At 33.0% G+C, this 72089-nt stretch overlaps 4 protein-coding genes across 4 annotated transcripts; 1 reads left to right on the forward strand and 3 right to left on the reverse strand.

The window, feature by feature from the left end:
* The first annotated feature begins 7377 nt into the window (after nt 1-7377).
* LOC108474590 (15-cis-zeta-carotene isomerase, chloroplastic) lies at nt 7378-10105 on the forward strand. The gene is made up of 4 exons (XM_017776562.2): nt 7378-7883; nt 8768-8914; nt 9068-9277; nt 9618-10105. Exons 1-4 carry the CDS (start codon nt 7476-7478, stop codon nt 9951-9953), a joined length of 1101 nt encoding a protein of 366 aa, XP_017632051.1. The 5' UTR covers nt 7378-7475; the 3' UTR covers nt 9954-10105.
* A 185-nt stretch (nt 10106-10290) lies between these two features.
* On the reverse strand, nt 10291-13325 carry LOC108475004 (L-type lectin-domain containing receptor kinase S.6). Its single transcript, XM_017777023.2, has one exon. The coding sequence runs from the start codon at nt 12352-12354 to the stop codon at nt 10303-10305; it is 2052 nt and encodes a 683-aa protein (XP_017632512.2). The 5' UTR covers nt 12355-13325; the 3' UTR covers nt 10291-10302.
* Nucleotides 13326-26280: 12955 nt separating this feature from the next.
* On the reverse strand, nt 26281-27768 carry LOC108475480 (U-box domain-containing protein 29-like). The gene has a single exon (XM_017777448.2). It carries the CDS (start codon nt 27590-27592, stop codon nt 26372-26374), a length of 1221 nt encoding a protein of 406 aa, XP_017632937.1. The 5' UTR covers nt 27593-27768; the 3' UTR covers nt 26281-26371.
* Nucleotides 27769-30531: 2763 nt separating this feature from the next.
* Nucleotides 30532-37451, reverse strand: LOC108476018 (PH, RCC1 and FYVE domains-containing protein 1-like). The gene is given in 13 exon segments (XM_017778064.2): nt 30532-30841; nt 31060-31568; nt 31862-32008; nt 32105-32394; nt 32397-32489; nt 32492-32629; nt 32632-33378; nt 33381-34197; nt 34594-34713; nt 34821-34907; nt 35408-35497; nt 35954-36040; nt 36779-37451. Coding segments are annotated over 13 exon segments (3333 nt in total). The 5' UTR covers nt 36827-37451; the 3' UTR covers nt 30532-30681.
* Nucleotides 37452-72089: the final 34638 nt, after the last annotated feature.

Here is a 72089-nt window from a genome sequence, read left to right on the forward strand (position 1 = left end):
TTCACAGTGGATAGGAACCATACTTGAGGGCAAGCATGGGCTAAGTAGGGGGAATTTGATAATACTTTAGAATGACATATTTTTATATGCTAATTACATGTTTATTTTTAGTATGACCCTACTAATTTGAGCTATTTATGGTCTTTTATCTTTTAGGGACTAAATTGGAGGCAAAAAGTACAAATTTGAAGATACAATAGGCCAACATGCGACATAGGGAAAAATGTGGTGCCAAAAATGCAAGTATGGAAGATATAAGGGCAAAAGTGCAAAAGAAGAGATTTTATAGTACAAGACTCTATTTAATGTTTAATTATATTAGGATTATTATTTAGATTTAATTTTAAGATTTTTATTTTCATTTTTAATTATCTTTAATTATCTTTAATTATTTGTATTTATCTTTTAGAATTTAATTAGGAATAGGCTAGGTTTCTTAGTAGTATAAATAGGGGATGAAGTGACACAAATTTCATCCATATTTTGCTGTAACACTTTCTCCCCCATAAATTTAGTCTTTTGTTCTTTTCATATTTCAATAAAAAATTCCCTTTCCATTATTTTTATTTGTTTTTCCCCAAAAATTATAAGCCACTAAATCTATCTAGGCGAAGGTTGTCAAAATTTCCCAAAACGGGTTCATGAGGCTTAGGATCCGTACTTAGCCTTCTCGACAAATATTCATCGCTTCTCCGCATTACGGGGCTGAAGCTTTCGTCCATGTCCCTTCAAAGGTGATCTTTTCAACGTATACAAAGGCGGCCACTTTGTATGTTTTGGGAAGGTTGCACAGTCGATTCGTTAACTTACTGCGTCAAAGGTTGGCGAGCCCAAGAGACAAAATGGCGTGGGATTCACTATTGAGAAGTGATGATCTAACATAAGATAATCCCACAGAAGCGATTGTTGGCTAGAGTTAGGTTCCGCTAAATTGTAAGTCTAAATTCCTGGAGCTGGTGGTCGTAGACGTCCTCTTCTATTGTAACTGGCTTATTTTGGTTGAGAAGGATCACCTAAAAATTGAGGATTGAACCCAAGGTGGATCGAGACAACCGGAGCTGGAATCTCTCTATAAGAACACATTTTCCTCAACTTTATTTATTTTTATTATTTTTAATTTTCAAAATCTCAATCAAAACTTTTAATTTTGTTTTTATTTTATTTTTCTAGATCAAAACTTTTAATTCTATTTTTTTTATTTCTTATCCAGGTACGCAGGTTTTCTTAGGCACGATTCTGACCAGGATTCCGAGGAACAAGCAATTGTACAAATCCAGTCCCTGAGGATTTGACCCTACTTCCCTTATACTATTATTTTTTATTTTCAATATTTTAAAAGGATAAGATATTTTTGGTGCTCTCAACGACCGCATCACCATCAAACTTTGATTCATGCTATCAAAAATGCAACACGGTACCCCCGATAGAATGTGATCCAAATTGCCAATTCCTCTAGAAGTGAAAAGTTCGAGAAATATTCACGAGCAATATTCCCAGTTTCGATACAATCAGTAGCTAAAGAATCATCATTCCTTTGTAATCCTCGAATGCAATTAGTATGTCGTCTCTGAAAAGTAAACTTGTGAAAAAATGAATTGTTCTTATCACTCATTTTCAACCAATTCACTCTGGCTCATTCCTTCCAATATCTTTCTTCCTTATCCATATCTATATTCAGGTGTAATTTGACATCAACAAGTTTAGCCAAAATTTCTTCCGATCGCTCAGAACAATTTAATTCCTTCAATCTCCTTGTTAATCTTTTAACATCTTGACCTCGTTTGTGTTTAATCTTGCTCGCCCAAAATTTCAAGCCATTAACAAGAGTTAAAATATAATTTTGAAAAGAACTCGAACTGCCCTCCCATAGGTTTCTTATCTCTTCCTCACAAAACTCCTCCAAAACCCACCACGCTTCAAAAGGAAACCTTCTAGATCTTTAACCCTTTCCTCCAACCTCCATCGAAATAAGCAATGGACAGTGATCCTAGAAAGAATGAGGAAGATGCCTCAATAAATAAGCTGGAAAAAGTTGAATCCATGCATCAGTGGCAACACCTCTGTCAATTTTTTCTCTTATATTATTTTCTAATATTCGGCCTCTCTCCCAAATAAACCATGTCCCAGAATACCCAATGTCCTCCAAATGAAAATCCTCCAAAGTTCTACGAAAAGCCTCCATTCTAGTCTCATCCCTTAAAATCCCTCACTGTTTCTCATTCACAAAGAGAATATCATTGAAGTCCCCACCAACCAGCCATGGCAACAAATTATTTTTCCCCAATCGTTGAAGCAAATCTCATGTCACGGCTTTATCCCTTACATCCGAGGCCCCATAGAAACCCATAAATCTCCAGCGTGGATTACCTTCCTCTTTTTGAATATCAACATCAATGTGATTTTTAGAGAAACTATTCAAAGTAACTAAATGACCTCCATTCCACCCAATACTTAAGCCCCCCCATGTCCTATCAATAGGGACATCAATACCATTAAAAAAACCAACCGTCTCCTAACATTCTTCATTCGATTAACATTCAATTTTGTCTCCATAAAGAAGATAATTTGGGGATGATAAATTTTCAGCACATGTCGAAGTCTTCGTACTGCTCGCAGACTCAACAATCCACGAACATTCTAGTAAAAAAAATTCATTTCTTCCGGTCGGTATACCCACTGGTAGCCGCCGATAATTGCTTAAGATAGATTGAATGCCCATCATTGATCTCCAACGAATCCTGAACAGTGGAAACATTAAAAATCAAAGAATCAAACCTGTCTTTTTTTACCTTCCTCATTAGCGATTGGATCCTCTTCTAACTCACAATCCATTCTCGTCAAATATAGCCCATTAGCAGGGCCTACATCAACCGAAGCCTTCCTTATTTCCACTCTATTCAAACTAGTCTCCATCTGTTGACTTTTACAAGGCTCCAAATCTTTCCCAAAAATGTGACATGAATCCTGCCTCTGTACTAGAACATTTGTAAATTTGGAACCTTCCAAATTAATTCCAAGAATAGGGTTAAAATCTGCCGATAATCTTCTCCCATTATTGTGCCTTAAATTTTGGCTAAATTGCTGCTCAATACGTTTCTTTCCAAGAAAAGCGTTTTCTCCCTCCTTCATTAGCCAAACACTGCTTACAGTGGTGGCTTTCCTCGGCTGAGCCCTCAATGTTAAATCCCAACCTATTTCCATTTCTTGCATCCCACATTATAACCTCATCAGGCAAGAATTATCACCATGCTCAAGGCAGCCACATAAAAAACAAAACAAAATTAATTTTTCATATTTGAATTTTGCATAAGTACAATTTGATTTAGAGATCATGATTTTTTTAGTCTTTTCAGAGGCTTTCGAACATCCATCTGAACACGAATGCGCATAAATTTTTTGTAAGTCATGAATCTGAACCCACCAACTGAGTACACCAAAGGAATAGACATCGGATCTTCATTCTCCTGGATCCTGTGGAAAATCAATAGATGATTATTGAAAGTCCAAATAGCTCCTGTAATAACTCGGTGAATATCCACTTCATTAAAAAATTTGAACAGAAAATGTTTTTTCCCCAAATCCGAATTTTTACACCCTCCGAGGGGTGCCAGATATTCACCATTGTATTTCTCATGGCTGGGAAATGGATTACACTAGTAGTTAAAAAGCATCCCACCAAACAGAAACTATACATTGAACTCTGTGCTTCAGCCTCAGCCGGAATAGAAAAAGCCTCCTTTTCACCGTCCTTCAAACTCAGATCCGCCAAGCCTCTTTCCATCACTTTCCTCACAAAGCGAAAAACCTTTCTACTTAATAGAATACCAATACCAATAGCAAGGAATCATAAGGAAAATAAAAGAAAAACTCAAGAAAGAAAATTTAAAAAAAAGTGCCAGTCGGCAGACAGAGACGTGCCAGAAGACAGACCAATATAGACAAAATGACTATTTAATATTTATTTGTACAAATATCATCGTTGTTTGTACAAATATTTATTTGTTTGTAGACCCAAAAAGTCTCATTTCCCTTATTTTCTTGAGGGATGTGTGATATATGTATATAAACTTGTTTCTAAACAATGTGGGATTCCTTCCTCTTTTAACTAACAACATAAGATTAAAGACTACACTATATTTAATATATTTTTTTACTTATAGAGTTTAAAAGTTAACACTTGTTACATTATAAATAAAAATTTTAAACTCTATAAGTAAAAAATTATAAAATATAAAATGACGTGGATTTGATCTCTTCTTGTTTGAAGATGACCAAGTGGATTTGAAATAAAGGTATTTGGAGGATGTGTGGAAGATTATATAATATTTGCCATTAATGCAATCTTGTTTTGTTGCATTTGTTTTATTTAAAGCAATTTCATTTTATATATGTCAATACCAATATTATTAGATATTCACTAAAAAGATTATATAGATTTATTTACTGAACACTACAATTTGATACAAACAATCAATATAAGGTGTAGGTATGAAACTATTAATGAATCGATTCATATACATTTGTTTTCTTTTCAAATGAATGGAAGTTATAATGAAACAAAATTATTTACATATAAATAATTTTATACATGTGTAATATAAAACTTATTATGAAGTTGTCTATTCTTATGTATTTAAAGTAATTTTTTATCACTTAATTATTAGTCATTTAATTATATTTTTTTAATCATCTGTTTATGCAAAGTTACAAAATTGTTATTTAACTATCCAAATTTGTCTTCTTCTTCTTCTTTTTTGTTACATACCTCAAAATTCAAAATAATTGGGTGCTAAAAAAATTACTAATAGTTGAGTGATCATTTTGTAAGTTTTATAATTCGATAGCCAAAAAATCATAGTTAAGTGACTACTAATGTAATTTAATCTAGATATAAAAATATGAAAAATAATTATTATATTTTATGTATATTATATATTTCTATAAAAAAACTTATTTAACATAATTATATACTATGTCTAAATAGATTATCTATCTAGTCAAAAACATCTGAAATAAATTTATCAGCATTCATTAGGTAATGAAAATTAAATTAAAATTAGGATTAAAAATTAATGAGTATAGTAAAATATTTAAAATATTTAAAAAAGAGATATCAAATTTTTAAAATTACAAAAAAATACTATCTGAATACCAAATACTCACCATTTATTTATTAATTAAATATTAAGTAACATAACATAAAATAAAATAAATAATAAAAATTAAAAGTATAACTTCTAATTTGAAATAATGGAAAATTATTTTAAATATTAGAATTGCTTGGATATTAACTTCGAACATTTAAAATTGAATAGAAGATTATTGCATGTACAAGTTTCATATGTGCAATTTGTTCTTTTTTTTTTAATGGTCATTTTGTATATGCTAACAATTCTAGAATGCAACAAGATTAAAGATCTCAAAAGATAATTTTATAATATGAGAAAATTAAAAGAGCAAGGAATCTCACATTGTTTAGGAACAAGCTGCAAACCTATTCATGAATCTATATATACACATATCTCACATTCCACATTGCTTAAGAAAACAAGGAAAATGAGACTTCGGGTTTATATAAATATCTATTTTGTAAGTTTTATTTCCACGTTAATTGGTGGCACAAAAAAAATGGTGTTGCCATTTTGGATCTTTATAAAGGCTTATTCTCGTAAATTTTCAAAAAATTAATTTATTTTTGTAATATTTTAAAAAAATGACATTTTTTGAAATTTTAGTCTAAGCATGAGCAAAAGTGTGTCCACATTAATGCTCTTTTACCTGACACAAAAAAAAAAAGTGTTGAGTTATTTCCTGAAAATATGTCCACGTCAGTGCGTTTTTTTATTTTTCGATCCATACCTGTAATTATTTTTAGAAATGACTCATTTCCATAAATAATTTCAGAAATCAACTTTTATTGATACAATACCCTAATTTTAAAGTTAATAATTTTGAGTCTTTGACTAAAATATTGTTTTAAACTTTCACCCTAATAAATGGATTTAATGTGATTTTTCTACCTAGAGGTACCGATATCGACGATTTAATGGCGAAGTGTCGACACCCACAGTCTGATATCAATACTGATCACCTAGATTTTCATTTTTGCTCCTCAAGTTCTATTTTCATTCAATCTAATCTTTAAACCTTGCGGTAATTACATTGGAATGTCACAGATTTTCAATACCAAGATTATCGAGGCATTACAAAATCTATATATTAACCCTCTTTTCACGTTCTTCTTGCACATCTATAATAAATAATGCGTGTTTATATTTTATCGAAAGTAAGGTTTTGATGTAAATTTGGTGGAGGAGTTATATTACAAGTGTCGGGTGTAATGGTAAGATAGACTGTATTCTTAATGAGAGATAAATACTCGTACTTTGGAGACGACATTGTTAGAAGGAGCAATCGTAAATCCCAAACATAGACCATAAAACAAATATAAAGAATACCAAAAAAAAAAATTTAAACCCTACTATTAATCACAATAAATAATATTTTCATCTATTTTGGATTAATTTAAATTTAGAATTAATTCTATTAGGTATTTTTAGAGCTAATTGCACTAGACATCCTTAAACTATGACTCTAATTCTAAATTGGTCCACAAAACTCTATAACTTTTAATTACATCTCAAACTATCAATGTTAGTTCAATCATGTCCTTTCTTTACTAAACTCATTAATTTAACTATTAAATCACATATCAAATCTTATGCGGCACAATTTAAAATGAAACATTTAAAGAAAAATTAATATTGTAAAATTGATGTTGTAAAATATTAATTTTAAGGTTTTCAAAACTTTTACGAAGCTTTATCGTTCACTTTCTCCTTCTTCTTTTTTAGTTTTTCCTTTTAAAAGTTATATGGCAATGTTTTATATATTTAAAATTTTTTATTTTAAATTATGTCATGTAAGATTTAACGTGACATTAAATGATTAAATCAATATTTTAATAACAAAAGGACTGATTAATATAACCTTAATAATTTAGATATATAATTAAAATATTTTAAAATTTAAAGATCAATTTAAAATAAAAAAATAATTTAAAAATATATGTTCTGATTAATTATTTTCATTTTACATTATCATAAACGGGTACCTCAATTTTAGTGAATGGATAATTATTTGGTGAATAATTTTATTTTATTTTTTTCTAATATCAACTATCAACCTTTTAAAATTAAACACATATATATTAAAAATAATTATATTAATATTATTTTATTTTATTTTATTTTAAAACTAAACACATGTATTAATGTATTTTAATATTTTAATTATATTGTTTGTGAAATGTCATGATTTTTAATTAAAATAATTTAACTAATACATCCTATCGTTGAGAAAAAAAAAAAAAAGTTGATATAGATTTACAAGAATAATATTCCGTTCGGTTTGGTCCACTTGGAGTTGACATTTTGAGCAACCCCATCGACTTCCAAGCTCTTTCTCGTGTAAAAATGGCAACTTGTCTTGTTGTAGCCAACTCCTTGTTCCGTCCACCCAAACCCATCCTCCCCCATAAACACCTCCCTCTTCAACCCATCTCCAGTCACTCCCTACCCAAATCCCCCCTCAATTCCACCTTCCTTAAACCCCATTTTTCCCACTCAGATTCTTGCAGATTCCGATTTATTGCCCCAGCTTCCCTTGGGGAAACCGATGCCTCCTCAGACGAGCCCCTTCCTTTGGTAGGTGAAGACTCTGCCGCCTTCGATTTGGGGACCCAAAACATTGTTTCTTGGGTTTATTTTACTATTATTTTGGGTGTTGTTCTTTTTGTTCTTGATGTTATCTGGATTGATAATTCTACTGGTTTTGGAAAAGCTTTTATTGATGCTGTTTCGACCCTCTCCGACAGCCATGAGGTCAGCTTTTCTTTATCTAGTTCTGGTTTTGGATAATTGTTTCCCAAATTTATGCCCTTGCCTTGTTCCATCAAAACATGTAATTTGATCATATTGTTTTTACTGATATTTGAGTTCAATTCATATTTTAATTATTTAAGTGAATATTTGAGTTCAATTAAGCTTGCGAAAACTTCATTTAAGTAAATATCTTTTTGAATTTTCTTATTTAAAGTAGTTCATACTTCATAGACACATGACAAATATACTGAAGAATGTGTGTCCAACAACTAGAGCTCTAAAACAATTGGTGCTGTTCTTGAAGGTCTCTATCTGTGATGAAATGTCGGTTTGTCACCTTTAATTGTTGAAGTAAAAATACAAAATTTAAGATCCATCTGAGTGTTTGAAGTGATACAGATGCAATTCTATCTGCTGGAATTCGTTCGTGTATCAACAATTCAGATAGTTTCAACACTTTAGCGGTCCACTATTCGGATAGATTTTCTTAAATTATGTACCAAAAGTTAACTTTTGCTATTGACCAAATGACCTGGACTGCTTCAACTCTCCCCTGTTCGTTTATAGGATACATTCAACCAACTAATTTCTGCTCATGAGTGATTATGGAATCTCTTTTTCCATTACAAATGCTAATGAGTGATTCCTTGCACTGTTCTTGATATTAGTTTTTGGTTTCATATCTACCTTGTACAAAGGATTTACTTGTTTTTCTGTGGAATTAGCTTTTACCTCACAGTGTTCTTGGAATGAGCTCATAAGTTACACAGTTGTTTTATGTCATTAACCATCAACGGCTTCATGCTTTGTTGTTGTCATTTGTGTTATTTTCTTTAATAGGGCTTTGATAATCACTATTTGATTCTCAAAACCTTCTTTGGCAGATTGTAATGTTGGCCCTCATTCTTATATTTGCCACTGTCCATAGTGGCTTGGCTAGCTTTCGGGACATGGGCGAGAAGCACTTGGGAAAACGTGCATACCGTGTTCTATTTGCTGGTGTATCCCTTCCATTGGCTGTTAGCACAGTTGTGAGTTCGAAATTTATTACACTGGATGATGGCACTCTCATCTAGAGTTGATTTTGTGGGACATGTGTCTTGTGGCTTTAGTTTGAAATTCATGGCCTCTCAAGGGCATGGTAGAGTTCATTCTGGCTTTGACTTTTTGTGATTGCATTGCAGGTGTACTTCATCAACCACAGGTATGATGGAGTGCAGTTATGGCAGCTTCAAAATGGTCCTGGAGTCCATCAACTTGTTTGGCTCTCGAATTTTATTTCCTTTTTTTTCCTATATCCTTCTACCTTTAATCTATTAGAGGTAGCAGCTGTTGACCAGCCGAAAGTGCATCTGTGGGAAACTGGCATCATGAGAATCACCCGGCATCCACAGGTTCACCACTATTATCTTGGCATTAACGTCCATTTTTGTGTGTTGGATCTTCGTAGTCATTTTGTGTCGTGAATATCAAACTGATGTTTAAGGCTATTTGCCATATTCCTGCAAATACATAACTGAAGAGGTGGTGCACCATCGTAGAACATACTCTTGAACTGGAATACGTATACTCCCCCCCCCCCCCCGGGGGCCCAGCTTAAAGCACATCATTTTCCATACAAAATAGAATAATTTGTTTGTTTACCATTTTCAGGGGTCTTCTCATAGAACACTTTCTGTTCCTTCTTCGATATTGCCATATTATATACCCGTTGTAATTTTCCTCTCTTTTCAGATGGTAGGGCAGGTAATCTGGTGCTTGGCCCACACAATTTGGATTGGAAACTCTGTAGCTGTTGCAGCCTCCGTTGGTTTGATTGGACATCATCTATTTGGCGTATGGAATGGTGATAGGAGACTAGCTATACGACATGGGGAGGCTTTTGAAGTTGTAAAGAAGCGAACAAGCATCATCCCTTTTGCAGCAATCCTTGATGGCCGCCAAAAATTGCCCAAAGATTACTACAAAGAATTCATTCGATTGCCCTATTTGGCTATCACTGCAATGACACTAGGTGCATATTTTCTGCATCCGGTAATGCAGGCAGCTAGTTTCCGGCTCCATTGGTAGCGCAACAAGCTTTTATTAAACGAAAATTGTATATAAAGACAGACAAAACTGGCATATTGAAGTTGAGATCATAGATACATAGGTAAAAGCATGTATGCTTTGTTGTAATTTGCAAATCTGTAAATGATACTTCTTAGATGTCATTCAAATAACTTACTGCTGTTGTTTCATGAGCAAACCCTAAAATCATAGATTAGAACCTCATCACAATTATACAAAGGGGAGAAATTAAAAAGGAAAAATGACCCATCAAAGTTCTGTCAAAATTTAAAGCTTTACATATATTGTTATTCGAGGTACAATATGTTTCCTGCATATGCATTCAGACAGTCCCCCCCTTTCCCCTAAGCTAAGCTTTGCTAAAATGGCTCTTAGGCGTCAACCACCCAGCATCATCGCCATTAGGACTGTTATCTCTACCGATGTTCAAAATATCTTCACTGTCTTTGCACAGATTTGATTTGATCCTCACTGTTGGTCTTGTCGATGGCAAAACCGGAAGTGGTGCTTCACCTCTGAGAATCCTGGCAGCTTCTTTCACTGTGGGTCGTTTTTCATGGTTGGGATGAACACAGTAAAGTCCGACAACAAGCATCCTCTCCATCTCTGAGACAATAAACCTCCCTGAAAGTCTTGAATCAGCGGCCTCAAGTAGTTTCTTTTGCGCCCATAGGTCCCAAACCCAGTCAACAAGCACTGTTTTATCATCATCCACAGGCCTCTTCCCAGTGGCCACCTCAAGCACCACCACGCCAAAACTGTAAACGTCGGTTTTCACGGTTGGAATGCCACAATAAACATACTCAGGTGCGAGATATCCTATAGTTCCTGCTGGGATTGTAGCTTCTCTTGAACCACAATTGTGTTCATAAACTTCAGCTAAACCGAAATCCCCAAGCTTGGCATTGAATTCATCATCAAGCATTATGTTGCAGCTTTTTACATCTCTATGTATAATCTGCCTTTGACATTCTTCATGTAGGAATGTAAGAGCAGAAGCTACGCCTAGAACTACCTTTAATCTTAAGCTCCATGAGAGGAAAGTTGATGAATCTGTGTTTCTATGGAGGAGTCTGTCAAGGCTTCCATTGGCCAAAAACTCATAGACCAACACTAACTCAGATCCCTCACAGCACCACCCTTGGAGCTGAACCAAGTTCTTGTGCTTTAAGCAACCCGCCATAGCGGCAAACTCGGTGGTAAACGGATTATGAGTGAACGCTTTTCGGTTGGACTGATCGAACCGCTTGACTGCAACAGCCCCACCAGAAGGGACAGACCCTCTATAAACAACTGCTGAAGCACCTTCACCAACAATTCTGTTCCTATGAAACCCCATTGTAGCTAATTTGATCTCTGCAAGTGACCATCTTGTTGGAACATTAGTCATTTCAACTCTAGTTTGTTCTCTTTTGCTTCTTCTGCCACCACTCCTCTCTTTCCTCACTGCAACGAAACAAAGGACCGGAACTACTATTATAATGACAACCGAGACAACCAAGGATCCGAATAGAAGTGCCATGTTCCCAATCTTGAAACCTCTTTTATGAGTACCATAAATCTGAGAGCTAGTGTTAGATGAATCCTCTGGAAAGCACATGGAACAATAGCCAAGCTCAACTGAATCCATTGGATTGTTATAAATGGTGAATGTTTTGAACTGCCAATGATCAACAAGGTGCATTGATGAACCTAGTCCATTAGAAGCAGAGAAACCAACATGCATATATTCCTTGAATTGCCTGGAAAGGTCTATCTGGGCAACAAGAAGAGGAGTTGGAGGCTTACTTGATGAATAACTAAGCCATATCTGAACCAACTTGGCTGAATCCCCATACTCAATCCAAGCTGTTATCTTTTTCCCTCTTTTAAGATCAAACCCTTTTGACAAAACATCAACTGCAGCCAAAGAAACAATGGAGTTAACATCAACACCAACATGATTACCATTGATGTCACCAAGTGAAGGGTTGAAACTGGTATCGAACTCCACAGCAAAGTAAGGATCTTGAGAGCTCAAGTCATCAAGTTGTGGCAGTCCCATGTAGCCATTGAAGAAGCTGAAAGAATCGGGTCGGGAAGTGACCAAGAAAACGATACCGTCCCCGAAAGGACAAACGGGGTTTGGGATGATGGAGAAAGAGAAACGACAAGTGAAGGAGGCGTTGTCTCTGGTACGGAGATCAATGAAACGGATGGGGTAAGCGTAAAGAGCTCGTCCGATGTGGGAAGGTGAAGAAGAAGATGAGAGACAGGTGGTTTCTTGAGTGAGGCAAATGCCATCGGTACTAAAGAAAGCGCCATCGTAGAGGGTGATATTATTTGGTGGGAGGAGAGGGAAAGTGAAGTTGAAGAGGGAAAAAAGGTTGACCCAGAAGAGAAACAGACAAGAAAGTAGCATTGTGAAAAGAAAATGGCGATCAGTTCTTGAGATAAACAGTGTGAAATCTTGGAATAAAGTAGTGGGGAAAAGAAGACTTGTTGGTTGGTTGATCTTCCATGTTGTTTGTGTTTGTTGATGAATCTTGTTTGTCTACAACTTTAACCATCGGGAATCCAGGACAGAATGAGAGCGAAGGGAGGTGAAAAGAAGCAGTTAAAAGCCACAGTGAATTATAAACATTTTATCATCCTTAATTTTTTATCCCCATATAAACTTATTTATTAAAATAAATAAATATAAACTATGAGGCATTCAATGAAAAAAATATCTAAAATTGTATTTATAAAAAATATATAAGATTTTAGACATCATACAAAATGCAGATGTATGCTTCATCATCCTTAATGTTTACCTTCTCATGAATAGTATATTAGGTTTAAATCCACCGTCCAATCATCGCAAGCCTTCAATAGAAAGCTTCTCAGCTAACGTGTTTGATTGCTCAAATCTTCAGTTGGAGTTCCTCAAGTGGTGAAGTTTAGGCAACAATCTGAAGTCTCTGGATGTTCCATGGTGGTCAGTTGTATGGCCATTGAATAGCCGATCACCATTCCCCCACTACTTCTAGCCATGTCCCTGAAGCTTGTCTCCAGCATTTTTTCCCACAGGAAGTGGAGAGGTTGGCGAAATAATATAGTTTTGGTCCATAGGCTGGGCCATGCCTTGGCTAGAGATGGTGATAGATGCTGGAGTTCGTGGTGACTCGATTTTTCTTGCCCTTTGGTTGGGCTTCCATTGCTGGTATTGTTTCAGATTTAGAGATATTTCTATTGCCACGACTACAAGGATTTAGACAGATTCTTTGCATAAAGGTCTTGGTCACCTTGACGGTTGAGTATGCCGAGGTGATGTGCCGAAGTGTCTCCTTGCTCCTATTTATTGATATGGAGGCTGGATTCAAGCAATAATAGCCTATTTCTCCCTGTAGTGTCGCCTATCTATTGCATGAGAAATTGAATTAAGAAGGTATTTGATAAATTATTGAAATTTTTTATTTTATTGGAAGTTGTTAATATTTAATATTTTAAAAATTAAAAAGTGCTGGTTAGTCTTTGTATTTCGACAATATTTGAGATTTAACTCATGTATTTAAAAAGTGAAAAATTAAATCTTTTTCATTTAAAAATTTTAATCTAGACATTAAAATCAGAAATATTTTTTTGTCAAAATTTGTTAACTTGAAATTTTGATTAGATTGTTTTCGTATTACATGGCCTATGATTAAATAAAAATAAACATGTTAAATTAAAATTTTGAAAAAATTACAAACAAATATAATGATTGAATTAGGATTATTAACTTTTAAACTATAAGGACCAAATCTCAAATCTATACAAGTACAAGGATGAATAGCACATTTTAACCTGTTTAAAATGCATATGGTAATATTTTTTTACTTAATATAAAAGTACTGATAAGAAAAATAAGTAGGTAGCTACTTATCATTTAATATTGAAATGGTTATGTTAATTCTAATTTTGAAAAAAATTATATTTGAAATAAATTATCTCATCTTAAAAATAAATATTCAAATCATCATAATTAACTTTTATCCAAAACTATTTAAAATAATATAAATTATTATATTAATAAGATCCATAATTAAGAAATAAATAAGTTTTAAAAAATAAAATTTACTTATATCAAACAACATATAATTATATGTTGTAATTAATTTTACTAATTTATCAAATAATTTTCTAATATAAATCCAGTAATTATAATATTCAATAGTAACAATTCAACATTTAATTTTTCAATTTATAAAAAAAAAAAAAAAAACTTAATTGTTCTTTAGTAAGTGATAAGCAAGGTTTTCAAAATTAGATAGATGGCTAAAACAATTAGAAAATTGGTTTGCCAATCTAATCTATTCGTCCAATTTGATAAAATAAATCATTAAAAATTAATAAAATATCTTTAAAAATTAAAAAATCTGGTTCAACCGGCTTTTAACACCATTCAATCAATTCGTATTAGTTCTCGAGTCAACTAATCTAATATCTTTCTCTGGACAGATATCCCGACCAATTCCCACTTTGATCAACCAATTCGATCTATTCAAACAACCATGGTGCTAAATAACTTTTTATCTTCTTATCATTTTCAATATTATTTTATCATTCTAACAATTGATCTTTAAACACCAAAAAAACTAAAGTAATTCCATTTCAAAGATAAGGAATTATATACACCACTTAGTGAGGTTTTCGAGTGCTTAGAAGATTTTGACAGTTTTTAGTTTTTCATATAGTTAAATTTGACGTGCTCGTCGGTGGTTTGGTATGCTTGGCGGTGGTTTGGCGTGCTTAGCAATGGTGTAACAACATTTGGATTTTGGCATTTGGTTCAAATAATGGTTAGAGGTATTTATGTCGATCATTTCCATTATTTGTATTGTAAATTGTTATTTATGCTAATATTTGGTATCAGAACATGGTAAATCTTCGCCTTATCCGATTTTAAAAGTTTGTAAATTTCTCAAAATAACAATGCCATGTTTCTTTGAATTTTTTAAACATATTTTGAGAATTTTATTGCAAACTTTTGTGCAAAATCGTTAGATTTTATTAAAGTAAAATTTCTAAAATTGATTATGTTATAAATAAATTTAAAGAAAAATTTTAGAAATGTGTTGTTTGAGTATTTTTATGTGCTGAAGTAAATGGTTGTATGTGAATTATCTGGTTATTAATTACATAAGTTTTAGGTGCATAAAATTTTAGACTTATTGCATAAGGTATTTAGCAATAAAACTTTAGAATATATGTCAAGGGATCCAAATAATTTTGTTTAATTAGAGAATTAATCACAACATTAGCAATAAAATTATTTATTGTAGTAAGGATCTCATAAGATTTATAGACATTAGATTTGCATAATGACTTAGCAACAATCTTGAATAACGTTTAAGAATTAATATCTAGTTAAGTGATTTTCATAATTTTATTTAGTTAAAGATTAGCTACAACATCTTTTGTTGAATAAAATTATTAAAGTTAAAATCACATATAGACAACATAGGTATTAAATCCCATTGCATAATTTATTAAGATAAAATTATTAGATAACCTTTTATAATTACTTACGGAATTATGAAAATGAATTTAATATTTTTTATCGAAAGGATAGTAAATAATTCTATCATAAAATGGATCTAATTGAATTAAAAATTTAGCCCACGGGTAATTTTTATTACACTAGATTCATTATTTACATAATTTGCATTGGTCAATTATGATTTATGTTTGCCTCAAATTTTTGTTCGTTCATTTTGTAGTTTTACAACCTGTGAATATGTTTGATAATAAAGTAGACATCCCTAAATTAAATAGTGAGAACTTTAAACTGGAAGGAGAGTATTCTTCTCCAATTGGGGTGCTTGGATATTGACTGTGCCACAAGAAAATCTGAGCCACATATTACTAAAACCAACACTTAAGTTATCTTGCTCTGTATGAAAAATTGGAATGATCTAATCACTTAATGATGCGGTCGTTGAGAGCACCAAAAATATCCTATTCCCTGTAAAATAATGAAAAAAAATAGTAAAGAGGAAGTAGGGTCGAATCCTCAGGGACCGGATTATACGAATGCTTGTCTCTCAAATCTCAAGCAGAATCGTGCCCAAGAAAACTCGTTCTTGGAAAAAATAAAAACAAATTTAAAATTGATTTTGGAAGCGAAAATAAAATAAAAAGAATTTAAAGTTTATTGAAATTATGATTACGAAAATAATAAAAATAATAAAGAGAGTTTTAAAAGAAAAGAAATTCTTATGGAAAGTTCCACCTCCGGTTGTCTCATTCCGCTTGGGCTCAATCCTTGGCTTTTGGATGATCCTTCTCGACTCAAGTAAGCCGCTTATAGTGGAAGAGGACACCTCGACCACCAGCTCCAAAGATTAGATTTACGGTTTTAGGGAACCCGACTCTAGCCAAGAATCTATGCTAGATCAACGCTTCTCAATGGCGAATCCTCGCCATTTTGTCTCTTTGGCTCACCAACCTCGACGCATAAGTTAACGAACCGACTATGCATCCTTCCAAAACATACAAAGCGGCCGCCTTTGCATATGCTGAAAAGCTTACTTAAGGGCCATGGACGAAAGCGTCACCAGTAGTGTGAGAAACGATGAATACTTGGCGAGAAGGCTAAGTCTAATTCTAGGCCTCAATAACCCTTTTGGGGAAATATTGACAACTTTTGCCTAGAAGGGTTTTTAGTGGCTCATGATAATGGAGGAAAGAAAATAAATAAAAATATGGAAAAAGAAATTTTATTGAAAAGAAATATGAAAGAACAAAAGACTTTTGGGGAGAGTGTTTACGTAAAAAGATCCTCCAAATAGAGTCACTTCACCCCTATTTATAGTGCTAGGAGATAGTCTAATTGAACTTAAATTCTAAAAAGATAAATACATTTAATTAAAGATAAACAAAGATAATTAAAATAAAATCCTAAATTTGAATAATCCTAATAATTATCTTAATATTAATTATCCTAATAGAATAAAAGAAAATAGAGTCTTCCAAAATAAAATCTCTTCTATTTGCTTTTAAGTCCTTGTGCCTTCCATGTTCGCACTTTTGGCACCATATTTGTCCCACGTTGCATATTGGCCCATTTAATCTCCAAATTGACGCTTTTTCCCTTGAATTTACTTTTCGCCTCCAATTTAGTCCCTAAAAGATAAAAAGACATAAATAGCTCAAATTAGTAGGCTCAAGCTCAAAATAAACACATGATTAATATATAAAAATACGTCATTTTAGAGTATTATCACTTAAGTATCATGTTCATAAAGTGTAAGGTTCTGATTGATGTTCGTGGCTCAATTGAGCATTATGAGAATGTCCAAGAATTATTAACAACTATTGAAAAATAATTCAAAACTTCACAAAAGTCATTAACTAGCACCCTAATCATGAAGCTCACATCAATGAAGCTCACTACCGTGAAAGGTGTACATGATCATACAAAAAAGACGAGAGATTTAGCAGCTCGATTGAGAGCACTTGAGGTTGAAATGTCTGAATCTTTCTTGGTGCACTTTATATTGAACACTCTTCCACCTCAGTACGGGCCATTTAAGATCTCTTATAACACGTAAGGATAAGTAGTCTATTGATGAGCTATTGACCATGTGTGATCAGGAAGAGGCTAGACTCATATTGGAGAGGAGAGAGAATGCATTGACGATTACTCAAGAAAAGAAGACGGTCCAAGCCAAGCAAAAGGGGAGGGCCAAAATGCAACCCCAAACTAACATAAAGAAAGAGTCCTAGTGTTTTCTTCTGTAAAAAGAAGGGCCACTTAAAAAAGAACTGTGTAAAGTTTAAGAGCTAACTTGAAAATAAAGGTAAATTAATCTTACTTGTTTGATTTGAGTCCAATATGGTTGATGTTAGTTATAACACATGGTGGATTGATTCTAGTTCTACAATCTATATATCAAATTCCTTACAAAGATTAAGAAACCTGAGGGAACTAGCGGAAGCTGAACGACACATCTATTCAGGAAATAAGATGGAGTCGCATGTGGAAGCAATTGGAACATGCGAATTAGTGCTTAGGAGTGACTGTTTAATTTTAGAAAAGAATTTTTATATTCCCAATTTTTCTAGAAATTTAGTTTCTATTTCAAGACTTGCACCTTTTGGGTATTATTTTAGTTTTTAAAACACTAGGTATTGTGGAATCAAGAAATGCAAAATTTCCTTAGAATGACTTAATTAGTGGGAGCAATCTGTCTCGAAACAGGATTCTTGTAGGTCAACTTTCCACTTAAAATGAGAGATTGGTTATCATACATAACACCCCTCAAGCTCAACCAAGTGTTGAACAACCAATCAATGAAAATCCACAAGCTGGTGAAAACACTCCAATAGATCAAGCAGTTCAAGAAACTCCGAAAATTATTGAACAACCAGCTAAACAACATGATCCACGAGAAAATGTTGGTTCAATATTGAGGAGATCTACTAGAGAAAGGAAATCAACAATTTCTAGTGACTATATTGTGTATCTGTAAGAGTTTGACTATAATATTAGAGTTGAAAATGATCTTGAATCATTTTCATAAGCCGTTAGTTGCAAAGAGTCAAAATTGTGGTACAATGCTATAAAAGAATAGACGAATTCCATAAAAAATAACATTGTTTAGGATCTTTTGTCATTTCTAAAGGCGTAAAAGCCATTGGATGTAAATGAGTCTTCAAAACAAAAATAGACTCAATATGTAACATAGAAAGACATAAAGCTAGACTTATTGCGAAAGGATTCACTCAGCAATAAGGGATCGATTATACTAAGACTTTTAGTCTTGTATCTAAGAAAGATTCATTGTGCACTGTGTTAGCATTAGTAGCTCATTTTGACCTTGAGTTGCATCGAATGGATGTGGAAATCGCATTTCTTAATAGTGACCTAGAGGAAGAGGTATACATAGAACAACTTGAAGGATTCTCCTCTAGTGAAGGTGAACACTTGGTATGCAAGCTAAAGAAGTCTATGTATGGATTGAAACAAGCATCCCGACAATGGTATTTAAAATTTCATGAAGTTATATCTTCATTTGGTTTTATTGAGAATATCATGGATCAATGCATATACCAAAAGGTTAATATGAGTAAATTATGTTATTCTATATGTGGACGACATTATACTTGCACAAATGACAGGAATATGCTACATGAGGTAAAACAATTTCTTTCTAAAAATTTTGATATGAAAGATATGGGTGATGTGTATTATGTCCTTGGCATTAAGATTCATCTTGATAGACATCGCAGTATCTTAGGTTTATCTCAAGAAATCTACATCAACAAAGTTTTAGAAAAATTTCGGATGAAAGATTGTTCATCGATTGTTGCTCCTATCATGAAGGGTGATAAGTTTAATTTGAACCAGTGCCCGAAAAACAAATTTGAGAGGAAGAAAATGAAAAACATTTCATATGCTTCTATTGTTGGAAGCCTAGTGTATGCTCAAGCCTGCACAAGACCTGACATTGCATTTGCAGTTGAAATTTAGGAAGATATCAGAGTAATCTAGGTATTGACCACTGAAGAGCTGCAAATAAAGTTTTAAAATATCTTAAAGAGACAAAGGACTACATGCTTGCATACAAATGATCAAACAATTTAGATGTGATTGGCTACTCCAATTCAGACTTTATCGATTGTGTTGATTCACGTAAATCAACATCAGGTTACATATTTAAGTTTGCTGGCACAGCTATATCTTAGAAGAGCATCAAACAAACCTTAACTGCTACTTCCACTATGGAGGCTGAGTTCATTTCATGTTTTGAGGCTACCTCAAATGGAGTATGGTTGATTCATTTCTGGCTTAAACTTGTGGATTCAATTTCTAGGTATTAATGATTTATTGTAACAATTCAGTTGTTGTATTTATGACTAAGAAAAAAAAATGGAAGTTGAAATAAACATATCGATATTAAGTATTTAGCCATAAGGGAATGTGTTAAAGAAAAGAAGCGGTCATTGATCACTGATGGGCGTCGAAACCATTAAAAATAATTCTTACAAAAATAACTTTAAATAGTAGTTATAGGGTCAAATCCACAGGGATTAGATGTTATAATCAACTTTTGTGTTTATCTTGTGAACAGAACGTTTGTCGTGTCGAAAGTCGTGGCAAAGGTCGTGCCCCCTTGGGACAGCAACTTACCTTGGGACTCCAAACGACTAACCGTGAGCGCAAGCTTGCTCACTTACTTATCTAACTCCTGCAAATGTATTTCAGTTTTTTGCTGAAACTTCTCAGTACTATTGACTAGCATTTCCACTATGGCTTCCAAAGATGACTTTGGGGGTGGTAATTATTTATTCAAAGGCAATCTTTGTTAGTAAAATTGATTGAACTGAGGATTTGACCCATAACTTAGATTTGGGTGATCCTTCCACTCCATATTATATGAGTTCAAGTAGGGGTTATATCGCCTTTGAGGCGGTCTTGGAAAGTTCCTAACAACATTTGCTTATTTTGTCGAATCCTCATGTAAAATCGAGCATGAGTCCGTCGGATGGTCTAGCTTAGTGTAAATTTCGCACAACCGTGCTACGTCCGTTTTATCTATAAGCAAAGTTTGAACAATGTTAGTTAGCTTATCAATTTTATCTTCTAGAGATAGAAAACTTAACCCATAAACCTATCTCGTGGGTTTTGTGATCGGTCGAAATTGTTGAGAGTTAGCAGCCATTTTGGAAACCAACTCTCGTGCTCTCTGAGGAGTCTTATTAACTAGTGACCCTCCACTTGCAACATCTATCATTTTTATTTCCATCGGGAGCAATCCCTCATAAAAATGCTGCAAGAGTGACTGTTCAGTCAGTCTATGCTGTGGGCAACTTGCACACAACTTTTTGTATCACTCCTAGTAATCGTAAAGCGATTCAGTCTCTTTCTGACAGATTCCCACAATGTTTTTCCTTAGTTCGGCCGCTCAAGTTGCAGGGAAGAACCTATCAAGAAACAAACGAGACATGCCAAACCATGCGTTGACAAATCTCAGGGGTAAATAAAATAGCTATTTTTTAGAAGAGTCAGCTAATAAGAAAGGAAAAGCACGAAGTTTGATTTGGTCTTCGGTTACTCTCTGAGGCTTCATGCTCGTGCACACCATATGGAACTCTTTAAGGTGGGTGTGCGAATTTTCGTTCTGTAATCTACAGAATGTGGGTAGTAAATGAATCAAACACGACTTTAACTCGAACGATGTTCCTCCCATTGGATAGGTTATACATAAAGGTTGTTGTTCATCCAGTGCCGCAAAGAGTTGGCGTATCATCTGTTCAGCCATCTCGTTTGGTTCATCGAACGAGAAAATTTCCTCAGTGAATGTTTTGGTTTCGAATCCGGAATTTGGTCGTTTCCCGTGTCGAATGGCTTCTCTCCGTAGTTTTCGGGCCAATTTCTCAATTTCTGGTTCAAACTCAAGATTCCCGGTTCTGATCTGGTCATAAGGTAAACAAACAAAAATTAGAAAAAAATATCTCCAATCCCCAACAACGGCACCAAAATTTGATAGGCGTCGAAACCACAAAAAATAATTCCTACAAAAATAACTCTAAATAGTAGTAAAGAATGGTAGTAGGGTCGAGCCCACTAGGATTAGATGTTATAATCAACTTCTGTGTTTATCTTGTGAACAGAACGTTTGTCGTGTCAAAAGCCAAGGCAAAGGTTGTGCCCACGACTTCAAACGGACTTGCAAAAAAAAAATAAACAAATAAATCTGGGGGTTTAGAAAATGTTTAGAAAGTAAATAATTGAATCAATGTAAATAAACAACTAATTAATATTAGAAATAAATTTAAATCGGGAAATAAATTTAGACTTTTGTAAATAGAGATAATAAGCCTTAGCCTTTGACTCGGTAGATTCCGGATTAAGAATTGATCATCGAAAATTAATCTTCTCCTCCAACGATAAGCTGGTTATAGCAGTTAAGAACATCCTAACCACCAATTCTTCCTCTCATAGCTAGTCCCAGTACAACCTACAAACCAACCCTTACCGATTATCTAACTGAGTTACACGTGTTCCCAATGCAAGATTCTGGCAGCCTTGCACTCTGAAGAACCCAACTCGAATTAATAACCTCAACCGCGTGGGTCGTTTAAACCCGATCACTTCTTCTTTGATTTGTTCTCGGAGATCCGAATATAACACGGTCGACTCATTTCTCCAACTATCAGCAAACACGACTCCAACCCAACGTACACTTTGACTTGAAATCTAGTTTAACTTTAAGGGATGAGTTGTCTATCTCGATACTTAGGAAAAAAGTGAATACCGGTTGGAATAATTTTTAGCACGAATACATATCTCACGATTCTCGTCCGGAAAGAACATCGGCCTTAAGTTAATATGGAATTTAGTGAAGCATGAAATTATTCATGCTTTGTAGATTTTGAAAGGTGATTTGATGATGGTGGTGAAGAATGGGAAAGAAAAGTACTTGGAAAGCAATTAGACCAATTTTGAAAGAACAAACAAGAATTGGAAACAAGCAGCAGAATGCTTATGCCAAAATTGAAAGAAAAAGAAATTAATTCTATTCAATTCCAAATTGAAATCAGAATGTAGAATTAGATGTGTCCTTCCTAAATACATTAAGGCCCTATTTATATACATAGAATTTACGAATTTTAGCCTTAACTAATTTAACATAAAATTAAACAAAAAATAAAATCAGATTTTTTTTTTCTATTTTTGGCTTTTACAAAGTAAAAAAAATCTGATGAGTCCTTGACTTTCTCTATATTTTTTATTCAGCCTCATTTCATTGATTGTGTTTCAATTTGGTCCTTTTCTGCTCGTTTTTGTCTGTTAGCGTCCCAGTTGCATCCATGACAAGATTGAAACATAAAAGTACTAATTTAGTAGGGATCAATTCAGAAATAAATCGAATTAAACACAAAATGTCATGCAAATTAACATGTTATCAAATCACATTAACACTGAGCAGATGTTAGTTGATCCTTTGACTAAAGGCATGCCACCACACAATTTAAGGATCATGTTGTCACCATAAGACTTGTTCCCACAATGTAAATTTTGATATAATAATGGTTATAAAGAAACTCTATTAAGTTTGATGTTTCTCAAATTTTTGTGCACACGTTAATTTGATTATTTCGAGAAATGTCACTAAAGTTTGGAGTTGGAATAAACATTGGGTTTATTTATTAAGAAATTTGGGATAAATCGTTGAGACATGATATATTCTGATACATGGAAGATACTAGTCAAATTCTAAGAGAAAATATCGCCATGATTTGGGCAATATTTTTCGACTTTAAGTATTCATGGCAATACAAACCAAGTGGGAAAGTGTTGGAATCGTTATTGGTTCGTAGGAATAACCTTCACGTTTTGCTGCCCATTCTCACTTTTGTTGTCCTCAACTTTCACATCTTTGCATATGAGATAGTGGAATGTGTAGTTGGTGTTTTTTATTGGGAACCACCACTATAAATACCAACTAGCATAAGGTCCCAAAGCAAAAAATAAAAATAAAATTAAAATTAAAATTAAAGCAATTTCATGTCAAAGATAAAGAATTATATACACCATATAGTGAGGTTTTCAAATGCTTAGAAGACTTAATCAATTTTCATTTTTTCGTATAGCTATATTCGACGTGCTTGACAGTGGTGTAACAACATTTAGATTTTGACATTTGGCTCCAACAATGACTGGAGCTATTTATATTCGATCTTTTCCATTGCTTTCTATTAGAAACCATTATTTATGCTTACAATGTATGCTTAAAGAACTTCCAATAGATTACAACCATCGTAGAGACGAAATTAGTGTTTATTAAGGACATTTGAGAAAAAAATTTATATTTAATTTTTCACTAAATATAATAACTAAATAATTACCTTAATTATATAAAATTATTTAATTTTGTATTATAAAATTAAGTAAACAAATATTCTAACATAAATTGATAGGTGGAGTTGGAATTACTCCTTCAAAGCTCAAAAAATTAAAACTGGAAATTTTAAAAATATATAAATTTTCTAGAAAATATAATTATTTTTAAAAATTTAAAGTTAAAAACAGCGAAAATTCAAAATAAAAAGAACGAAAAATTCAGAAAAGAAAAGAAAGGATACAAAATAATATAGATATATAAATGTTTATAGTATTAACCTCGAATGTTTTTTCTAATTTTTCCAGAAATTTTGTTTTTTAATTATTTTTAAACAACACATTACTATATCTTTTAAATTTTTTAATAAGTTTAGTCCCCAAATAATTATAAGAGTTCTTTTAATTTAGCAACATTTCACGTTTCATTTTTTACAATTAACTTATTTTTTGGATTTTTCTTACATTTTTTAATCTTGACTCTTTTTTTTTCAACTTTTGATTTTTCTGAATTGTTTTATTTTTAAATTTATTTCTCAAAATTGAGTCTTGGAGCAACGGAAATAATGTTTTGAAACTTTAGATACCAAATTGATAAAAAGAAAATTTAAGTACCAAAATAATGATTGGGTACAACTTTGAGACTAAATTATAGGTTTACCCAATTGCAAATACAATAAACAAATAATGAGAATATATATATATATATATATATATTATCTGTTTATTCACAAGTAAAACACACAGTAGCATTGCAAAAGTTATTAATTACAAGGAATAAACTTAAAATAATTAAATATATTCATTCTATAAAATTAAAAGTTTTTGAGATGAGAAATTTGACCTTGAAATCATATTTATCTCTCCTCCAGTAATCTATAACTTTCTTCTTTATCTATGCAACCCAAAACCATGTGGTATTTAATGTTGGCACACCTACTACCACAACTGCTTTCGATTTTTGTCGAAGAGGAGGACATAGACGAAGCTGCTATCCAGGTTTTCATTCAGTTTGAAATTCTTTTAACATGTGATTCTTGTTTCCTTCTGTTTTTGTTGCAGAGGTTTTGTCAAAAATGTCAAATCTCAAATATTGAGATTGTTAATATATAATGATTTGTGCTACAAGTTGTGCCCCATGACAAACCACAACTTGACTATGCATCAGTTTTATTGTTGAAAATTTTTAACTTTGTATATATCTTTATACTTATCTTATAAGCAACAAAAAATACATAGGTTATCTATTTACTTGATGTAACACATGGCTCCAAGATAGAAGAGTTCCATTTCAAATATGATTCTTAAAGACTTTCTATCCTTACCTCATAATGTAACTTTGCAGCAAGCTTATGAACAATTTTAGTCCAAACATAGAATTAAAATTGAAAACAATATAAAGGCTTGAAAATAATTTATTTAAAAATATTTGGATATGAAATTTCAAGATAAATCTTTTCAAATTAAATGAATTTTATCTTATTTTACATGGGATGATTTTGAGATTATTTAAAGCCTATATATATATATATATATATATGTAGATGATTCATGGGATAAAATTGGATGTAGTTAGATTTTTTTTTTAATAAAATTTAGGGGTGGTTATATGTTCATGGTAAAGGACTTTTATTGAATGCGTATTTTATTTTTTATTCATCTTTGAATGAATAGTTAAGAGCCTTTAAAAGATGAAGGAGAAGTTGCTTAGAGAGAGTTTGTATTGAATGTATTTGGGTGAGTCTGTGATTATCTAAGAGTTAAAATATATTAGACTTGAATCATTATTTTTATCATGAGTGTAACAATGAATTTCTCTAAGTAAGGTCTCGCACAAGTTAATAGTGCAGTAAATTACATTACCAATTTACTTGTGTTCATTCTAATATTTATTATTTTGTTTGTATTATTGTGCGAATACTTACATCAAAACTTGTATCACATCACTTACCACTTACCACAATCTAAATAGACAAATGTGTATTAGGGTTTTCTTTACATTAAAAGAGTTAGGGTTTTTCCTTTTCATTAAATATATTTAAGATATATGGCAAATAGGTGGTCTACTTAACCGGTTAATAGATGGATAATTATAATGTGGGTGGCATAATGTAATTTTTATAATTAGGTGGTAAAATGTAATCTTAGTTCAATAATCATTTATAAATTTATTCAATAAATTATTATATTTTAGTTTAATAATTATTAATTTTCTAACAAATTCAAATCAATTAAATAAAATTTTATTTTAAATTTAAAATTAACCTTATTAACTTGAATTATCAATTGGAATAAAAAATAAAGCAAAAGAAGTGGAATAAAATTTAAAAAAGCGGGTCCAAAACCAAGTGACAGGTCAAATGTGATGGTTGAATGGTACAGGCTGTGAACTCAAGTGAGGTTCGCCTACCTGTTGAAAGCTCCCATAGGAAGGGAAAATGGGAATTCCAGGAGTAATGTTTCTAACAAAAAAAAAAAAAAAACATAGAATCGTGTTTCCTTTGAACTAAGTGGTAATTACATGAATCTTGTGCGTAAATTTATGTCCAAAAACAAAGAATGCTCCTCAACAAGGTCTAATATGTGTAGTCTTGGTTTCATAACTGCCTAAACACCAATCTTTACATACAGCTCTTAGAGCCTTAACCAAATTCCTGCACATCATCTTCACGTTCCCTTCCCCTTCTCTTTGCATTATTACTAATATCTTCGTCACCCCATTCCCTTTTACCACCGCTTCTTTCACTCTCTCCTCTTTGTTCAAGCAACACGTGCTCCACAACACCGTTAGGGCGTCCTCCGTCCCCGTTTTAGACAACTTCAACAGCTTTTCTACGATCGCCGCCGCGCATTTTGGCTCGGAACTGATTGCTGACCTCCCTTCGCTGCAAGTGCTAAGCGTTGCTAACAACTTCAACGACTTTTCTGTGAGCGAGTTTGATAGGATTTCAACGATGCCGTTTTCGATGAGGCGGGATCTGACGGAGCGCGTTATTGAAATGGTGGTTAAAATGGAAGTAACGGCGTCGTTTAAGGATTCGTTGTTGTTTGTTTTCAGGAGCTGGAGAAGGATGGATATAAGGTCTTGTGAGTCGGAGATCCTGCGTTTGGATTCCGAGTCAAGTGCTAGTGAGTCCAGAACTCGGACTGACTTGATCTTCGAGTTCAGGCTTCCGTGTTGAAGAATTAAAACGATTGCAGATAAAAATTTACTTTCCTGATTGCTTTTAAGGATTAATTTGTTTAACCCTTCTGTGACTCCATTTTCGCTCAAAATCAAATCCAAAATCCTAACCGCCGTTTCCAAAGCTTTGATTTCCACACATTTCCTTTTCAAAACTCCGGCGATTACCTCAACGAAACCGTCGAATCTAGCTACAAATTTCCGGTTCTCTTCGCAACAGCTTACGAACTCGGCAACCTTAGACAAAGAATCGACGCAGCCCTCCCTCTCAACCTTCTCCATCAATAGCTTAGCCTGAACCTCGGAGATCGCCGGAGGCGTCGCCGGAAGAAGCCGTGGAGAGTTAGAGCCTGGCCGGAGAGTAGAAGACTGGATCCAGAGATTAATTAGACGATGGAGAGTAAGGTTAGGGATGAAATCCTTGGAGGGAAGAACCTGCATGGTGGCTGGACAGGTGTCGTGACCAGATTCGAGCCATTTTTGGATGCTGGAACGATCGTAGGTAACGCCCGTACAAAGGCTAACCGGAGATTTCATCACGTCAAGTGAAATTGGACACCGGAAAACGCTGGGTACGGTTATGTACAGTTCCTCCTTCACCATTGTTTTTAATTTTATTATAAGAAAGAAGTTTGTTTTTGCGGAGAAGCTAGGCTTGGGATTGAATAGAAGGGAAAAGAGGTTTATATGGAGAGGACAGAGGAGTCAAAGTATACGTGAAATGACGTCGTTTGAACGTGTTATTTTAATGAGGGTCGTTGGTCAAATAATCAAATTCGTGTGGTCTCATTTTCCATTTTTTTGACTTTAAATGCTACATTTGAATAAGTAACATAATTAGGTATGAGCAAAATTAATCAAACATTAGCAACGTGGAATTGCAGTAATTTTTCTTTTTTCTTTTAATTCATTAATAAATCTCGAGCTAAAAAAAAATAACAATCAAATTTATTCAAGAAGAATTTTATCAAATGTAATCTTTTAATAATTGATAAACTTCTCATTAGACTTAAAATCGACCTTAGTGGGAATTATAGTTCTAATTTCCATTGAGAGCTACTAGGGATTTATAGAAGAAGAGGGCTTTCACTTACTAAAAAAATTTCAACATTTTTTTTTTTTTTGGAATTTAAACTCATGCCCCATATGGCATTGTTGGGTAAGAGGATACTATTTGTTCTCACTTGAAGAGAAATTTAGGAAGTGTAATCCGTTGAGGACCAATAGACCTATAAATTGTACACGACGAGAATTAGAAACCAACACATATAATTATGTATAATAAGTCTCGAACTTAAATACTTATGGCTCAAACAATTATTTAGTTATTAAAATTAAATAAACCAACAAAAATAAATATAAAATATCTAGTTAATAAAATCCAAGGTATACTTAATTTTCATTTCTAAAAATTAGTGAATAATCTCAAAAAAAAAAAAAAGAGTAATTGTTTTGCATCAAAATTTAAAAGTAAATGGATTTTTGTTGAAATTATAGTGGTAGATGTATATTTTAAAACCTTAAGATTTTATTTATTTATTTATTTTAAATTTGCCTTAAAAGAATGGACATAAGTAGATTTTCACTCTATATTTAAATTTTATCATCTATCGATTAATGGGTTGTGTTCAAATTTTGAGATAGTAAAGGAAAAAAAAAAAAAAAACTGGGTACCCAGTTAAGACGTGCTTGACTGGAATACAAAGGAAGAGAAAAGAGAAGAAGTCTAGTAGAGAGTTGGTAAGCAAAGGTGAGATGATTATTATATGGAAAATTGATTCATATGACAATTTAATATTTTTGCAATTTTATCAATTTACTTATTTACAAGGGTTTAGTCAAAATTGAATGACCCAACTTAAACCCTATTCCCTCTTGTTTTTCATTTTTAAAATGTTTAACATGTTTTTAGTTTTTATTGAAATTATGGGTCAAATGCCAACAACAATCATTACATTTATTTTCAATTTTTTAGTTGAATAAAGTTGGAATTTTAGATTTATTATTTTCGATTATTCGAAACAAACTACCTTTTTAGCATGGTTTAGTTGAGATTGGTGTTTAATTTCAATTTTTGAGAGGTAATAATTTTTTCCTTCTTTACTAAGTAATAACGAGTTGGACAGAGCAAGTGGTGTAGTGAGTCAATGCTCACCGACCACGAACCGGCTACTCGGCTTGCCTCCTTTTGGGTGTAGAATTTGTGAATCCTTTTAATTTTAATAAATAAATAAATAAAAAGACCAAGTCAAAATCAGTGACGGGCTCTGGCTGTTATTCTGTTCGTCTTGCCCACCACCAGTTGGCTCTTGACCCTGCTTATGGACGGCAATTTTAAAATTTTTATTTAAAAACTCAAGTTTATTTTATTTTTAAAATTTTCCATTTTATTTCATAAAATACTTAAAATTTTTAAATGTCGATTATTTAAAATTTCCATTCTTTATTAAATTTTTAAATGTCGATTTTGTTACCTACTATGGTTTGAAAAATAATTAACCCTAAGATTTATTTATTACATTAATTTTAAATAAAAGGATAACGTTAGTTTTTTATTTTATTTTTTATTATCAATTACTTATTATTCTATTAATTTGTTTTAAATTTTCAATCTTTGTATTTAGCAATTTTCATTAAAAATAATAAAGATATAATTAGTTATAAAAATATTTGAAAATAGTTAAAGAAAAGAAAAGAAAGTGGAAGAGAGGAAAAGTAAGAATAAATTAATGATTACATATGATTCTATTTAGATGATCAAAACTTGTAAAAGAAAGGAAGGTAATTCTAATGGTTAAATAGTGGAAATGAAATGATTAATTATAATAAACTTTTACCATTATAACAATTTCATTAACTTATTTTCACCAAAAATATTCATAAAATTATTCCTAAACTTTTGTCTTGTGGGTAAAAAGGGATACTCAATTTCTCTTATTTTCTCTTTCTTAAATTAAAAACTCTATCCAAACAAAGGAAGAAAAAAAAAATATTTTCCCTTACTTTCCTTTCCATTCATTTCCCCTCGGACGAAATGTAAGATAATCTCTAGTAATACGACTAAGAGAATGTAAGTTTCCTTAACACACACTACCATGTTTGGTTGAATTGGCTGAAATTTAAAATGAGTTAAAAAATAGTAAGGGGAAAATGATAAAAATGGAAGGGTTTAGGGTAAATTTTTATACAAAATAATATATCCCCAACAGATAGCATCGAAAATCTTACATAGAAAACTGTGTATCTCCTCAAAACCAAACGCACACTAAATCCAACCTACCAAAGATTATAAAATAATGAAATGAAGTTTCAAAGTTAGGTTTGTCAAATATGGAATAATTTTTCAACTCTACAGCTCCCAGGAAAATGGGGCCATACTCTTTGAAAAAAAAGAAATGTGAAATGTGAAATTCGAATTCGGGACTTGATTTTTTACCAAAATATCACCTCTATGCAATGCAATAGAGAAAGCAATGAACAAAACCTTTGTTGCCTGGACTATCTGGAAATTGATGATTTTATATATACTACAATACAACATATCTGTGAAAAAGACCTAGAAATTAAATGCAATAAAATAAATTATAGAGGGGGAGTCAAAATATGTAAAATGAGATGACCAAAAGGAGGGGGTTTCATGCTCCTTAACCTTGTCAGTGACACTAAATACGCTCACGCTTTTCCTCCTTTTCTTACACTTGAGAAGTTGGAGACAGAGCTCCTTCCGATCTGCGGGCGGTTTGCCCAGAAATCGATGCTTTGTCTGATACATGGACGTTGTACCGCTCGTATACCTTTTCACGGTTTTCCGACCACCAAGTTTCTGCTTGGTGTTCTCCGAATCTTCTTCGGCTGCATGTATGAACATCACTTAAACATCCCAGATCCATAAAAATCAACCACATGGACCTTTGATTCCTGTTTTTCTTTTTACACCTTAGAAGGTTTACATTTTCTGATGTTAAATCAACAAATACTAATTTTCTCGTTCATCTTTTTTCTATGTTGATGTTGTATTTAAACACAGCAAGCATAAATAATGAGATATAAGAGAACATAGAAAAATGTACCTGAAGCGCACTCGTTTGAGATCCCTAGTTCCATCTCGCAGTGCTACAAGAGTTATATAGACTCCAGGCTCATACTGTTCAATCCACTCAGCCTCCACTTGATTGCCATTAGCAGCCAATGCTGAATTTCTAGATTTCATACTATTTTCTCCATCTCCAAAAGACCCAGATTCCCTTTCATCAACAGCTGCTGACACACCACTGCCACCTGCCTGTAAACCCCCACTACCATTCAGCAGTCTAGTGCCAGAATGGTCATCTCTACCATTGGCTCCGGTTGGTTCCCTAATTAATTGGCCAGGGCTCTGATTGCCATTCATTGTGGAAGAATCGAGAGCAGTAGGGGAAGCAAGGAAAGAGCCACCAATTGATTCAGATCTTAAATGTCCCTCTCCGTTCGCATCTGGATAGTGAATACCATTTGGCTCCAAGCCATTTGGCAAGTATGCTGGTTTAATGTTCTCTGTGTCATAAACTCCAGGTGGCAACCTTTCAGCCATATCCTTGAGCTGAGAAGCAGTATAGAGATAAATCATTGTAAGCATTATGAGAGGCAAAGATATGGCTAGGATTGCAAAGTGATACCAAATCTCAAAATGTGGATGCAAAGGATCTTATAATCACTGAAATTTAAAATCCTTAAAACACATAAGATAATGAAAAGAATCAAAGAATTATCTTTGGAAGCTAATAATAATGTTTGACTAAACCATTATGCATATGAGATGTGAACATTGTTTTGCAATTTAGTAAGAACAGATCTGCAAAGATAGTTCAAAGAAACAATAAAGCTGAAGATAACCTGTGCAGTCAGCGACTTTATAACTTCTTTTGCAGCTTTAGATTTAGCAGACTCCTCTGCAGCCACTTTCATAGCTTCCTGAGTTTTCTTTGTGGATTTTTGAAGCTCCGATTCTTGAAGTTCACATCTCTTTCTCAGAGTCTCAACCTTGAACAGATTCACAATCGTCAGAATTACATTGATAAACCACAGGGCCCATCGACAAAATACCAATATTAAAAGCACCAGAAACAGCGTTCTTACCTGTCCACGCAACTTAAGCACTTCTTGGTTCAAAAGTTCATTTGTCTTTTTCAAACTATCTGTGATGCTTTTGGAGAAAGAAAGTCCAGATGTTGTAGGAATTGGGGTCGCAGAACGTGGTGGGCTAGGTCTCCTTGAGAAAGGTGAAACAGATCTGGAACTTACTCCAGATGGCGTAAGAATTGGTTTAGGAACTGTCCTTCGCAAATCTACAGGATTAGACAAAACAACATCTTTCAACTGAAACGAAGAAGGTGCTTGAGCAGAGCGAACCAATGAGAATGTTTCGGTTTTTTCCCTTGTTTGGCTGCTTTGCTATCTAACTGCTTAATCAAGTCCATATTAGGAGTTGCAGATTTGGATAATCTTATTTCAGCCTTATCCAACGGTCCTTGTTCTCACCTGAAAGGCGAGGTACAGAATTCCTCCTGTTATTACCAGCTTCTGAAACCTTGTTCAGTTTGGCAAAACAGGAATCACAGACACGATAAGGTTTCCCAGGATTAGGAGCCAAAGCTGCTCCTGGAGCTTTTTTGAACTGCATGAATGGCAATGCACAAGTCCACAGTTATAGCAATTATGCCTTTTTCTTGTGAACCCAAAAGCCTGTCTGCAAGCTGAGCATTGAGATTGCTCAGCACCAGATACCCATTTATGAAGACATATTGCAGCACTATAGTTTGAACCACAAGCAATAAATTTCACATGTCTATCCTTCAAACCTTCAACCAAAGTTGGAGTTTTTCGATCTTCAACATCTCCATGGCCCAACCTACCATTGGCTCCTTTTCCCCATGTATAGACTTCATTCCTGGATGTTAAAACCGCAACATGATATGCACCACAGGCAATTTCTTCAACACATTCCCCTGAAAGCTTGTCTTCTACCAAAGAAGGTATTTTTCCATCAGCATAGGGATTCCCAAGTTGACCATACACAGTACTCCCCATCGTAAAAACATGCCCTGATGTTGTTAAACCAACTGTTAAGCTATGCCCGCAAGCAACTTTGTGAAAATTGTAATCAATTAGTGCTGGAACGCATGTGGGCTTAAGCCGGGGTTCCTTGTCTCCATGTCCAAGACGGTTTTTGTCCCCATCCCCCCATGTGAATAATTTTCCTGATGAAACACTAGCACTGGACTGAGAGACAATAACTTCCACAATGGCAGCAGTATGCCACACTCCACATGCCACAGCAATCGTTCTCAATCCTGACAGAGACTCTACTTCTTTCGGATATGGAACACTTTCTCTGTCACCATGGCCCAGTCACCAAATGTACCATCCCCAAAGGTAAACAGCTGTCCTGTTGATGTTATCAAAGCTGTATGCCATGGACCACAAGTTACTGAAGCAACTTGAAGTCCCTCAAGAGGACCTGAAATTCTCTTTGGTATCCAATGGCTGACATCAGTGCCATGACCAAGGAGCCCAGCATTGTGAGTTCCATCTCCCCATGTATAAAGTTCCCCAGCCATCGTAACAGCACATGTATGAAATTCACCACAGGCAACAAAATCAACACTAGTAACAGCCAATGATTCAACAAGACGAGGTTGAATAACATCCTTCCCAACACCATGGCCAAGTCGTCCTCCAGATTCCTCACCCCATGTAAAAACTTCACCTTGCCTTGTAACTAGGGCAGCATGCTTGACCCCACAGGCTACATGATGTACATCTAAAACTACATTATACTCTAAAGGCCTGGGAAGAAGTACATCTGCTCTCATGCTCAAATAATTCGCATTCTTATCAGCTACAACCTTCACAGCATTGTCACAGATAACCTCACCCCATATATACACATCCCCTAAAGCATCATAATCATCTGCTGCAGAACCATGACTAGAAGTACTTGGGGCACTAGAAACACTTACACGAAAAGCATATGAACCAGATCCTTTTACATCCATATTTGGGACTTCAGATGCTACATGTGATCTTTCAGAATGAAAAGAATTCTCAGGCCGTAAACTCTTAGGAGAAGTATTTGGGTTAAAACTGACAAAAACCTCAGGGGAGCTAATATCTCGAGTAGCACTAACAGAACTGTCACTTGCACTATTTGATGTCAGATCTCTGCCATCCTGAAACCAATCAGCGATAAACATTTATGGTAAACACAATTTAAAATGTAGCTATAATTAAAAGAATACTATCAAGCTTAAATTTTTATGACTATAAATGGAAGAATTTTCGTAACTAAAGGAATAAAGCAATGAAACCTTAAATACAAACAAAGTTAACTAAGCCAACAAAATTTTTCAAACCACCAAAGTAATGGTGTCTGCATATGAACTCTATTCTTGCTCAACAGGAGCTGAGAAGCGAGTTTTGGTCTTGATTCATGACAAATGGATAATTCAAGGGCAAAACTTTGTCAAATTTCAAACGTGTACAAAGGAATCATTATATAAAGCACTTCATGAAACAGAAAAGCCACAAAAGACTAGTGGAAAGGAGTCAAATGGAGATGGAATTACATCAAGGTAGAGGCCTCCATCACGCCACCCATCAATTTTGGAGCGTCCACCCTGACCAGATGATATTAATGCTTTGAGGCCTGCAATCCACACCTCTGCCTCAACTTTGTCCTTGCAAATCTAGGAGCCAAACAAACATTAAATTAAAAACATACACAAGGGGATAAAAACATCAACAATGCTTGATCATCTATCTACAAACAGAATACCAAAGTTCCATTACATACCAGATCAAGTGACCTTTTCCCGTTGTTGTATATAAGAGAAAAGGATAAATAGTCCTTCTCAGGCCGGAGATACCGCTGGAAAACAGCCTGATAGAGAATTCAGGAGGATAGTTCAGTATAAATTCAGGAGAAGAAAGCAAGCATGGAAGAAAGAAAAATAGATCCTGTAACATAAATAAAAAGCAAAGAGTAGAGTTTATATATCCATACTAATATTCAAGTCCCTGACTAAGTTAGTGTCCCAATTTAACCAAACACCAATACAATCAAGAAAATTACTTTAAAACAGATTGAAAACAATAATGTTAAGGTCACTTACAAACTTTATATTTAAAAAGTTACACCAAAATTTAAAAAAAAAACATCCACTTCTTCATAAACTACCTATGTTTTTTTCCTTCTTTTTCTAGAACATTTTCACATATTTTTTTCTTCCACCAACATAGTACAAGTACATGTTTCTAGAAAAACAACTCAATTCTCCTTAGTACATTACCCTGCTTATCATAAACAACCTTAACAGTGGGTATGCATGTTTCTGATGATACTCTAAATGCATATGTAGAAAAGAACGAAAAACATCTCACAGTTCTTTGTCCAGGAATAATTTTAGAGACTGAGGCTAACTTCAAACTTCTTTCACCACTGCTTGAAATCCAAATTAAAGATGTTTCATCCTGCAATTTAAATGGAAGAAAACAGTTCATAAGTGCAGAAATTTGTTTGTTAGATAAACAAAAAATTTATGAAAAACCAAGCAAAATGTAAAACAGCATTACTTGTTTAAACAAAACAGAGTCCTATAATAGCAAAATGTAAAAGCCATTCACTGCATACTTGATTCCATTTTCTGAGTGGCACGCCTATAAAATATAAAGTATAGTACCTACCAAGATAAAGTATGTAAGGCAGACGGTGAAATCATGTGTAACTTTAGTAATTCTCATAGTCAATATAATTACTACTTCCACATAATGAGAGCAAATGAACTTTAATTCAGGGTTTTCAATTAAGTCCCCCCTTAGTATTTGTGTACATTTCAACTTAACACTGTCTAACAAAGAACAAAAGAGTAACATTCACACATGAAAGGAATGCAACAGAAAGGTTTCAAAAGTAGGAACCAAACTTACATTAGAAAGTCTAAATGGACAAAACTTAGGCTTTCCCTTGCGACCATATTTCAGAAGCTGAGCACCCTTCTTCAAAGCTATTAATGCCTACAAAAGAAAATTTGCAAAAGCATAAAAACATCGAGAAAGTAATTTAATGATCAAGAAACCTAACAAGTCACTTAAACCATAAACTGATAACTGTGAAACATCAGACTGCACAATTAAGCACCCCTTATTGTGTTCCTGACTAACACACACTTATATGTCTAATGTTCATAAACATCACCCTATTTTAGCTAGGGTTAATATATAATCAATGTATTGTTTGCACAATGCACAATGGCAAGCACATCGGCATAGCCGTCAGATTTGGAAAACCTATGGGACTGCATGTCTTCAAGCCAGTCTTTAATTTCGCTGCCTAATAAAGCATGAAACTTCCAATTTTATTAACCAAAGTCGTCAACCATTTTTGCCCTCAAGTTTCTACTAACCAGGAAAAAACATAAAGTTCAATATTCTCAAACACAATTCTTCAGATTTTCCTAAATTAGCTACAAAAGAAGACATTCTTCCTAGCTTTGTAAAGCCTACTAAAATCTAGAAATAAGAAACCAAATACTACACATATAGATTCCATAAAAGTAGCAGAAAAATCCTAAAATTTCCACCAAATTAGAAATTACCCCTCGTTTCTTCCCGTGATCAGAAAAATCCAGGGGAAATTTGAAAGTGAAATTGAGAAATAAATATAAGTATAAACAAAATCTTAAATTTAAGTATAAAACAAGGGGGGAAAAGACAGAGAGTAATGAAGAAAAGTAGAAAGGGAAAAGGGAAGACCTGGTCGATGTCACGTTGTGCATTACCGTAGCTAACAAGATCTGCCATTCCATGTGAGGAAATTACCAAAACGCCACCGCCCTCTACGATCGCTCTCGTGAGCTCCGTTCATCATCAGCAACTACCACCTCTCTTCCTTTCTCTTCACTTCTCTCCTCTTTCCCTCCGACGCTTACCATCCAAAAAACAAACACGTTTTAACTCTCCATTCCCAAACAGCTAACCAAAACCAAAAACAATTCCTTTAGCAGATCTAACGTGATCTCTGCTCCTTCAACACCAAAATCCTACCATCCGCCGTCTCCAATAACCACCAACGACGAAGTCCGCTCCTTAACTTTGACTGAAGGCACAACCACTCAAAGGTCAAAAAGGAAGTGTCCCTGCGGCGGCGAACAGCGGAAAGTTCCGACAGAAATAAGTTACCGGCGGAGGCAAAGAAAGAGAAAATCGGCAGGGAAAGCCTGGGGCTTTGTGTTGTTTTTGGTTTGCTTTTAAAAAAAATAAATTAAAAATAAATAAAAAAATTAAAGGGAAGAGTCAAAGATGGGAAAGGTAAGCAGCAAATCGGCTGAGCCGAGAGAGGTTAAAAAGAATTTAAGACATTTCCAATGCACTTCTTTTCTTTTCTTTTCTTCTCATTTCCTTGTTCTGTTTTTTTGTTTATTTTTTAATTATTCTTGTAATAATCGTAATTATTTATTACGCTGAAATAAATAAATGTTTATAAAATAAAATCATCTCCGTTATTATTAATTTATTTAGCTCTTAGATCAACACTAAAATATTTAAAATTTAAATGAGATCTAAAATAAGTATCACCTAAATTTTGGTGGAAAATTAAGCAATTAGTTTAATAAAAATTAAATGTGAATTTTATTGAAATAATAAAGTTCTGTTTACAAAAATAAGGACATCTCATCATATATATTTTAATTTTCTAAATAGATATATAAAAGACAATAATACCTTAAAAATATAGGTTGTTTTTAAAATAAATAATTTTTTGATAAGTTCACAATTGAGTTGAGGCATGTAGGCGACACACATTATAAATAGTATAGATAATAAACAAACAAGTTAATTTGACTCAAGTTAATTTTTTAAGTAGTTTATAACTATAAGTACTAAATTATAGCATACCCACAATATAGATAAAATTTTTACATAACGATTTTTTTAAATTGATATAATAAAATTGAGATATTAAACATAAACATCATAATATTTTGAGTTTGATTCTCATCATGTGTAAATATTTTTCTAGATGTTATACAAAAAGATAAATTGCTCTAAAAATAATATATAACGTTTTATAAAAAATTTACTTTTAGTAACTTTATGCCTCAGTTATGGCTTGATTAATGAGTAACACTAACTCAGTCAAAATCGTAAATATGGTATAGATAATACACATAGAATCGTAAGTACAAGCACAAAACAAATCATAAGTAATACATATTCCATCAACTAGAACTAAAATCAGCTAAACATAACAAATTTAAAATTGAAATATATTCCAACCTAACTCAAAATAAATATGAACCCCAAAATAATTAGGAGAGAATCCACACATGGCATTCCATATTATGGGACTCGAACTTGAACACTAGAATCTTAAGCTTAAATTCAATTATATTATTATATAATTATTAGTTATAACTCAAAATTAAAAAGAAACTAAATCATATAAATGTTAATCAACTCAATAAAATTCACTAAATTACTTTTTTATTGCAATTTATTTAAAAAATATATGATATTAAAAGAATGGATAACAAGATTTGAATTTATTTGATTTAATTTTTAGATACAAATAAAAATTTTAATCATTATTCAAAATAAGTCTTGAAATAAGTTTCAGATTAATAATTTTACATTTTATTTAATAAAAGATGCAAAAATATAATTTTAAGAATCAATTAAAGGAATCTATTTTCACAATACTTTTTTTAAAAATTTTGGTTATTTGTTTTAAGTATAAATAAATTATTATTTTTATATCATAATACATATAGTTGGATAGGAATTGCAATTCCTAATTTTCATATTTTCCCTTTTATTTTGTTTGGCAGAACTAAAAGGGAATTTTGTTTTGTGGCATTAGTTTAGAGACTTTAACACTTTTAAAACAAATAAAGTACAATTGCAACTTGCAATCTTGCAGCCTTTTAGATTTTGACACAAATTAATTAATTTATCACTAATATTTCATTATAATCCGTCAATTTATTATATTTAAATAATATCAAATAAAAATTGTAAAAGCCACTAAATGAATGGTAAAAAAATCTTATCATTTTAATATTTTGATTTACAAATATATTTAATATTTCAATAATTTTTATAAAAATATAAAACGGTAAAAATATTTTTTTATTTTTAAATATTAAAAACAATCTGGCAACGCCAGAAAATATTCTTAATTTAGTTCTAAATTTGACTTTGAATTACCCATTTACTCAATATTGTAATGAATTGAACAAATATTTAAACATATTCTTTTTTTTTATCAAATAAAAACTTAAACATGTTCAAGACCGTATTTGGATGGAGTATAAAATGTTGAAAACCCCAAACGCAATAGAAGCTTCTATTTCGATAGTTTAAATGTGCGCGGCAAACAAGGCCTTACACAAGGAAGACGGGGTCGCATTTTTGAACATTGGGTACGAAAAAACCCAAAACGTCATACCATGTTTTGAGGCCGGGAGAGGGAAGCACGTAGTAGGGTGTTTTCCGTAATTTCGTCTATTGACTAGTAAATGACGTAAAAGCCCTTAGAATATAAATACGTGGCGGGCAAGGAGTGGAAGAGGTGTAAATGAAACTTTACGGCAGGGGAGCAGATTAGGTGAGATTTTGGTGGGGCGCGGGGGGGCGGGGGCGAGTGCGGGGGCGCGTGAGTGGGTCCGCGATTTGGTGGCGCTTTTGGGTAAATGAAGTGAACCGAGGAGAATGTAGGCGTAAGGTGAAACCATATGACCTGTGGTAGGATATTTTAGTTATCATGTGAGTAACATCAATTTTTTTCTTTTATCTAAATAATAATTTCCACCTCAATTATCTAAATTCGATTTTAGCATTTTACATTAATTTATATATTGATTGGGTATTGAATATAAATTCTTCTTTTCTACCACGTATGACCAAAAACCATTTAATGGACACCAAATAGGGATTTAGGGTATAAATTAAATTTAATTTATAATTTGGTATTTAAATTATATTTTTTTTCATTTTGATATTTAATTTTTTTATCACAAGTGATGTTTAAATTATTTTTCCTCATTGATGCATTTGTTAGTTAAACCGTTAAGTCTATTAAATAAAAACTTAACTCATAAGTTAGTACCTTTTTTTTTTCCAAGTCGATATCTCTTAGTTCAACAATTAGTTAAATCATTAAGTTTATGTGTATATTCATTCTTTTTTCTTTCTTCAAAACTTGATGTCAAATCAGTCAAGTCTTAATTCTCGATATGGTCAATTCGTTCAATTTTATCAAATAGATTATTTAAAAGTTTATAAAAAAATATATTTAAAATTTTGAGAAACCAATTTAACTGGTCTATATTGGTTTATAGGTTAATTAATTCAGCCCTTATCTCCGAACCAATACCTTAATCGGTTCAAGTCTAACTAGTCTGGTCCAGTTCTAAAAATATTGGTTTTGATCGATGGAATAACTTTTTGGATCCCTTCAAGTCAAGCAAACAAGTAGTGAAGTTCGAAAACAAAACTAATCACTAGTGTATCGACCTCAATAAGGAAAATTTCGAGCATTATTGGTATTGTTAGACATTATAAAAGAAGTAGGAAAGAAAAGTAGTAAAAAAAATAGAGAGAAAAATAAAAGAATAAAAATATTTTTAAAATTTATATGACGTGGCAATTTATTAATTAGTTGAATTTTTTTTAACATGTATAACATTTTGTTGTAAAATAAGTAAAAATAGTTTAGGTACTAATTTGTGGGTTAAAACTTTTAAAATAGATTTAATGGTTTAATTAACTAATATATCAATTTGAAAAAAAAGTAATTGAGGTACCACTTGTAACCCAAAAAAGTTTAGGTACTAAAATGAGAAAAAGGGTATAAGTTATAATAAAGTTAAGAGTTAATTGCACCAAATATTCGTAAACTATGACCCTCATTCTTCATTGGTTTCTAAACTTTAAATTATTCTAATTAAAACCCCAAACTATCAATGTTATATCAATTAGGTCATCTTGTTACTAAAATCGTTAATTTAACTGTTAAATGACATGCTATATCTTATGTGACATAATTTAAAATGAAAATTTTAAGAAAAATAAATATTGTAAAATGGATGTTTTAAAAACCTTGTTTTGATATTTTTGAAGCTTTTACGAAGCTTTATTGTTTACTCTCTTTTTTCTTTTTTTTTCAGTTTTATTTAACTTTTAGTTTTTACTTTTAAAAGTTATATGATAATGTTTTATTTCTTTAAATTTTAATTTTAGCTAAATAAGATTTGATATGTCATTTAATGGTTTGGGAATGTAATTAGAATATTTTAAAGTTTAGGGACCAATTTAAAATAAAGTTCACGGTTAAGGATATCTAATACAATAAACGGTAAAGTTAATTATACCAAATATTCTTTAGCTTACAATTAGACTTTAAGGTGGTCTCTAAAGTCAAATATATTAGTATCATATCAATAGGTTATTTATCATCATAGTCGTTAACTTGGTATTAAATATGAGCTCAAATTGGCGTAAAACATATTTGAAACAACCACATGTACACCTACGGCAGAAACAATTTGGATTTGACTTTAGTAAAAACAAATTATCCCCCTAAATTTTATTGAGCCTATCGTTCTTTTAACACATCAAATCAAAGATATCCTTGCGATAGGTACATACATGTTTATATTTTAATTTGGGTGTTTTAAATATATTTTACTTTAGATTCTAACTATCATTTAATGCCTAAATTAACAACTAGATTAATAAAATGACTTGATCAATACAATACTAATACTTTGAGAATTCAATTAAAACATTTTAAAGTTTAAAGATCGGTTTAAAAATATGAGCAATAATCTAGTGCAATTATCCTTTTAAAGACCTATTTTAAATTTTAGACGATAATTTATTACAATTAAGCTCTTAATTTTTTTTAAAAATTATAAAGCACTTCATATTAAAATACTACTAAGACAAGTTTAGAAGGTTTGAGATAAATAATTTTTAATCTTGAAATAAATCCTTTAGGTAGCACGAGGTTTAGTTGACACCTTCCAATATTAGACCTCAACTAAGTTCGAAGTTAAGTTAAATAGGGTCTTGGTTTATTGATTTTTAGTTTGACTGATATGGACATTGTTGCCAATGCAGGATGACGGAGGTTTGAGTGTGTTGAAACACATTATCCTTCTATTTATGGGTTGAGGAGGGCTGTAAATAATTTTATGCATTGTGTCAAAAAGAGTGGATATGATCAGAATCTATAATGAAATTATTCAAAAAAGTTAAATAGGGCCTTGCTCTTTTTTTTTTTCATTCATAAGGCTTAAATTTAATACATTAATTAAGGAGTCTCATATCATTATCATTATCAATATTAGACCTTGACTAATTTTTTCATTCAAATCCCTACACCTTGACTGCTAACTTATTTTATAACATCATTATCAATGGAATTAATAATTCTTATGATTTTATTTTTATCATATCTTATCTTATTTGTGTTTGTGAATCTTTAATAATAAACAAATTTGAAAATAATATATTAAACTCGCTATATATTTTTAGCTCAATAAAAATTTTATTCATTAAAAAGTAATATTTTACTACATAAAAATTCATCAAAAGAAAAACAACTACTCTTATTTACATTTGAATCCAATTCACTACATATTTGTTGGTAATGGTTATCTAACAATTTTGCTATATCATAATTCTATCTCTCACCATCCTTTTCAATTGAATACATAGATTGTGAAATTGCCTCAAACCTCAACCATGTAACTTGTTATTCCTTTCTTGCCACAATGAGGAGACATAAGCATTTAAAGCTAATATGAGATAAATAGCCTTTGTTGAAATAGATAGTTGCTAATTGCTTAGAAATAGAGTGCTTGAATGGAAGTGATCATTACAATGGCCACTAAAGTTGGCACTATTATATGAAGAGAGAAAATAAGAACACAACAAATTGTTTATGCAGTTTGGTTTCTCTACGTCTACAAAGCCTAACTCAGTGAGTAAATCTATTATCTTTCAACCTAATACAAGTAATAATTCAAGGCCTATCACACCACGATATAACAACCTCACTTTTGTACCAAAAGATCTAAATCAGGTTGTAAACAAAACTTATTTACTCTCTCAAATGCACTCTCAAAAATGCGTTCTACAATGAACAAATAAGTGCTCTCAATACTCAATTACAAAACCGATACAAGTCTCTAAAATATTAGGAGTTTTGAGACTTGCAACATACTAGAAATCAATTACAGTCGCTTCCCCTATAAAACAACAACTAAAATAACAAGATACAATATAATAATAAAGACCAATGTAAAGTGGATTATTGAAGATATGCCATTAATGCTAGCCCGGTCTAATCTCCATAATCCATGGGATTCGATTGCTTGATCCGATCCAATATAATCTTTAAGATAAGTTACTCCAAATAGATTGATATTCATAGATAACTTTTCATACTTCCACAATATCAACATTGTTTGAAGCCTAAAGATTTTGTTGTAAAAATTTCAGCTCCAAATATGGTAAGGAACAATAATTTTGGTTTATAGAAAGAATTGTAGGAAAGTTAATAAAGTTACTCATTTTGTGTGATTGGTTCGATAAACTTTGAGCCTACACTCAAAGCAGTTAGTAATTCGAGAATAACAAAAAAGGTCATCTGGTAGAAAGTTAGGATCAACTTTAAACCACCTCGTACAAAACATAGGTATTTTAGTTAAGTTTATTGCTATAAATAATACAAACGGCTCAATATTAGAAAAATTTTAAAACTTCCACTATACCTAGAATAATTGTTTTCTAGTTGATTTTTCCAACATATCCGAACACTATTTTCCAAATTCTTTAATCAAAATATTGAGATTGAAACTAGACTTGAAAAGAAAAGTATATCCAAAATAATTATAGTTATAAGTCCTATAAAATATTTTTTACATTACAACAAAATGAACAATAAAATATGTAGCTTTATTTTGAAAAATAAATCACTAAATAAAAACTTCCTAACTTTTAATGTAACATTCAAATAGAAATATGCACTATCTTTATAAATGATTTTACAATTTACGTTCAGATAAAAGAGTTTGTAATCTCTATATAGGCACGTCTTGCTCATTGTCTTGCAATTAAATGTAAAAAAAAACATATACACTTATACATAAATACAAAATTGGTGTTTACAATCCACCAAAATTTATCTTTCATATACTTGTAAATATGTGTAATTTTTTAAAAAATGTTTCAATAAAATTTCAGTACCTAATTACATGAATTTTGTTTTTTTTTCAAATAAAGCCTATTATTTAGTCTACAATATTTAGACATAAACGACCATCGAGGAAAACATTCTTAAAGAATAATTTGACAAATTCTAAGCTCACAAAAAGTTTACATAGTACTAAAACAATATAAATTTAATCTAATGTAAAATTTCAATCTTAAAGCATCTAAGCACTTTCAAGTTTTATTAGTACTAGTCTAAGTTTAACATTTATGTTCAATAACATCACACAAAATGACTTGCAAGATTATAAAACTTCAGCCACAAGACATTTTATGTTTGGAAATTAAATCTATTTTTAATCTCCTGGATTGTAGCAGGAGCTTCTAATAAAGCTTTCATATCCTCAACCATTGATGCTTATTACAAATCCCTCGTTAACTCATTTGGTATACTGTTAATATTAGAGTCCACTAATATCAGAGTTTGCCTCAAGAAACCAATCATCTATTTTGTGATTTGTTCAAAGGTATCTAATTTTTCCCTCACCATCATACAGTATCTATAATGAGTGTCTCTTTTTTTTTTCATTGGGACATATTTACAGAAAAAGTAATATTTTGATCCCATCTTTAACTTATTGCACCCTAGACTTTTGTTTCAATTTTTTTTCTTCATCAGCCATCAAGGCATACAACTTTGCAGCCACTATTAGGTTGACTTAGCATTAGGGTTTGAATATTCTATATATTTTCAACAATTCTATTAGATTCTACTAAAGTGGACCATGTTAAACTCCTTCAAAATTCCTTTTTATCTCTTCAATTTTTTAAAGAGTTTTTAATAGAAATATGATATTATGGAGCATTCTAAGCTTCTTCCACAATATTACTATATTCCAGATGTTTGCTCTATAAGCTAAAAATTTTAAAGGGCTTCAGAGGATTGAATCTAATTGCTTTGATTTTGAAAAATCCTAGAGCATTTTCCGAAACATCTAAAATAAGAAAACTCTATAGTGGAATTAGGAAAATTGCTAAGCCTAGCATAATTTATCAAAACCTTATCTAATTTCCTTGAAACAAGATTGCCTATTCTCGTATTGCACTGGGTGAATAGAGAACCCATAAAAGGGTGCTCTATTATCTCTAAACATTTTATATAGTCAAGGAATTGCCCCATACATGTGGTGATGGCTTGAGACCAATAAAAGTATAAGCTTTTCTTGGGTGGCATATCACATTAGAATCCCCTACAATAATCTAAGGTCTACATCTAACACTAGACTCGAGCATTTGTAAGCTATTTTAGAAGGTGTTCTTTCATGGCTACAATTACTTTCATACACAACAAAAAGAACCAAATACTTCCTATCAACATGTTAAGAACAAAAGATGTTGGACAAAACACATTAGCGAACAAAATGATTAAATATAAACAACCACATATAAAAAAATATATAAATAGAATTATTTATATTTAATTCGTTAAATACAAAAACAATCAAAACCATAACAAAAGTTGAAATCAAAAGGAAGAATAGATGTAACACCCCATACCCGTAACCCACGTCGGGGCAGAGTACGAGGCATTACCGTTACTTGATCTCATGCATACAAACAATCTCAAGTCACTGAGACTCAGTCTAAATTAAACTTTTTCAATTTCTACTTTAAACTTCTTATTATGGGCCTACGAGCCTCAAATCGACCGTTGAAAACCATTCAGGACTATATCGAGTCCTTAAACCAACTATGAAAATTTTGCCCTTAAAACAGGGCACACGCCCGTGTGGAAGGGCAACACGCCCTTGTGACCAACTCAACATGGTCGTGCTGATGGCCCGTGTGGCTCACACAGCCTAAGCACCCTGGGAGACGCCTGTGTCCCACACTCATATATAATTAATTTCTAATTCACACCTACAGCGGTTTTCACACGACTAGACATACGCCCATGTCATTGGCCCGTGTCCTTCACACGGCCATGACACGCCCGTGTCCTAGCCCGTGTGCAAAAACCTGAGTACTCTGTTTCTGACGTCAACATACTCATAATGTCACACGGTTGAGACAGACGGTCTTGTCTCTACGCGTGTGTTTATTACCATGCATACTGACTTGAAATTTTTACGTGTAGAGGACATACGGCCGGACCACACGCCCATGGGGCAGACCGTGTGTCACACACAGCCTAGATACACGCCTGTGTGCCTATCCGTGTGGACAGTATAAGGATATTTATCGAGCCTCATTACCACCCTTACATATATAGTTCCATACAAATGCCAACCAATATCGAAACAAGTAAAACTCCTATAACTAAATCAGCCATAATAGACATTTATTCAACCATGAGAATGCATCTTTTATAAATTTAAAATGAATATTATTGTCATTCAAAGCTTAATACAGATTAAAGGGGTTTCCAACCTAAGCCAACACATTTGACCAATTCTCAAATACACAAATAATAAAGTCGAAGTCCTATACATGCCATATTCGAAAATATAAATCCAACTATATCGAATGCTTCGGTTGATAGTGTGATCGATAACTCTGACTTCTAGAATCATTAAGCTAGTTAGGCGGCACTGAAAAGAAGTAGAAAAGAAAGGGAGTAAGCATAAAAGCTTAGTAAGTTGCATATAAGTGAGTACACAACAACAATATTTTATCAATGATCCACATGCTCATGATACCAAGGTAGGCATAGGAATAACTTACTCATGACCATCCATACTAGTCACATATTGATCAATGAGCTCATACCTCATACGTACCAATTAGGTACCTGTACCACTCACAACACGGTTATACTTTCATCATTAGCTTAAGAACATAATGTTTACCGTTGAACCATTTGGAACACTATCGGATATTCATTAAGCCTCAGACGTGGGTAAAGTGCAGATACCATGTCCCAGACATGGTCTTACACTGGCTCATATCTCAAGTCGATGCCATGTCCCAGACATGGTCTTACACTGACTATCATCTTGTAGCTGATGCATGTCCCAGACATGTCTTACACTGGCTTACGTCTCGAGGCTGATGCATGTCCCAGACATGTCTTACACTAGCTTTCGTCTCAATGCTGATGCCATGTCCCAGACATGGTCTTACACTGGCTATCATAATGTGGCTGATGCATGTCCCAGACATGTCTTACACTAGCCAACAATAACCCATATGTCACGGCATGAATATCTGATTTATTTCCTAGGTTCAAACAAGAACTCTACTATCTCTATTATCATCATGCTATCTCAATTCCACAATCAAGCAATTCACACTATATTAATTCAAATACAATTCAACACATACATTAGTAATGTAGTTGTATTGTTTATATACAACTTACCTCGAATTACAAAATGTGGCAACTAGTTGGTTTAATCAATTTGCTTGGTTTTCCCCCAGTCTAGGTTTGGATTTGGCAATTCTTGATCTAAAATAGCAAAATGCACTCATTTAATCACTAAATAAAATTAAGAAATTAAAATTTCACATCTTCGGTAAAATGACCATTTTGATCCTAGACTTTGGCAAAATAACCATTTTACCCATATGCTCTAAAATCGATTTTTATCAAATTTCTTTATATCTTAAGCCTAGCTAAACTCTTTTTACTTTTATAGCAACCCCAAATTCTCTTTATTCCACACATTTATCAATTATTTTACAACTTGTGCAAAATGCTCCCTTTAGGTGTTTTCATGGTAACACATTTCACAAAAATTGTCTATTACACAACTAAAACTCATATTCTTCTATAAAATTTCAGAAAACACCCTAAATGCTCTTATGGAAAAATCCTAGACCTTCAACCATTTTGCAAGATATACCCCTCGTTTGAAAGCTCATGTTTCAAGGGTTTCAAAAATACAAAAATCATCAACAAAGGACATGGAAATCACTTACTTTGAGTGCTTCAAGTTGCTGAAAATTTTAAGCCCTCAAACCCCCCTTCAATGGATAATTTTTGGTGGAGAAAAGAGATGAGTAAGGGATGATATCATCCTTCTTTATTTTATTTCTATTTTAGTCAAAATTGGTCACTAACCCAACAAATTTTGAAAAATTTGACTACATATTTATATGGGTCTAATTGCCCTTCAAAATCCCCCAATTTTTCTTTTCTAATAAAATAACACCTTTAGCTATCAAAATAGAACTTTTTCACTTTATGCAATTTAGTCATTTTTCGCAATTGGGCTCACAAACGTCAAAATTACCTCATCAAATTTTTTATGCACTATTATAAACATGCTATGACTCCAAAATAATAATAAAATAATTTCTCTAACTTTGGATTTGTGGTCCTGAGACCACTATTCCAAGTAGCCCCAAAATCGGGCTGTTACAATAGAGATTTTACTAAACGTTGAGGCCTATTAAAAAACAGTTTCCTTAAAACAAATTTAGCTGCTCCTACAGTACTTGGAGAAACGTTGGTCGAATGTCTCCCAGGATACAACAATCAAGGATCAAGGTAGCAGCACCTTTGCAGCGATCAATGAACAAACGATGCATTTTCTTATCACCGGAACGTTTGAAAAATACGGAGAAGAAAATAAGAGTTTTTTTAGAGCAACATAATTTTAGTGTGAGAGAATTTTTGGGAGTGTCTCAAACCTTCAGAATTCATAGTCTTTTATAAGCATTGAGAATGTTGGAATTTTGGAAAATTTCCACAAAATCTACCATTAAGGAGCCAGTAAATCAATTTGATTAAAAAATTAAATCAAATTGATTGGAATCAAATAAATAAGATAATTGTCCTTATAACACCAGATTATGTAAGGAAAAAATAATTTCATGTTGGGCTAAAATATCTGCAAGCCCACTTTGGGCCCTACCGGTTCAGACATTTCGCATCACCCACGTCGTGCAAGTGCGCCCCAACCCCGTCGGGTTTGGACCTACACCCCCTGCGCGCGAGGCAAAGTTCCAAGCTTAGTCATCCAATCACTTTTCAAAAGGGTTCTCATATATAAACACATCTTACACTTGATATTTAACCAATCTGAGATATAAACTTTTCTTTTCCTCAACAAATATTTCCAAGTAGCTTACTTTGAGCATCCATTTCTCATTCATCACTCAACCATTTTGAGCATATGATATACCTTGTAAAGGTCTCATGTAGTATAATATGAAACCATAATTTTATGATTCAACTTTCCACATTTACCTATTAATAATATGCCTCAAAGTTCCATAAAAATGCAATTTTTCCAACAATAGAGAAACTGATTAATAGCCTCAAGTTCATCCACTTGCTAATTCTCTCTCCATAAGATATAAATTCTACCATAGTTGCATGAATATAATTGTGAAGAATGTTCCAACTAGCAAACTGTTATAAAAAATATGGTCTAATAACAGTTTTCTTACACAGTAGAAAAATAATTTTTTTGAAAATCGAGTTAGTTTGTGATATTTATAGCAATAAACTTTTCCTGAAAAATATCTTTGCTTTGAGCGAGACGGATCCTTGTCATTTTCGGCTTTCAGCCGAATGACCTTCTCCGTTATTCTCGTACTATGAATTGTTTGGAGTGTGGGTTCGAACAATTTCGAATCAAACATAGAACCAAAAATATATATATTTTTTACTTTCAGTAAGAAAGTAAATCACTCTCTTATAGAAATTGATAGAATTGTTATTCATGAAAAATATAATTTATACTTAGAAATAAATTCTCACTATTTTCAGGTAGAATAACAAGATCACAAAAGTTTTCTGTAACTTATTGTGTTTTTAGCTCTGCCTTAGCTATCTATTTATAAGGAGAGGAAGTAAAACCCTAGTTGAATTAGTAGAATACATTTAATTCCTATTTAATAGAAAAATCCAATCCCCTTGTTGAACCAGGAGAGAGGAATGAGTAATAGGGTGTGCTTCCCCTTATACTTATTATGATAGGGATTCGGGCCTCTCTTGTATTAGGTTTTATTATATATGCTTCTTGGACTTTTAACCCAACATTTTATAATTTAATCGAACCCAGTATATGTTTTTCTATTTCTCAAAATAGAAAATATTTATTAAATTAATTTTTCCAATTAAATTCTTTTCTCAATCCGATTCTAATTTCGTTAAAATCATGAAAACTTTACCCTAAAAGAATCTATGAAAATATATTTAATTTCTACTTTAAACGGATTCACAATGACCAATTAATTTAATTACATTTTGAACTTCAATTATTTAATTAAACAATAATTTGAAAAACTTAAATTAATTCTCAAGTCATTTCCATACTTAGTGAGAAACCACATCCATTTCCAAATGTAACATATTTCTCTAACTTTATCATTTCTATTCATTTCTGTTTATTTGATTCTATATGCAATTCATTTATGGTTTCAATGAACTAGCGGAGGGACCGATTAGAAATATGAAATTAGGGCTTAAATGATTTATAATTAAGTTCTAGCTTTTCGCTTATGAATTATAAACTCATTTCGTTAGGAAGTCATTCCACTATAGTATTGTGACTAAGATCTCCCTAATAACATACAATTACGATAGCTACTCGATCAGTCCTTGTTCAATGACCTTGTCATAAGTGTATTACCCTAATAGGATATCTTTAATCTCTTTAGTATAAATTCGTTCTCCCAATATAATCCTATTTTATCTCATGGTAACCAGTACATATTCCTTTATAAAAAGTCAATTACTATCATATAGTAATTAAGTCATTTATCAAAAAGAAAAACAACATGTGGCCACATTTACTTTTCCCCTATCATGTAATGCCAATGAGAGGATATCATTTACCCATCTCTTGGGTTATGAATTCCTTTATTGTGAATGATGTTACATACAGTAGAAGTCGTATACCTAATGTACCAACTTTCAATTCCTTATTTATTTAAATTCAGGCTTTTACTTACATCAAAGTATACAAGTCACACATACATATTTCATCATCTACTTAGGATTAAGGTATGTTACACTATGAATGTCACAAGTAAATAAGTCCACAAAAGGATTCAGGATCTATTCTTTTTGGGTCCTATTCGATGTATTATTAGTCCAATCAATCACATCTATGTCTCTATCTTTTGAGAGTCATTTGCTCCTATGCCCAAGATAAAGCATCTTTCCAGTTGGACTTGATAAACTAATATAATCTGTCTTACTGATTAGTATTAGTTAAACATTAGACAACCAGTGAACTAATATTTGCTTCTATTTTGTTTTACCTACAAAAGCCATGTGAGGACAATATACAAAGGGTATTAATGCAATTCATGAATAATTTTATTAAATCGATTTGTTCAAAAAAATACAAGTGTACATAGACAAAAATACTACACTTAGGGTGCCAAATCCAACACAAACTCCCTCTCTAGCACTAATGAAACATTAATGTACCTTATTCTAGCTTCAAAATGCATAAAAAATAGATAACTAATCTATTAACTTTCCTAAGAGCCTTACTTTGATTTAAGGGGTTATTGGATCCCCTTGTATTCCAAGCTAGTATATTCATTTAGAGGGAGATTTCCTACCCCTTTAAGCATTTTGAAATGCTTTACCTTGCCCATGATTCCTCTATTTTCCTTTTAACTTTAATTGTACCCTCAAGTAAGTAACTCAACTAGTAACCATTCTCGTCTTTATTGGTGAATAAGATTTTGCCACCTTTTCTGTAATAACATTAAGAAGATCAAATTTGTAGGCACTTTCTAACACATTTTTTTTTATTTCTCTTTATCTTTGATAAATCTCTTCTCATTATTCCTGATTGGTTCTTCCACTTCTTCTTTTAGCTTTCTCTTGGACTTGTACTGATGCAAGAATGACTACTTCAGGTACCCTTACAACAATTTTAGTAGCCCATTTCTTAATGGCCATAGGCTTGCTTCGACATTTTTCACACGATGCCCAAAGGTCCTATAATGTAAACACTTTGTTGGCATTTATGTAACATCAAAAAGAGATATCAATAAAGATTCCCTCGCGGAGCTTCAATTCAATATTACTTAGGATCATTATATTAGCATCCACTTCAATACAAATTTTAGCCTAATCTAGCTTTTGCCTCAAACTATTTCTTTATCAGTATACAAAGGCCCTTTTATTGCATTAACAAGTAGCTTAGACCCTTCTAAAAATAAATTTTAAGTGGGATATTAACCATCCTAATACCAATAGGGGTCATATGCATATCAAACTTTAAAGAATTTAACCTTTGTTCCCATATTTCCAAAGCAATAACCATATGTTGAATGTGCCATAACCCTACTTGTAACACTTGGACCCTAATTCTTTGAGTTGGGAGTAAAAAACAAGTAAAGGTTTTCCCAATTAACTTAATTTCAACATTTTCCTCCTTGCCTCATTGCAAATTAGCTTGTTTTTCAAAATGACTAAGGCATGGAGCCTTTCCCAAAAATTGACAAACAGTGGCATTCTACCACTGAGCAAATCCTTCATCAGCCACTTTTTTAAGGGGCCTAATTACAAATTCCCCATTCTTTTCTTCAAAAGGAAAGAATTGTATAGTTTAACTATCATTAAGAGAAAACAAGGATTTCCAATTATTAGGCTTACCTTCCATGGTAATTGACTTTTGTAGATCCATAGTCGTCACATCACACATCCCTTCATTACCTCAAAGCTTATCAATAAGAAAGTTCAATATCACCTCTGAAAGGGTACCTTCATATTTTACCTTGATTCCACTTCACTCCTTAGTTGTTGGAGGAAAAGCAGAATTACATAACCTACTACTTGTTAATTTTACATTTTTTTCCCTAAAGATGGCTCAAAAGTCCATCATTGTAACAAATTAAAACTCAGTAAAGAAGAAAAGAAACAGAAAAATAACATATCAAAATCATATTTTAGAAGCAAAGATGTAACAGCCCGAATTAGACCCTAATCGGAACGGTGGTTTCGGGACCATGAATCCGAGTCAGAAAAATATTTAAAAATTATTTTCTGTGTTTATCTTGTGTGAATTTATATCTGTAAAATTTTCATGATTAAATTTTGTCGTTTAGGTGTCCGATTAATTAAAAGGACTTAATCGCATAAATTCAAAATTTGATGGTTTTAAGTATTAGGGTCAAATTGATGTTGGCTTATTGAATGGGAGAATTTAAGTTGTAAATAGGCTATTACTAAAATGGGTGGACGGTAATGGACAATTATAAGTGAAAATATAATGTTTTAAACTAAGGTTAAAAAAGAAAAATAATGTTAAGTTATTATATATCATATAACATAAAAATAAATTAAGTTATGTTCATATATTATCATCCACTGAAACCATAAATAAGAAATAAAAATAAAAAATAACTAGGTTTCGGCCATCTTGCAAGCTAAATTCAAGGTTCGTTCTTTGTCGGTTTTTGATAATTTCTACGTTTTTGAGATCGTTGCTTCGAGTACTTCAAAACCCAAGCTTTAATTTTTGATTTTGATGAATATTTTGAGTTGTGCCATTGTTGATAGCTTGTGATTTTTGTTGTTTGATGAGGAAAAATGAAAGATATGTTTTAGATTAACATATTTTGTATTGGAGTTTTTGATGATTTTGAGTAATTAGGACTTAATTACAAAAAATAATAATTTGAGGGACTAAAATGTGAAATTGATAAAATATATGGACTTGTATGAGCATGGGTATTATTCAGTCTAACATGGGTGTTGTGAAATTTTGTGTATTTTGTGTTTTATGCAATAGGGACTAAATTGCAAAAATTGTCAATGTTAGGGGTAAAATGGTAATTTGCCTATTTATATGTTTTTGGACTAAATTGAATGAAAATATGTTTGAATGAGCTTAATTTGAATATGTTTAGATTAAAAACCAAAGAAATCGAATTTGGATCAGAGAAAAACGAAAGTTATCGACTAGCTGCCCGATTCCATTTTGTATCATCCGAGGTAAGTTTATAAGCAAATAGACGTGTTTATTGATAGTATAATGTTATAATTAGATGCTGTTATAAAATGTTATAATTGAATTTGCTAAGGCCGAATATGTTAAATTTGGCTATGACATTTTCGAGTTCGATCCGAACGAGATACGACGCCCGAAAGCCTCGTATGAACCTTAGGAATAGCTAGGATACATATGTCATGAAATAGGATTCCGGTATATGTGTGCGAGTAAGTCCATGGCATTGATTTGTGATTCTAATATGTGTTAGCGAATAATACCCTGTTTGGGACAGTGGCATCGATATGTGGTTACATGTAAGACCACGTCTGGGACGTTGGCATTGTACGATTTATCTGATTATCCGAGTGTCCTATCCAATTTCGAATGGTTCATTGGGCAAAGGTAATTGTGTATGGATTGTGTAATGCGAATTAAACGACCAGGTATGAGTTAGTTTGATTATTAATAAAAATAAGGTAAGTGTATTTGGTCTATTGTACATTATCGAATGAGTGTTAACTTTATGTATGTGTATTTATGTGTAATCGGTCAAATGATTAGCATATGTACATGGGATTATATTATGAATGTGTAAACTAGGTACTTATTGATCATTCGGTTTTTTTAGGGTTACATAATGTTCTGTTAATTTAAATTGTATAACATTCGGTTTAAGTATGATACCTTTGTATACAAATGTACATAATATTGTTAGTTGAATCCATGTGCTTATGCGAATGAGTATGCATATGTATTTAATTGTATAGTGATGTTATAACCTAGGAAGTTGATTTCACATTCGGTTAATGTGGTTGTGAAAGCACTCAGTTATATAGAAATGTGCATGGAATTTCTATCATTTATTTCACTTGTGAATTTGAAGCTAAATAGGTTTTGATTATACATTTCGGCTTACCTTGAAAGAAATGATTAAATCTTAAATTTATCTATTTGTTTTAAACTTACTAAGCCTTGTTAGCTTACTCGTGTATTTGATTCTTTGTTTTATAGATTTCTTTGGAGTCAAGCTACAAGCTCGAGAATTTGTCAGCCAAGTTCATCACACTATCAATCGTTTTGGTATCTTATTAGCTAATCTTAAATTATGTCATGTATAGGCTAAAACATATTTTGGGATGTTGATTTGGCTATGTAACTAAGGCCATTCGAAAATGGCTTGTTACCTGTGTTTGGTTTTGGTTTCATATGTGCTTAGTTTTGCTATCTATGATTTTGGCTCAACATATGTTATATTGCTTGATCATGGTTTGGTATGTGGTAAGTATTATATGCGATGATAATGGCTTTATATTTTAGGATGAATTCGGTTTGGGATTGAATTATTGTCCAATCCTTTTGATAAATATATTATGTGTTAAAATTTGGATAAAATTATGTTTAGACATGTGTTTATATTATACGTGTGTATGAAATATTCGGTCACCCTGATTTAGTTAAAAAAAAGATTTATTTATACTTTACTAGGGCATAAAGTGATTATATTATAGATGTTACTTGTATATATGTAAATATACGAACGATTGATTTTATTAAATGTGTAGGTTGCTTACAATTTATATATATTAAGTGTTATATGTTTGTCTCAGTTTAGCGATAATAGACATGAAGAATTAGAAAGGAAATATTAGATAAGTGTTTACAAGTTAACTGATTCGTTTGTCAAGTGATGAATATTGTATGTGTCTTGTGAATAAATGGTCAATTGTGTTATAATGTGTTTAATGCTAAAGGTGACCACCACCTTAAGGTTGATTGCATATTTTGTATATGTATATGTTAGTCTATTCGGCCATGGTGTAATATATTAAACGTTTATTCGAGAATATTTATTAAATTTTATAATATGGTTGCATGATTAGACATGAATTCTAAGGATTTGCTCTTATGTTAAATTGCGAATAGTATTAAAGATTAATAGTTAAGAAGCCAAATTATTGATTCACTTGTATTAAAGAATAAAGCATGCAAGTTCATTTTTACCAATTTTTTTAAGTTGTATAAGAGGTGGTTTATATATGCTTTATGGCTTAGTAAATTTTAAATGTGTATGTAAATTAGTTACAATGTGAATAACCACATGATTAATACTTGAAGTATGTCTGACCATGTGAATGTTAGATAATATCATGCACGTAAATATTTTGATGTTGTAAGCAATACATTGAGTTTAGTTGCTGCAATGTTTATGCAAGATATGTGTCAATACTTGTTTTGTAACACAAGTTGATTTTATTTTCCATTATAAATGAATTCGACTTGAAAGAATGTATATATTTATGTAAATGTTTGGAATTGAACTGTTGAACAGTAATGCCTCATAGTCCTAATTTCGGCGACGGATACGGACTTGGGGTGTTACAAAAGGAGAAATTATGCAATGAATTGAAAGAAAAAATCGAGAAAAAGAAAAGGAAATTGTTAGTTTTCCATAAGTTCATGTTAACCCTACTAAAGTGAAAAAAAATTATGTTTGCTTAAACTCTATATAATATGAAGCTCTTTAAATTAAAAGTGTTCATAGATTGTGTTGCTATTTTTTTTTTAAATTATGTCCAACCTATACTCTGAATTTAATTTTATAGATGATACCATTATAAAATAATTTATTATGAAATAAACATTTAAATTGAATAGACTCTTTAATTTAACTCATAAAAATAAAATAAAATAAATTAGAGGGATAAGCACTTTCAAGTTTTATTAGTATAGTCTAAGTTTAACATTTATGTTCGATAACATCACACAAAATATTAGAGTCCACAAATCCCTCGTTAACTCATTTGGTTTACTGTTAATATTAGAGTCCACTAATCTCAAAGTTTACCTCAAGAAACCAATCATCTATTTTGTGATTTGTTCAAAGGTATCTAATTTTTCCCTCACCATCATAAAGCATCTATAATGAGTGTCTTTTTTTTTTTGTTTCATTGGGACATGCTTACAAAAAAAAGTAGCATTTTGATCCCATCTCTAACTTATTGCACCCTAGACTTCTGTTTGAAATTTTTTTCTTCACCAGCCATCAAGGCATACAACTTTACAACCACCATTAGGTTGACTTAGCATTAAGGTTTGAATATTCTATACATTTTCAACAATTCTATTAGATTATACGAAAGTGGACCAATTTAAACACCTTCAAAATTCCTTTTAATCTCTTCATTTTTTAAAGAGTTTTTTTAATAGAAATATGATATTATGGAGCATTCTAAGCTTCCTCCACAACAGTACTATATTCCAGATGGTCACACTATAAGCTAAAAATTTTAAAGGGCTTCAAATGATTGAATCTAATTACTTTGATTTTGAAAAATCCTAAAGCATTTTCCGAAACATCTGAAGCAAGAAAACTCTATAGTGGAATTAGAGAAATTGCTAAGCCTAGCATAATTTATCAAAACCCTATCTAATTTCCTTGAGAGGGGGATTGTCTACTCTCATGTTGCACTGGGTAAAGAGAGGGACAATAAAAAGGTGCTTTATTATCTTTAAGCTTTTTAGATAGTCAAGGAATTGGCCCATATATGTGGTGATGACTTGAGACTTGTTAAAGTCTAAGCTTTCCTTGGGTGGCATATCACATTAGAATCCCCTATAATGATCTAAGTTTTACACCTAACAGTAGACTCGGGCATTTGTTAGTTATTTTAGAAGGTCTTCTTTCATAACTACAATTACTCTCATACACAACAGAAAAAACCAAATACTTCCCATCAACATGTTAAGAACAAGAGACAACCTGATTAATAGCCTTAAGCTTATCCACTTGCCAATTCTCTCTCCATAAGATCTAAATTCTACCATAGTTGCATGAATATAATTGTGAAGAATGTTCCAACTAGCAAACTGTTGTAAAAAATCTGGTTCGATAAGAATTTTCTTGTACAGTGGAAAAATAATTTTTTTGAAAATCAAGTTGGTTTGTGAGATTTATAACAATCAACTTTTCCTGAAATATATCTGTTCTTTGAGCGAGAAGGATCCTTGTCGTTTCTGGCTTTCAACCAAATGACCTTCTCCATTATTTTCATACTACGAATTCCTTTGAGTGTGAGCTTGAACAATTTTGAATCGAACATAGAACTAGAAATATTTTTTTTTTACTTTTAGTAAGAAAGTAAATCACTCTCTTATAGAAATTGGTAGAATTGTTATTCCCAAAAAATAGAATTTGTACTTAGAAATAAATTCTCACTATTTTCAGATAGAATAACAAGATCACAAAAGTTGTCTGTAACTTATTATGTTTTTAGCTTTACCTTAGCCATCTATTTATAAGGAGAGAAAATGAAACCCTAGTTGAATTAGTAGAATGCATTTAATTCTTATTTAATAGAGAAAAACCAATCCCCTAGTTGAATTAGGAGAGAGGGGCGACTAATAGGGTGTGCTTCCCTTTATACATATTATGATGGGGATTCAGACATCTATTGTATTGGGTTCAATTATATGTGCTTATTGGACTTTTAACCTAACATTTTATAATTTAATCGAACTCATTACATGTTTTTCTATTTATCAAAATAGACATTATTTATTAAATTAATTAAATGTTCCAATTAAATAATTTTCTCAATCCATTTAAAATCATGAGAACTTTACCATGAAAGAATCTATGAGAAAATATATTTAATTTCTACTTTAAACAGATTCACAATGAGCAATTAATTTAATTCCATTTTTGAACTTCAATTATTTAATTAAATAATAATTCAAAAAACTTAAATTAATACTCAGGTCATTTCCATACTTAGTGAAAAACCACATCCATTTCCTAGTGTAACACATTTCTCAAACTTTATCATTTCTATTCATTTCTATTCATTTGATTCAATATGCAATTCATTTCTGGTTTCAACGAACTAGCGGAGGGACCGATTGGACGTATATAATTAGGGCTTAAATGATTTATAATTAAGTTCCAGCTTTTCACCTATTAATTATGAACTCATTTCATCACGAAGTCATTCTACTATAGTATCGTGACTGAGCTCTCCCTAATAATATACAATTACGATAGCTACTCGATCAGTCCTTGTTCAATGACCTTGTCATAAGTGTGTTACCTTCATAGGATATCCTTAATCTCTTTGTGAAAAATTCGATCTCCCAATATGATCCTATTTTATCTCATGGTAACCATTAAATATTCCTTCATGAAAAGTCAATTACTATCATATAGTAATTAAGTCATTTATCAAAAAGAAAAACATCTCGTGACCACGTTTACTTTTCATCTATCATGTAATGCCAATGAGAAGATATCATTTACGCATGTCTTGGGCTATGAATTCCTCTATTGTGAATGATGCTACATAATGTATAAGTCGTATACCTAATGTACCAACTTTTGGTTCCTTATTTATTTGGATTTGGGCTTTTACTTACATCAGTCAATTACTATCATATAGTAATTAAGTCATTTATCAAAAAGAAAAACAACTCGTGACCACGTTTACTTTTCATCTATCATGTAATGCCAATGAGAAGATATCATTTACGCATGTCTTGGGCTATGAATTCCTCTATTTTGAATGATGCTACATAATGTATAAGTCGTATACCTAATGTACCAACTTTTGGTTCCTTATTTTTTTGGATTTAGGCTGCCACACTATAAAGGTCACAAGTGAATAAGTCCACAAATGAATTTGGGATCTATTATTCTTGGGTCCTATCCAATGTACTGTCAGTCCAATCAATCATATCTATGTCTTTATCTTCTGGGAGTCATCCACTCCGATGCCCAAGACAAAGCATCTTTCCAATTGGACTTGATAGACGACATATTAATCTTTTAATTAGTTTGCTCATTTCGATTAGATTAAGGACATGTTTAGGTTTGCCTACTAATATAAAATGTCTTTCTGTATTATAATCTGACCACGTAATACCATTTAGTATTATTTAAACATTAGACAACTAGTGAGCTAATATTTGCTTTTATTTTGTTTTACCTAGAACAACCACGTGAGTATAATATATAAAGGGTATTAATGTAATTCATAAATTAATTTATTAAGCCAATCTGTTTGAAAAAATACAAGTGTACATATACGAAAATACTACACTTAGGGCATCAGATCCAATACAAACTTCCTCTCTAGCACTAATGAAACAATAATGTACCTTATTCTAGCTTCAAAATGCATAAAAAATGGATCACTAATCTATTAACTTTCCTAAGAGCCTTACTTTGATTGAAGGGGTTATTGGATCCCCTTGTATTCCAAACTAGTATATTCATGTAGAGGGAGATTTCCTACCCCTTTAAACATTTCGAGATGCTTTACCTTGCCTATGATTCCTTCCTTTTCCTTTAAACTTTAATTATACCCTCAAGTAAGTAACTCAACTAGTAGACATTCTCTTCTTTGTTAGTGAATAAGATTTTGCCACATTTTCCATAATAACATTAAGAAGATTGAATTTGTAGGTGCTTTCAAACACTTTTTTTTATGTCTCTTTATCTTTGATAAATCTCTTCTCATTATTCTTGATTGGTTCATCCACTTATTCTTTTAGCTCTCTTTTTTGTACAACTTGGTCTTGTACTAGTGCAAGAATGACTACTTCAAGTACCTCTACAACAATTTTAGGAGCCCATTTCTTAACAGGCATAGGCTTGCTAGAACATTTTTCACATGATGCCCATAGGTCCTCCAGTGCTCACACTTTGTTGGCATTTATGTAACATCAAAAGAGATATCACTAAAGACTTCCTCGCGTAGCTTTAATTCAATATTACTTAGGATCATTGTATTAACATCCACTTCAATACAAATTTTAGCCTAATCTAGCTTTTGCCTCAAATTATATCTTTATCAGTATACAAAGGCCCTTTTATTGCATTAACAAGGTAACTTAGACCCTTTTAAGAATAAATTTTAAGTAGGATAGTAAACATCCGAATACAAATAGGGGTTTTATGCATATCAGACTTTAAAGAATTTAACCTTGGTTCCCACATTTCCAAAGCAATAACCATATGTTTTATGTGCCATAGCCCTACTTGTAACACCTAGACCCTAGTTCTTTGAGTTGGGAGTAAAAATCAAGCAAAGGTTTTCCCAGCTAACTTAATTTCAACATTTTCTTGCTTGCCTCGTTGCAAATTAGCCAATTTTTGAAAATGACTAAGGTGGGGAGCCTTTCCCAAAAATTGACAAACAGCGGCATTCTACCATTGAGCAAATCCTTCATCAGTCACTTTTTTAAGGGGCCTCATTACAAATTCCCCATTCTTTTCTTCAAAAGGAAAGAATTGTATAGTATGACTAGCATTAAGAGAAAACAAGGATTTCCAATTATTAGGTTTACCTTCTATGGTAATGGACTTTTGTAGATCCATAGTCGCCACATCATCCGTCCCTACATTACTTCAAAGCTTATTAATAGGAAAGTTTAATATCACCTCTGAAAGGGTACCTTCATATTTTACCTTGATTTCACTTCACTCCTTAGCTATTGGAGGAAAATCAGAATTGCATAACCTACTACTTGCTAATTTTACATTGCTTTCCTTAAAAATGGCTCAAAAATCCATCATTGCAACCAATTAAAATTCAGTAAAGAAGAAAAGAAACAAGAAAATAACATATCAAAATCATATTTTGGAAGCAAAGAAGAAATTAAACAATGAATTGAAAGAAAAAATAGAAAATAGAAAAAAGGGAAAAGGAAATTGTTTGTTTTCCCTAAATGCATGTTAACCTTACTAAAGTGAAAAAAAAAATTGTTTTCTTAAACTCTATATAATATGAAGCTCTTTAAATTAAAAGTGTTCATAGATTATGCCGCTATTTTTTTTTAAATTATGTCTAACCCATACTCAATTTAATTTTATAAATGATACCATTATAAAATAATCTATTATAAAAGTAACATTTAAATTGAATAGAAACTTTAATTTAAATCATAAAAATAAAATAAAATTGGAGGATAATGAATCCCTCCAAACTACTTGTAATAAAATAATCGATGCTGCATGTGGAAAACACAAATCTTGAGCAATAATGATAGGTATTTAAATTAAGCCCATTTTAGTTATGAAATGATGGACTGGATTTGTGATGATTATACTTGTTAGTTAAGGGAACAACTGCATTCTTTCATTTATTTATATTCTTTTATATATTTTTCATGAAAATAAGCAAAGTTGGATTGCATAAACCATCCAAATAAAACATAAATATAGCAGAAACAGACCAAGAAAAAATCAATATTGGTTCATGCTAAATTATTATATTAAATGAATATGGTTCATGCTAAATTATTATATTAAATGAATATGTAGTTTTTGTCGAAACTATTTTTTTGAAAAAGGTTAACTTTAAAAAAAGAGAAATGGAGTCGCCACAAATCTTTTTTATGAGGTTGATCGGACTACCTCGTAATTTGATTGTTTTAATAAAATATTTTGATTTATTAAAATAACGATTTTGGTCTACGAAATTCGAGAAAGCAGGCTCAGGAATCGTTTACGTGCGAGGAAGGATTAGCACCCTCGTCACACCCAAAATTAGTACCTAATTGATTAATTAATGTCCTAATGTCGAAATTTGAAATTTTGAAAAGATTTTAAAATACGATCTTTTTTTTATTAATGTTCATTTTAAAAATGCTTGAATTAAATTGAAATGAGCATCAAAGGCCCACTCGTCCCGCAATGGCAATATGTCACATCCCGTAAGTTAGGATGCGACATTTGAGCCCTCGAGAATAAGTTTGTCTTTAATTTTTTATCGAAACCTCATGTATTTTGAAATCTAAAAGGATATTTAGCTATTTTAAGTTCAACGAGAAAAATCGAAACCCCGTAAATTAGGGTACGTTTTTTCGAATATCCAAAATACGAAATATTTCCTTTATTATTTTTTCTAAAAAAATTACTTTTCTACGAATTTGGGTAAAAATGTAATATTTTAAAAAATGATATATATGTAATTTATTTAATTGTGTTTAAAAAAAAATCGTTTAAAAACATAAAATGGATTGTACTTGGCTAATAATGATAGCGCGACGTAAATTTGGAATAACGATAGCATGCGTCATACAATATAATGTTCATAGCATTGGTGATAATGAATCATAATCTTCATATGCATAAATCGATAATAGTAAAAAAAAAAGATAATGAACAAGTGTAAACATGAAAAAAAAAAATCTTAAACATGGAAGAATGCGAACAAGTGTTTTGGCAAAGTCAACATAAAAATTACAATTTTAATATGCCCATAAAGAATATAAAATAATAAGTGAATAAAATAAACATGATATATATAAAAAAACAAAACAAAAGAAATAAAATAGAAATGAACAGCTATAGATTACCATGCAACCTAGCCAATCTCTTTAGGGTAAATTTTAAAATAAAAAGAAATCAAGGTAGATTTAAGGAGTAAAATAAAAATAAAAAAAAAGCATAAAGGTGCAGGGATTGAAGAGGTAATTATTCTCAACCCTCATGCGCACTGTTTTACGCAGGACTAAGATGAGACAAGCGCAAAAAAACATGGAGTCAAATTAAAAAAATGCAAAAGTAAGAACAAAAGGGTTGAATTGAAAACGAGTAGCAAAGCAGAAGGACCCGCAGCGCAAATAGCCCATTTGGCCTTAAAAACGCATGAATCCTCCTTCAAGCGGGTCGGGTCAAACTGTCCCTCCAAAACGACTTCGTTTTGGCATCTAGGGGGGGCCAAATTGAAACGACGTCGTTTCACCATCATTATTTAAACCCAATTTTTTTAAAAACTTTCATTTCCAGCCCTCACACCAAAAACAATCTAAAAAAAAAACTCTAAGCCTCTCATCCTCTCAAAGCTCCCCCCCATATCCAGATTATAGGGCCACTGTCTGTTTGTTATGGCTGCTTGCTGACGACGGTAGTGACCACAGTGTACGGCGGTCGGAGTGTAAAAAAAGGGTCATTTCGACTGTTTCGACCTCCCTAAGCCCGTTTTGAAGCCGAAACTTCCAATAATCAAATGAGAACTCCTAGACAAGCAAATGGCCCCTCGACTTCTGGCCACCTTTCATCGGAGGTGGCTACCTCAAATGTTCACGACGGTGGAGCGCAACCCTCAGGTATGCCTCTTTAGTTTTTTCCTTTTAATCTATGTTTTTTCTTTTGTTAAAATAGATTTGTAAAAAATAAACAGAAAAATAAAAATAAACAGAAAACGAAAGAAAAAATGAGAAATAGAACAAAACAAACACCTTTTAAACTTCAGTTCTATTTCTTTTTTGATTGCTAATGTGTGTAAAAAAAATACAAAGGGAAGGTTGTGGCCTTTATAGTCGAATACAAGGCCGTTTGCTTACATTTTTTTTTGTCATTTTGCTATTGATGCTTGCGTGCTCCTCTCTGCTATTTCATTTAATTCTCTTGCATGTGTCAGAAGTGTGGTGATGGCGTGCAATGGTGATGGCGCGCGTGAGGAGGCGCAGCGGCTGAAGCTCTTAGGGGGCTAGGAGCGACAGCAACATTAGGCAGACCTAGGGTTTCTTTTGGCTAAAAATGTTTCAAGTTTTGTGGGCTAGGGTTTAATTTGGACCTGGGGTTAATTTGGGTCAGTTTTGGTTTGGATTGTTTGTATTATTTTTCTTGGGCTTGTAAATAAATTGGATTGTTATATTTTATTTGTTTATTGGGCCTGGGAAAAATTTGGGCTTTACAGCTGCCCCTTTTTACTTGTTGTCATGTAACAAGAACAGAGCAAAGATTTTAAAAAGGGCCAATTTTGCCTGGTCTTGCCAAATCTTGTCTTCTTCTGGTATTTCTCTTCTTCGAGTAGCTTCATTCCATCCCACTGCATCTTCAGGGGGTATAAGAATTAGTGCTTCGATCTACTCCAATATAACTTCAAGGAGACTAGACTCGCATCTACAATCTATTCCACTGCAACTTCAGAGAAATAAGATTCGTATCTTCAATTTGCTCCACTGCAACTTCAGGGAGATGATATTTGTTTCAACCTGCTCTACTGTAACTTCAAGGAGATAAGGTTTGTGGTTTTAATCTGCTCCATCGTAACTTTAGGGAGATAAGATTAGTGGCTTCAATCTGCTCCACTGTAACTTTAGGGAGATAAGATTCGCCACTTCAACCTACTTTACTGCAACTTTAGGAAGATAAGTTTTGTGGTGTTAATCCGCTCCACTACAACTTCAGGGAGATTAGATTTACTATGTTCAATCTGCTCCACTGCAACTTCAGGGAGATACGATTTGTAACTTCAACCTGCTCTACTGCAACTTCAGGGAGATTAGATTCACTATGTTCAATCTGCTCCACTGCAACTTCAGAGAGATAAGATTTGCCATGTTAATTTCAATCCATCCCCTTACATCTTCAGGGGTATAGGATTTTGGTTTCTCTGGTCTGTTACACCATTCTTTGGGGAACATAACCTGTAGAATCTATTTCACGGGCCTATTTATGGCAAATGATTAAGATGTCATGATCAGAATAAATCAAATGCTCCTAACTAGATGTGTATGAATGATGTTTGCATGAATGCAAAAATGTCATTTTTAGTATGATCTTCTTTTAATGCTTATGTTGACATTGCTTGTCGTTCATCGAGGTTTTATCACTGACGTATTACACTGTCTTCTTGTTCAGCTGGCATTTTTCTAGGAAACCCGAATAAATAATCATAATTTAGACTATTCTTTCTCAAATAATTCCAACCCTTAGGCTTGGTTAGTTCTGACTAGTGGTCCTATTTCAAGTCTTTGTACCATTTAGAAGCTTTTCAGAGCAATATGCAAAACTTCTTTTACTTGAATATTATTAGTCATTTACTCGTTATTTCAATGAAAAATGCTTGAAAAAGATTATCGCAACGGATAAGATGAAATTTTATTAAGAGTAAAGTTCGAAATAGGTCAATCAACATAGCAAATTTACTAAAAGAATAAGATGAAAACAGATGCCCCAGATATCATAGCACGAGCTCCTCCGCACACACTTCTTGAGGAGCTTTTGAACTTGATGCGTATTTAGGAGATCCAGAGTACTTCGTTGATGCCCCAAAATGAAGCATCCTTCCTTCTTGTTAATTCAGGAATAACGAGACTACCCATGCCCCCTCCTTTGATCAAAATTTGAATTGCTCATTCCTGGGTTTTCAACTCAAAACCCTTTTGGTCTCAAGGTGCCCTTTGCCGGTTTTCGCCTTGGGCTCTCCTCTTTTTTTCTTTTTAGGTGAAGTATTTCTTCACTGAATTTGAATTCACAGGATTAGGCAAGTTTTTGGCATCCATCTCGGTCAACATCAGAGCTGGGAAAAAGGCTTTCTTCACCACATAAGGTTATTCCCAATTTGGCATCCATTTTTCTCTGAAGTCCTTTTATATGAGAAGGATCTTTTTCAGAACTAGGTTCCCTTCATGGAATTCCCTAGAGCGAACTTTCTTGTTATAAGCTCGCATCATTCGCCTTTGGTACATTTGACTATGACAGATATCCCTTAGCCTATTTTCTTCAATTAAGTTTAGTTGATCATATCGGGATTGGATCCATTCTGCTTTATCCAAATTTAAATCTGATAAAACTCTAAGAGAAGGAATCTTAACTTCAATGGGCAAAATTGTCTCCATCCCAAAAACCAAAAAAAAAGACGCTGCCCCGGTAGAGGTTCTGACTGACGTTCGGTAGGCATAGAGGGCGAATGGTAATTTCTCATACCAATCTTTATAAGTCTCAGTCATTTTCCCCACGATTTTCTTAATGTTCTTATTGGCCACTTCCACCGTACCATTCATCTTTGGGCGATATGGTGATGAGTTGTGGTATTTAATATTGAATTGACTGTAGACTTCCGCTATCATACTATTGTTCAAATTCAGTGCATTGTCTGATATGATCCTCTCTGGCATCCCATACAGACATATGGTCTCTTTTTTCAAGAATTTACTAACTGCCGACTTTGTGATGTTGGCATAAGAAGTGACCTCTACCCACTTGGTAAAGTAATCAATGGCTACGAAGATGAATCGATGCCCATTAGATGTTTTCAGTGAGATCGGCCCAATGACATCCATGCCCCACATGGAGCAAGGCCACGGAGAAGTCATGACATGCAGAGGTGAATGAGGTACATGAATTTTATCTCCATGAATTTGACATTTATGGCACTTCTTGGCATAGCTGATGCAATCCCCTTCCATAGTAGACCAATAATATCCGAATCTCATGATTTGTCTAGCCATTATGAAACCATTAGCGTGTGTTCCATAGACACCCTCATGGACCTCTTCTAGGATTTGCTTAGCCTCAATAGCGTCAATACATCTTAGCAACACCTGATCTTTCCTTCTTTTATATAGGATCTATCCATCTAAGACATTGTCACTGGCCAGTCTTCTCAATATCCTTTTATCATTTTCAGTTGTTTGGTCTGAGTATTCACGATTCCTCATATATCGCAATATATCGTGATACCAAGGGTGATTATCTTTTTCTTCTTCTTCGTCAATGTTGTAGCAATAAGCCAGAGCCTCAGCCTTATAAATACTCATCTGGATTGGCTACATGTTCTCTTACTTGTTTACTCTGATCATAAAAACTAAGGTACCTAAGGCGTCGGCCATCTGGTTCTCATCTCGCGGGAGGTAACTGAAGGTGATGTCATTAAACTCCTCAATTAACTCCAAAACTAGCTTTCAATAATTGATCAATTTGGGGTCTCTTGTTTCCCATTCGCATTTGAGCTGATAGATCACTAGTGCAAAATTCCCATATACTTCTAATACTTTGATTTTGCGTTCAACGGCTACACGGATACCCATGATGCATGCTTCGTATTCCATCATATTATTTGTGCAATTAAAATCCAATTTACTAGAAAGGGATAATGATCTCCGTTTGGGGATACCAAAACTACCCTGATTCTGTTACCCATAGCATTCGAGGCTCCGTCAAAATTCAGTTTCCAAGGATGGTCTTTTTGAGAGTCTTCTTCGGTAGTTGCAACATACATTAGATCTTCATTCAAAAAATCAAAATTTAGTGGCTCATAATCTTCTAGGGCTCTACTGGCTAGAAAATCTGCTATTGCAGTCCCTTTTACTACCTTCTGGTTTACATAGACTATATCAAATTTAAAAAGTAGAATTTTTCTTCGGGTCATTCTTCCATTCAAAGCAATCGACTCCATCATGTACTTGAGAGGGTCCAGTTTTGAGATGAGCTACGTTGCGTGGTACAACATGTATTGTCTCATTCTCCGGGTTGTCTAAATTAAAGCACAACACAACTTCTAGATTGGCGAATACCTTGTCTCACATTCAGTGAACTTCTTGTTGACATTGTATATCACCCTTTCTTTTCTTCCCGACTCATCATGTTGGCCAAGAACGCATCCCATGAAATTTTATTGCAGCACAAAACACTCACCTTCAAACCAAGTTTCTTCGGAATTTAGCCGGATATAACCACAAGCACAATTGCCTTCGGGTCTTAACCCGGGTATAGCAACTCGCACAAATGCTTTCGGGTCTTAACCCAGATATAGCAACTCGCACAAATGCCTTCGGGTTTTAGCCCGGATATAACAACTCGCACAAATGCCTTCGGGGCTTAACCCGGATATAGCAACTCGCACAAATGCCTTCGGGTCTTAGCCCGGATATAATCACTAGCATAAATGCCTTCGGGGCTTAGCCCGGGTATCATTCAAATGCTCATGCACACATATATTAATAATCACGACACATCCATATCTCACTTTCGTTACTAAGGCTCAAACACAAAACATTTATCAAACCTTTCCAATTTCGGCTCAATAGCCACACACAAAGAGCATGATTTCAATTGACTTTACAACGTAGTCCCTACGCACATTCTGCCTATCCGCCATAATATGACAAATCATTTCAATATAATTCAAGTAGGGTCATTACTCGAAGACTTACCTCGGACGTGGTCGAGCGATTTCGACGGCTATTCGACTACTTTTTCCTTCCCTTTATCGGATTTAGCTCCCCTTTGCTCTTGAGCTTAATTTAACAAATAAATTGATTTAATCATTTGAGCATCGAAAGAGGAATTCAAGGTACTTAGCCCACATATTTTCATTAGACATTAAAGTCACATATGTACGAAATCATGAATCAAACTCAACACATTTGTTAGTACTCTCCTTAGTCAATTTTCTAAGCCAAGAATAGGCATCAATATGCTTGCCTCTAACCGAATGCATGCACACCAATCCCCCTCATATGGCCGAATATGCATGTCCATGTTGAGGCCAATTATACACTTAATACCACACATAAATGGCATACATTTTACTAACTAATGCATTACATATTGTAGCTCAATACGCATCTATCATTTACTCCATAACCGAAACATCATCATATGTAAATATATACCTTGAGATAGTATATATGTCATACCAATACATCATGTGCAAACATATATACATGTAGGTGCAAGGGCCGAATCTCAAGTTGCTTATAACCAAATACAAACATATATCCAAAGCTCAAATCTTTCCTACCATGCAATATGCATAAATCATACTTATGGATACACCATGGCCGAATACACCACAACACCATACCGTTTCACTTTTGGTCATGGTTAAACAAAGAACTTAATGTCTCACTCAAAAATGCTAAAAGAAAATCCAAGAGCCATCAATCCACCATCACATGTATCATTAGCAAGCTTCATACTTAACATGCAATGGCATTAACACAAAATCCACCTTGGCCGAATACCATCCCCATGACATAGCAAGGATTTGAACCATGGGCTAATAAGAACATCAAGTTAGCAACCAAAAACATGCATGAATCTCATGGCACAACATCAAACATACCTTAATCTTGATACAAATATGGCCAAACCTCTTCCTAATCCTCTTCCAAACCAAACATGAAGCAAAAATTCCCTCCTCCTTCCTTAGAATTTTCGGCCAAGAGAGAATGAAAAGGATGAACAATTTTTTTTCTTTCTCTTTTCTTCAACTCACGGCAAAGGGGGGGGAACACTCACCATTCTCTTTTTTTTTTCTTCCCTTTCGTTATTCAATTCCCATGCTCATTATTTTATTTTTTTCTTACATACACCATTGTCACAACATATTTTATGACATGTTTTTGCCCATACTCCCTTGTCATTGCCGGCCACTAGCTATTAGGGGGGGAAATTTGACATGCAAGTCCTCCCCTTTGATTACATGCACTATTAGGTCCTTATAGATTAGCCTATCACATTTCAAAAGTGTCACACTAGTCCTAATAACTGAATTCACATGCAATCGACTAAATCGAAGCTTGAAATTTTCACACATTCATAAATACATATTCTAGACAATAAATATTACGTTCAAACATTTCGGTGACTCGGTTTAGGGGTCCCGAAACCACTTCCCGACTAGGGTCAATTTTGGGCTGTCACAACTCTTCCCCACTTAAGAAATGTTCGTCCCCGAAAATCTTACCGGTTAATAGGTTTGGGTAACGCTCTTTCATAGAGTTCTCGGGTTCCCAAGTAGCTTCTTCCATCCCGTGTTTGAGCCATAACACTTTCACTAGCGGAACCCTTTTGTTTCGCAACTCTTTCACTTCACGTGCTAGGATACGAATCGGTTCATCTTCATAACTCATATCGGCTTGAATTTCGACCTCTGATGGACTAATTATGTGTGATGGATCGATCTATAGCGTCAAGCATCGAAACATGAAAGACGTCGTGAATCTTTTCAAGTTCGGGGCAAAATCAATCGATACGCGAATCGGACCGACTCGTTCGGATATTTCATATGGCCCGATAAACCTCGGACTCAATTTGCCCTTACGCCCAAATCGAGTATCTTTTCCAAGGTGAAACTTTAAGAAACACTTTGTCTCCCACCGATACTCAATGTCTTTTCGTTTCCGCTCCACGACTTCTCGGCGATCTGTGGTCGCCTTCAGACTTTCACGGATTACTTTTACTTTTCGCTCAGCATCTTTAATCAAATCAACTCCAAAATTTTACTTTTACCGAGCTCGGTCCGAACAAGGGTGTACGACATTTACGCCCGCATAAGGCCTCGTAAGGTGCCATCTTAATACTTGATTGAAAACTATTGTTGTGCGAATTCAATCAAAGGTAAATACCGCTCCCACGAACCACTAAACTCGAGGATGCAACATCTCAACATATCCTCAAGTATCCGAATTATCCGCCAGATTGACCATCGGTTTGGGGGTGAAAAGCAGCTAAAATGCGCTTTGGTACCCAAAGCTTCTTGCAATTTCTTCCAAAATCGCGAGGTGAATCCGGATCTCTATCCGACATAATAAAAATCGGTACCCGTGTAATCTCACAATCGAGAAACGCATAATTCAGCTAGTTTATCCAATGAAAATCCGACGCGACGGGATAAAGTGAGCCGACTTAGTCGGTCTATCAACAACAACCCAAATCGCATCCTTCTTACTTGCTGAAAATGGCAGTCCGGACACAAAGTCCATTGTGACTCGATCCCATTTCCACTCGGGTATCGTGATCACCAAGTAACCTCAAGGCACTTGATGTTCCGCTTTCACTTGTTGACATATTAAACATCTCAAACAAAGTCGGAGATGTCTCGTTTCATACCATGCCACCAAAACCGACGCTTTCAAATCATTGTACATCTTCGTACTCCCGGGTGAATTGACATTCGGCTACAATGGTCTTCGCTCGAATCATTGAAATGAGTTCAATTCCTTGGAACACACAAACGATTTCAACCTTAAACAATCATCATCATCGATTTGAAACTCCGATTCCTTGTTCTAACACACTCAAATTTCGCTTTTGCAACCAATTCATCATCGACTTTCTCGAGCTTCACGAATTTGATGAATCAATATCGGTTTGGCTTTTAATTCAGCTACTAACACATTGTCGGGTAGAACAGACA

This window comes from Gossypium arboreum, chromosome 3, assembly GCF_025698485.1.
Source record: "Gossypium arboreum isolate Shixiya-1 chromosome 3, ASM2569848v2, whole genome shotgun sequence".
NCBI classification, from domain to species: domain Eukaryota; kingdom Viridiplantae; phylum Streptophyta; class Magnoliopsida; order Malvales; family Malvaceae; genus Gossypium; species Gossypium arboreum.

Excerpts from the sequence above, each read along its gene's own strand:
- LOC108474590 (XM_017776562.2), top strand. The coding sequence starts at position 7,476 with ATGGCAACTTGTCTTGTTGTAGCCAACTCCTTGTTCCGTCCACCCAAA. Across the intron at positions 7,884-8,767 it reads CCCTCTCCGACAGCCATGAG|ATTGTAATGTTGGCCCTCAT; the intron begins GTCAGCTTTTCT and ends CTTCTTTGGCAG. Across the intron at positions 8,915-9,067 it reads CATTGGCTGTTAGCACAGTT|GTGTACTTCATCAACCACAG; the intron begins GTGAGTTCGAAA and ends ATTGCATTGCAG.
- LOC108475004 (XM_017777023.2), bottom strand. The coding sequence starts at position 12,354 with ATGCTACTTTCTTGTCTGTTTCTCTTCTGGGTCAACCTTTTTTCCCTC.
- LOC108475480 (XM_017777448.2), bottom strand. The coding sequence starts at position 27,592 with ATGGTGAAGGAGGAACTGTACATAACCGTACCCAGCGTTTTCCGGTGT.